The sequence below is a fragment of the Sphaerodactylus townsendi genome, linkage group LG06, assembly GCF_021028975.2.
Source record: "Sphaerodactylus townsendi isolate TG3544 linkage group LG06, MPM_Stown_v2.3, whole genome shotgun sequence".
Taxonomy (NCBI): Eukaryota; Metazoa; Chordata; class Lepidosauria; order Squamata; family Sphaerodactylidae; genus Sphaerodactylus; species Sphaerodactylus townsendi.
In genome coordinates, this window is record NC_059430.1 from 127,647,235 (window position 1) to 127,717,887 (window position 70,653).

General features: G+C 50.3%; 2 protein-coding genes across 2 annotated transcripts in view; one reads left to right on the forward strand and one right to left on the reverse strand.

Moving 5' to 3' along the window:
• The first annotated feature begins 8,646 nt into the window (after positions 1–8,646).
• On the forward strand, positions 8,647–33,108 carry LOC125434132 (gap junction delta-2 protein-like). Its single transcript, XM_048499123.1, has 3 exons — positions 8,647–9,247; positions 16,260–16,728; positions 32,121–33,108. The coding sequence occupies exons 1-3, from the start codon at positions 9,177–9,179 to the stop codon at positions 32,481–32,483; spliced, it is 903 nt and encodes a 300-aa protein (XP_048355080.1). The 5' UTR covers positions 8,647–9,176; the 3' UTR covers positions 32,484–33,108.
• Positions 33,109–48,490: 15,382 nt separating this feature from the next.
• The window catches only part of NOP53 (NOP53 ribosome biogenesis factor), a 24,219-nt gene continuing 2,056 nt past the window's right edge, over positions 48,491–70,653 (reverse strand). The window contains exons 2-13 of the mRNA XM_048499122.1: positions 70,015–70,079; positions 69,044–69,128; positions 66,671–66,879; positions 62,920–62,990; positions 62,710–62,805; positions 62,234–62,338; positions 60,162–60,335; positions 56,461–56,636; positions 56,230–56,296; positions 51,495–51,571; positions 50,822–50,878; positions 48,491–48,568 (exon numbers count right to left, since the gene is read on the reverse strand). Of these exons, the coding sequence (XP_048355079.1) occupies positions 48,562–48,568; positions 50,822–50,878; positions 51,495–51,571; positions 56,230–56,296; positions 56,461–56,636; positions 60,162–60,335; positions 62,234–62,338; positions 62,710–62,805; positions 62,920–62,990; positions 66,671–66,879; positions 69,044–69,128; positions 70,015–70,079 (1,189 nt within the window). The 3' untranslated portion in view covers positions 48,491–48,561. The remainder of the gene's footprint in view (positions 48,569–50,821; positions 50,879–51,494; positions 51,572–56,229; positions 56,297–56,460; positions 56,637–60,161; positions 60,336–62,233; positions 62,339–62,709; positions 62,806–62,919; positions 62,991–66,670; positions 66,880–69,043; positions 69,129–70,014; positions 70,080–70,653) is intronic.

Genomic DNA, 70,653 nt, shown 5'->3' on the forward strand with positions numbered 1-70,653 from the left:
GTCGATCTATGGCTACCAATCTTGATCCTCCTTGATCTGAGATTGCAAATGCCTTAGCAGACCAGGTGCTCGGGAGCAACAGCCGCAGAAGGCCATTGCTTTCACCTCCTGCATGTGAGCTCCCAAGGGCATCTGGTGGGCCACTGCGAGTAGCAGAGTGCTGGACTAGGTGGACTCTGGTCTGATCCAGCAGGCTCGTTCTTATGTTCTTATGCATAGCAGTGAGCACCACCTTTCCCGACCATTGTCGTCTGGGTAACATTAGCCCAGCTCTGGGAAGGACACACCTGTTCTCCAGTCCACAAAGGACATACAAACTTAACATGATCAACTCTTCTGAGTCCTTTCTCTCTTAGCTGGTCTTATTGTGCCCTTCCTGGTCTTATTGTGCCCTTCCATCATCCCCTTCCTGTCCAGCTACTGGAGAATCACCCAACCTTACTCTGAATTGAAACACCCTGAGTTGTAAATCCATCGACTCTATCTAAAATATAATCAAAAACTCCCCAGCTCTGACTCAGAGTCATCATCCACAGAATTGTTCTCTCCTGAGAACAGGAACTCAGCTTTGTCCCAGGAGATTCTCTCTCTTAGTATCGCCAGAGGGTCAATTTTTCCTATATCTAGCCTATCCAAACAAAGGCCCCTTTTGCTCAGTGTTTTCTGAACTGCCTATGATTCAGTTACACCCCTGTGCCCAACGTTGTTTCTATCTACAGCTTTGGATGCTGCCTCCTTGTACCTTCCTTTTCCAGATCTGGTAATTTACTACCCTTCCTGCAACGACCTCTCCTATTCCAAGGGGCTGTTGGCCATGCTGGCAGGGGCTGTTGGGATTTGTAGTCCATGAACATCTGGAGAGCCGCAGGTTGCAGACCCTCTAAGCCCAAGGTCTCTTGAATGTGTGTATGTTTGCATCTGACTGCATTGTATTGTATTATTCATAAGAACATAACAACATAAGAACAAGCCAGCTGGATCAGACCAGAGTCTATCTAGTCCAGCTCTCTGCTACTCGCAGTGGCCCACCAGGTGCCTTTGGCAGCTCATGTGCAGGATGTGAAAGCAATGGCCTTCTGTGGCTGTTGCTCCCGAGCACCTGGACTGTTAAGGCATTTGCAATCTCAGATCAAAGAGGATCAAGATTGGTAGCCATAAATCGACTTCTCCTCCATAAATCTATCCAAGCCCCTTTTAAAGCTAATTCGATTTGTTTGTCACCCTCTTGCATGCATAACATTTATTATTTTGCATAACATTTATTATTTATCATCAATAGACCCTGTGTGCAAAACATTTATTATGTATCATCAATAAAATTGTCAAAACTTCTAAGTTTTGGTTTCCTGCAGTTTTCTAAGGGGGAAAACCCTGGTATAACGGGTGAAGAACCCTTAACCCATAAGTGTCAAACTCGTGGCCCTCCAGATGTTGTGAATTACAGTTCCCATCATCCCCTGCCAGCATGATGCATGCTGGCAGGATACAGATGATAAGGCTGCTCCAACATCTGAGAGCCAAACCCTAAGGGTGACACATGTGCCTTAACCTGTTCTTACGCAACGCAGGGTCTGTCCTCCACTGATTCTCCCCAAACTGAAATGGGACCCCTCCAATTCGGGTAACACGGGATGGCTCGCTCTCTCTCCTTGCCTTTTCCTCTTGGTCCTGGTCCTTGATTAGTTAGGACATTTCAGGCCCACCAGCTGAGGGGAAAGGAAACTCTCCATCCGTGCTCTCTCCCTCGCCCACCAGTTTGACAGAGCCCCTCAGCAAGCGCCGAGGAACCAGGTCACATTGGGCCTCCGTGACCAGCCTGCCACCACCTTCCCGTTGCCGTAGCAACGCCGCTTGGGAGCTCAGCGGCAGCATATCGCACTGAGGTGGGCTTTCCCCAGACGCCGGGAGCCTTTCAGCTTACATTGGGCGGCTCACCATCTGCCAAAGCCAAACACTGTACACAACAACCCACCCGCCGTGGACAGCAGCCCAGCGGGCGTCCGACACCTCCCACCCACGCTTTTCCCAACAAAAACGGGGGAGGCCGTTCCTGATTCTGTGCCCCTAATGCTTGGAGATGACTGCTCAACCCGATATATCAGTGATGGTGAACGTTTTCGAGGCCGAGTGCTCAAATTGCAACCCAAAACTCACTTATCGCAAAGTGTCAACACGGCGATTTAACCTGAATACTGAGGTTTTAGTTTAGAAAAAACGGTGTGGTTGGCTCCGAGGCCGCGCGTGCTGGGAGTAAGCTTGATGGTGGTGATCGGAGGAGCTTTGCTTTGAAGCAAACCGTTCAACTCTTCTCCACAATGGGTGAATCAAGGCCTAGGAGAGGTTTACTCCAGAAGCAAGCCCTTCATTGCTGTTGCAGCAATGAAAGCTTACTTCCAGGTAAAGGATCGCGCTTTAGTTCTTTGCATGTGAAAATCAGTGTGGGTTTAACAGCTTAACAGGGTTACCTACACTGCTTCCCCAAAGAAGGAAACTAGGTCTTAGGTTTTAATGCTAATGTCGAGGTCAGCGGTCCAAAGCCAGCCTAGATGAGGGGGGGGGCACTCTGTTTGCGCGTGCCCACAGGGAGGGCTCTGAGTGTTACCTCTGGCACCCGTGCCATCACTGCTATATATAAATGACAAAACCAGAAGCCCGTTTCCAGCGTCTGTTCTCTGAACGTGATGGCCTTGTAGCGAATGTGATTTTCGTCATCTGATATTTTTTGTATTATTTATTATCTTTGGTTTTTAGGGGGTTGTCATTGGCTTTATTCTGCAAAGTTTTAATTGGGTCAGACCCTCGAGTCTGGAAATAACGGAAACTGTGGATTTGTTCTAAAGCAGCGGTTCTCAACCTGTGGGTCGCGACCCCTCTGGGGAATTGAGCGACCCCTTTCACGAAAGTTGCCCTAAGACCGTCGAGGAAAGCACACATATTTCCGATAGTTCGAGAAGAAGAAGAAGAAGAAGAAGAAGAAGAAGAGGAGGAGTTTGGATTTATATCCCCTTTCTCTCCTGCAGGAGACTCAAAGAGACTTACAATGATCTGCCCTTGCCCTCACAACAAACACCCTGTGAGGTGGGTGGGGCTGAGAGAGCTCGAGAAGCTGTGACTCGCCCAAGGTCACCCAGCTGGCGTGTGTGGGAGTGCACAGGCTAATCTAGTTCCCCAGATAAGCCTCCACAGCTCAGGTGGCAGACCTGGGAATCAAACCATACAAAATCCAATCCAATCCAAGGGCTTTATTGTCAGGCAAGCTATAAAATATTACATAATATACACAAATTCAAATATCCAGAGATTTACAATAGATAAAGTACATCATACAACACCACATCCCATGGAATTAAAAAGAGGTAATACAATCATAAAAAGGACCAGAATAAAAACTAGCCCTCTTTCTTTGGAAGACGGAGCTTAACAGCTTCTTGCAGAAATTTAGCTACACTCTTGAACATTTCAAAGATGGGGCTATTTAGTAGGAAGATCTGCTTGGAACTATCAGAAAACGCAGCCCTCTGACTTAAAATGGGGTTTATATACTTAGTTCGAATAAAGAAAGTCATTTGAATCCAGCTGGAAGGGCGCCCTTGTTCGTGTACAATTCACCGCTGTGGCCACTAAACGGCACTGTTGCCACGTCTCTTACAGAGCCAAGAGCTGCAGTAACCTCTGCATCCAAAAAGGAGAAACCAGCACAGGGCAGAGGTGCCAATTTCTCGCCTTACCCATTTCTCTGTCTTTACACACCCACACAACACGTGGCAATTCAGCAACAAAAACAGCACGCAGCGTTGAAGTATTTTTAAGGACTAGTAGATTAATCTTGAAGTAAAACATTTTTGATTTGTCTAAGGTTGCCAGCGCTAGGCCAGGAACATCCTGGAGAAGGGGTCTGCAACCTGCGGCTCTCCAGATGTTCATGGACTACAATTCCCATCTGCCCCTGCCAATTGGGGTGTGTGCGTAAAAAACTGTGAAGAACATCTGGTTGAAGCCTCCCCCCATCTTAACAAACAGTGCAATCCTATGCAGATTGGGGGTCTGCAACCTGCGGCTCTCCAGATGTTCATGGACTACAATTGGCCATGGTGGCAGGGACTGATGGGAAATGGTAGTCCATGAACATCTGGAGAGCCGCAGGTTGCAGACCCCGGCTCCAGACAAAACTCATTGAAATGAACTGGAGTAACTGGAGAAACAGTGTGGTGTAGCAGTTAAGAGCATCAGACTCTAGTCTGGAGAACCAGGTTCGATCCCCCGCTCTTCCACAAGAAGTCGGCTTGCCGGGTGACCCGGATGAAGCAGGAGAGAGAGATATTATTAGAGAATAATAGCCATATCTAAGTTTTAGGTGTTAAGTGATAAGAAAGGGTTAAGATAAGATATAGGTTGTTAGGCTAGAACAGGGGTAGGGAACCTGCGGCTCTCCAGATGTTCAGGAACTACAATTCCCATCAGCCTCTGTCAGCATGGCCAATTGGCCATGCTGGTAGAGAGCTGATGAATTATGGTTCTAATTTATCTGGAAAACGATTCTATTCAAAGGATTAGAATCACAAGCCAAAAGTTATAAGTTAAGATAAGCTAAGGTAGGATGTGAGATTTAAGAATAGTATTGTTAAGAAAAGGAAACTGAAAAGTCGTAGGCCATAAGTTAAACAAGCTAAAGATAGAATAAGAAATATAAAAATAGTATAAGAAAAGGTTATGGTGGCGTGGTGGCAAACCTAAAGCCGTGGTGGCAAACCTATGGCACGCCAGATGTTCACGGACTACAATTCCCATCAGCCAGATGTTCATGGACTACAATGCCCATCAACAAACAGGGCAATCCTATGCAGAGATACTCCACCTGGGGTCTGCAACCTGCGGCTCTCCAGATGTTCATGGACTACAATTGGCCATGCTGGCAGGGGCTCATGGGAATTGTAGTCCATGAACATCTAGAGTGCCATAGGTTTGCCACCGCTGCCCTAAAGTGCTTAGGTATTCAAGAAGTGCCATACACTGTCAGTATTAAATCCAGCTTGTCTGGGGCCCCTTCCGCACATGCAGAATAATGCGTTTTCAATCCACATTCACAATTGTTTGCAAATGGATTTTGCTATTCCGCACAGCTACCAACTCCACTGAAAGTGGATTGAAAGTGCATTATTCTGCATGTGCAGAAGGGGCCTTAGATGTTTGCACTACCGTAAAAGCTGTGACTTGGAACCCACTTCTGCGTTTTCGCAACCCCCCCAATAAACTTTTCTTATGATTCAAAACGTACATCAGGAGCATGGACTTAGTATTATTTCTTCTGAAAAGATAGGATGTAACAGACCTGGATCATTCACCAATTCCCTCAGAACTCTCTCGGACCACGTGGAACAGGCCAGGGTTCTGCAAACTGTGGCTCTCCAGAGGTTCATGGACTACAATTCCCATTAGCCCTGCCACTTGGCCAGGGCTGATGGGAATTGTAGTCCATGAACATCTGGAGAGCCAGTTTGCAGACCCCTGATGTGGAAGCAGGAAATGGCAATCCGTCTCTTAATGTCTCTTTTGCCTTGAAAACCAGTGGTGTCAACTCGCAGCCCTCCAGATGTTATGGACTACAGTTCCCATCATCCCCTGCCAGCATGATGCTGATGCACGATGCTGGCAGGGGATGACGGGAACTGTAGTCCATAACATCTGGAGGGATGCAAGTTTTACACCTATGCCCTACGGCACAAGTATCAAACTCGTGGCCCTCCAGATGTTATGGACTACAGTTCCCATCATCCCCTGCCAGCGATGCTGGCAGGGGATGATGGGAACTGTAGTCCATAACATCTGGAGGGCTGCGAGTTTGACACCTGTGCCCTACGGCAGTGGTGGCGAACCTATGGCACAGATGCCAGAGGTGGCACTCAGAGCCCTTTCTGTGGGCACACGTATACAGAGTTCATCATGTGGGGGCGGGGCGGAAAATCACCCCCCATATACACACATCTAGGCTAGCCTGGGCACAATCCTTTACCTGGGAGTAAGCTCGGTTGCTGGCAATGGGGCTTGCTTCTGAGTAAACCCTCCTAGGGTCATGATTCACCCATTCAAAGTGTTGCACAGTTGCTTCACCAAGCTTACTCCCAAGTAACGTGTGCCTTGGAGCCAACTTTTTTTCTAAACTAAAACCTCAGTGTTCAGGTTAAATTGCTGTGTTGGCACTTCGTGATAAATAACCGGGTTTTGGGTTGCAATTTGGGCACTCGGTCTCGAAAAGGTTCGCCATCACTGCCCTACGGGGTTGCCAAAAGTCAGCTGCGACACAGGCACACACAGAGAACTCCGCTTGAAACAGCCCTGTTAAGTCCCAAACGGCTGCCTGTTTACCTTCCCCCACAGAAAGGAAGGGAAGCCATTGAGACCCACCATTGAGAATCTGTGGTTCCAGCCATTCTTTGAGCGTGCTCAGTTGAACGACAGCACGGAGGAAAGGTCTACAGAAGGCCCACGGCATCCTCACAGGTAGTCTGCGCGCACGCAAGACCAAGACATATCACATCCTGCTCCCCACAAAAGGGCCCTTGCTCCTCCGAGCCGGCCACTGCATCACAGAGCCCAATTTGCACTCCACAAGAATGACAGGCCACGTGGGGTAGCGGTTACCCCGGGACTCGTCTCAGCTTGACATGGGCTCAGCGACAGGGCCCAGTGTCACTCTTGGGGCCTAAAGCACATCGCAGGGTTGTGAGGAATAACCTGGACAGGAGGGCAACCTATGGGTAGTAAAGCAGGCTAAAAGAGAGCAGCAGTGGCGTAGGAGGTTAAGAGCTCATGTATCTAATCTGGAGGAACCGGGTTTGATTCTCCGCTCTGACGCCTGAGCTGTGGAGGCTTCTCTGGGGAATTCAGATTAGCCTGTGCACTCCCACACACGCCAGCTGGGTGACCTTGGGCTGGGGAGCGAAGCCGAACTTCAGCGGGGGAGGGGGGGAGGTATAATGCGGTAGAAACCCATTCCCAAAGCATTCCTTTATGTCAGCCAGAGATCTGTTGTGATTCTGAACCACTTGAAGCCTCCACCTGGAGCTTATAGATCACTACAGGAGTTGACTATTGTGAAACCACTCCTAAAAGTGGGGGGGGGGGAGGAGAATTACCAGGTCTGGCAACCCCCAGAAGAGATGGTTTGCTTACAAGGGAGAGGAGTACTCTGAGGGCCACCCCTGGAGTGGGGAGGGGAAATCTGAACGCTCCGTTCACCTGCCCCACCCACCCACGGCGTACCAAAAAGACCAGATCAGTTTCTCAATCCCACTCAAATGGTGATGGCAAATTGGGGGGGGCCGCGCTGGGCAGGGCCCCACAAACAGATGTGTCAAAATGCAAAGTTCCAAGCAAGCCGGCTGGGGAGCAACTCAGGTGTCCAGAGAGAACCCCAGCAGCAGATACACCCCTGGTCCTGTAGGGGGAAGAAATTGCCCACCTGCCCCCCCCCCCTCTGCTGTGCAACTTTCTCCCTCTGAATGCTTAAGACTGTTGGCATGATGTGTAGGTGGGGAGTTGTGACTTATTGGCCAAACTGGGGTGAATATCCATTCCTGAGGTGTAGGTGCGGAGTTGTGAGCAGCAGTGGCGTAGGAGGTTAAGAGCGCGTGTATCTAATCTGGAGGAACCGGGTTTGATTCCCCGCTCTGCCGCCTGAGCTGTGGAGGCTTATCTGGGGAATTCAGATTAGGCTGTGCACTCCCACACATTGTGCCAGCTGGGTGACCTTGGGCTAGTCACAGCTTCTCGGAGCTCTCTCAGCCCCACCCACCTCACAGGGTGTTTGTTGTGAGGGGGGGAAGGGCAAGGAGATTGTAAGCCCCTTTGAGTCTCCTAAAGGAGAGAAAGGGGGGATATAAATCCAAACTCCTCCTCTTCTTCTTCTTCTTCTTCTTCTTCTTCTTCTTCTTCTTCTTCTTCTTCTTCTTCTTCTTCTTCTTCTTCGCATTGGGGTGGGGTGGGGCAGAGACTGCCTGCAGCTGCATTCCATAAGGGGAGTGTGTGGAGTTTGCCTCTGCAATGCCCCCAAGAAACGTGGACTCTTGCAGGCAGAGACATCCTGCAATGTTGGGGGCCCTCCTGTGCGGGTGGGTGGGGGAATCACTTCTAGAGCACGAGCAGCAGTAGCCAGCGGAGGTTGCGCAAGGACAGGCCCCCTGCAAACTCTTTGCCACAGACTGCAGTCACGAATGCAGCAGCGATGCTGCAAAGGGAGGCAACGCGCTGCGGGCCACCTCCACCGCAGCGGCGAGCATGTGCGGCAGCGGCATCACCGCATGCACACGAGCCAGGCCGGAATCCTCTGGCCGCGGATTGCATCAGGCCGCCACGAGGCGCGCGCGCGGGGGACCGGGAAGGGGGGTGGGTTTCTGCATGCACCCTGCATGCACCGACCCGGAGAGGCATGCCATGGCATCTCTGCCTCGAAACACGCGCGCCGGCGAGACATGCACCGCAACCCACGCGCGCCTCCCATTGCACGCACAACAACAACCACAAAAAAAAAAAAAACGACGGCTCGGAATTCACGACCTCCCCCCCCCCCGCGCGCGCGCACACACACACACACACAACCGGGTTTGCACGGCGGAGGGGGAGGCAGGGCCTGCTTAGCCACCGCCCCCTGCCTCCCCCTTTGCACCCAATCGCCCCCCTCCCTCCTCCCCGAGCAGGCGGTAACAGGTGCCCGACGCACCCCTGCACCGCAACACGGCCGAGCGTGCGCAAGGCCGGGCCGGTGCGCGCCTCTGCAGCCGGGGCGAGGAGCGGTCGCCAGGCGGCGCGGAGGGAGGCGAGGCGAGGCGAGGCGAGGCTCCGGCGGTGCCCTGCGGCTGGCCGGCCGGGGGCGCTTGGCGCGGATGGGCCGCGCGTCTGGCGCTTGAGCCGGCCGGGCGTCCTTGAGCGAGAGAGCGCGGGGGCTGCCCGGGCGGGGCGCGGAGAGAGAGAGAGACCCCCCCCTTCCACCCCCTCCCCACCCCGGGCAGCAGCATGCGGCAGGGGCGCCCTCCCCAGCCCCCCGACGGCCGCCCGCGCCCCCCCGCCGCCGCCGCCGCCCCCGCCGCCGCCCGCAGCTGATGGGGCGCTGAGCGGCGCCGGGGCGCAACGGAGGGCGCCGGCCACCGTCCCGCGGCGCAGCAGTCCCGGCGGCCGGAGCGATGGGCGAGTGGACCATTTTGGAACGGCTCCTGGAGGCTGCGGTGCAGCAGCACTCCACCATGATCGGCAGGTGGGCGCCGGCGGACCGGGGGCGGGGGGGGGGGCGGGGGGCTGGGCGGGGGCTGGGGCCTCCCTGAGACTCCCTGCCTTGGCAAGCAGCGCGCGGGGAGAGAGGGGGGGGGGTCCTTCGCCTTGGCATTGGGGCCGCCGCAGCTTTGCCACCTGGGGGAGCGGCGGGGGGGGGGGCATAGGCAAGCTGCCTTTCTGGGAATGCCCTTTGCAATACCCCTCCCTCCGGCCTGGTCACCCCTCTACGAGAGCCGCCCGGCTTTGCGCCAAGGGATCCCTCGCATCCGGGTGGAGGAGATTAGCCGGGAGTAGCGCCTAGTGGTCGGAGGCGCGAAGTGTGCCGGGAGGCCCTTGCCCAGCCCGCCTTTCCGGTAGCCCTTCCCTTGTGCTCTGCCGAAGGAGCGCTTGTTCCCTCGTTGCCACGGGGGGGGGGGCAGCCAGGACAGGGATGAGTGACCACTGGGAGGGGAGGGCTAGGGGGTGTCTCCCCCCTCGAGAAGGGGTCTGAAGCGCCGCATTGGCTGAGGTGGGGCGGGGAGGGAGAAGATGTTGCCCAAGAAAGGTCCCTGCCCCTAGGAGCCGCCAGTGGCCATGGCCTCAATGCCAGAGGCATCAAAGCCTGCATGGGATTGCGAGTCAAAGCGCGCGGGCGCAAGGAGGAAAGGCAGACATGGAAACCCCAAAACAAGAGTGCCTTTGGGCATGTGCAGAATGCCCCCTTTCCCTGACACATTGAGTATCCAAAAAAAGCTGGCCAGAAACAGAAATGGGAGCAGTGAGAACTGACCAGACAAGGAAGGGAGAAGTCAGTTTTGTGGGACTGACAGACATTCTTTGGATTCCTTTCAAGAATGGTTGCTTGGAATTACCTCTTAAGACCCTGTTTTATTTCCTTTGCGTCCCCCAGGTGTCTCTCCCCCCCCCCCCATTTAATCTGTCTCCTCCCCTTCTTCCCACATACAAAAGGTGATAGACCTTCTTTGGCTGTGGCCTTTGGGAAGCCACCTTGGGGGGGGGGGGCAGCCGGTGGGGGGGTCATGGTGGGACCAGGTTGTTTTGGGAGGGGAACTTCAAAATCAAACCAAATGAGCCGAAGGAGAAGGCAGGAAAGCAGATGGATTGATGCTGGGATGGATAGATAGAGGAGAGATGGAGAAAAATTAACTGTTTAGTGCTAGTGGGTCAGCCGGTTGGTCCATCCATTGCAGCGTCCTGTTTCCAATGGCAACCGTACCTAGATGCTGCGGAGAAGCATCCCGAAGCTCCCTTCATCAAACCTATCTGATTCCAGGTTTTGGTCTCTTTTCCCCTTTATTGTCCCACACCTTCTTGCTTTTATGAACTCCGATTTTGCTCTTCTGTTGCGCCGCTCATTCACCTTTCTTCAAAAGAACATAAGAACAAGCCAGCTGGATCAGACCAGAGTCCATCTAGTCCAGCACTCTGCTACTCGCAGTGGCCCACCAGCTCACCTGCAGGATGTGAAAGCAATGGCCTTCTGCGGCTGTTGCTCCCGAGCACCTGGTCTGTTAAGGCATTTGCAATCTCAGATCAGAGGATCAAGATTGGTAGCCATAGATCGACTTCTCCTCCATAAATCTGTCCAAGCCCCTTTTAAAGCTTTCCAGGTTAGTGGCCATCACCACCTCCTGTGGCAGCATATTCCAAACACCAATCATGTGTTACGTGAAGAAGTGTTTCCTTTTATTAGTCCTAATTCTTCCCCCCAGCATTTTCAATGAATGCCCCCTGGTTCTAGTATTGTGAGAAAGAGAGAGAAATTTCTCTCTGTCAACATTTTCTACCCCATGCGTAATTTTATAGACTTCAATCATATCCCCCCTCAGACGTCTCCTCGCCAAACTAACGAGTCCCAAAAGATTGGCTCTGCCCCCTCCCTTCACTGATCTAAAGGATGCCCAACGGGGCATCCCTTCCTTTTGGCTTCCCCGTTTCCTTTAAAAAGAGGAATCCTCATCTTCAAAAACACCAAGTGCTGTTTATAGACCCTCAGTATCTCCAGCTAACTGGCCGGGTCCCAGGAATTTGCAGCACTTCTGATGCACCCGACCAGGTTTTCTCAGGCTGGCAAGCCCAACTTCACGGAGATAATGCGAAGTCCAAACCTTGGCCTCCTCTCTGGGTCAGAAGGTTCGCGGCCAAGACGTCTTCCGGTTTAGACTTCAGGTTGTCCTCGTGTAAAAGTTGTCCTCTCTCTCGCGTGCGAGCTTGCGCCCACTCAATATATGTCCCGTATGGAGTGCAGACCACAAAGGAAGAGAGAGACAAACACACCAGAGGCCCTGAACGCCTTCTGTCAACAATCTTCCCACAACTCCAGGGCTGCGTCTCAAAATTTGCCTCCCCTTTCTTCACATGTTTAGAACAGGAAGTTCCCTTTCTTCCCATCTTTAGAACAGAGAGGCCTTGACTCAGAACCAGGATAAAACCACAGAACTTCCTATGGCAGAGTACCTCTGGGCATGTGCCGAGTGCTATTTCGATTTGCATTTACAAGCCAAGCAAACCTAACTCATCCCTGTGCGTTTCCCGCTCCTGGCGATGTGATTTTCAGGCCACCCCTCCACATTTATTTTGTTAAAACACTGTGCTGGAGGGATTGTTGTCTCTCAAAACTGCCAACCTGCCCATATTTCCCTGCGGTTCTTCCTGAAGGACCATCCTCTGTAGCAAGGGATCACTCAGAATTCTAACTCCAGAACTCTAACCCCAGAACTGTAACCCTAATACAGTCCCAACCTCTATGTATGTTTATATTATTATGTATTATCATTTTCTGAGCCCGGTTCCTCATGAGGTTGAAGGGTAAATAATCTTCTTCTTCTTCTTCTTCTTCTTCTTCTTCTTCTTCTTCTTCTTCTTCTTCTTCTTCTTCTTCTTCTTCTTCTTCTTCTTCTTCTTCTTCTTCTTCTTCTCCTTCTCCTTCCTCTTCCTCTTCCTCTTCCTCTTCTCCTCCTCCTCCTCCTTCTCCTCCTCCTCCTCCTCCTCCTCCTCTTCCTCCTCCTTCTTCCCCCCCCTGCTGCTGGGTCATTCCACAGTTGGGTTTGGGATCAGACACTTCGTTGACAAAATCAGGTATTTTCAGCTGGGGGGGTTGTGTCTTTTCCCTAGCGACGCAGACTGTGACCCATTAAATCTCTCGCCTCTGAGTACAGCAGACTTGTCCCCAATGGACTGACCCAAATGTGCTCAGGTGTTCCCTCAAGATCTTCCAGAACCCGCTCAGTGCCGCCTCTAAATGCACCCATAGATCAAGTGTGTTTAAAGTCACAAGCATTGCATCTCTTCCAACGTACAGCAAAACCCACCAGATGCCCCCCTTCCAGGCTGGCAATAGAACATATAAGAACATAAGAGGGGCCCTGTTGGATCGGACCAATGGTCCGTCTAGTCCTGCATCCTGTCTCACACAGAGGAGACGTCTGAGGGGGGATATGATTGAAGTCTTGGAGAGGAGACGTCTGAGGGGGGATATGATTGAAGTCTATAAAATTATGCATGGGGTAGAAAATGTTGACAGAGAGAAATTTTTCTCTCTTTCTCACAATACTAGAACCAGGGGGCATTCATTGAAAATGCTGGGGGGAAGAATTAGGACTAATAAAAGGAAACACTTCTTCACGCAACGTGTGATTGGTGTTTAGAATATGCTGCCACAGGAAATGGTGATGGCCACTAACCTGGATAGCTTTAAAAGGGGCTTGGACAGATTTATGGAGAAGTCGATCTATGGCTCCCAGTCTTGATCCTCTTTGATCTGAGATTGCAAATGCCTCAGCAGACCAGGTGCTCGGGAGCAGCAGCAGCAGAAGGCCCTTGCTCTCACCTCCATGTGAGCTCCCAAAGGCACCTGGTGGGCCACTGCGAGTAGCAGAGAGCTGGACTAGATGGACTCCGGTCTGATCCAGCTGGCTTGTTCTTATGTTCACAGTGGACATCCAGTTGCCCTGAAGGACCAGGGAGGAGGACACTGAGAGTGAGGCCTCCCCACTGTTACCCTCAAGCATTGGTATTCAGAGATAGGCTGAATGTGGAGGTTCTCTTTAGTCAGCGGGGCTAGTTGCTACTGAACGACCTTGCCTCAATGAACTGATTTAATCCCTTTTTAAAGCCATCTGTGCCTGTTGCCACGACTGTGACCACACAGGAATTCTGCTCCATATTCTCCCAAACCCTCCCTCCTACCGTGTTTCCCCGAAAATAAGACAGTGTCTTATATTAATTTTTGCTCCCAAAGATGCGCTATGTCTTATTTTCAGGGGACGTCTTATTTTTCTGTGTTCTGTTTGTCAGGCATGCTTCCAAACAAAAACTTAGCTATGTCTTACTTTCAGGGGGTGCCTTATATTTCGCACTTCAGTAAAACCTCTACTGTGTCTTATTTTTAGGGGATGTCTTATATTCGGGGAAACAGGGTAGTTACTAGGCTGAGCTATTGTCCATTCCAACCTATGAATCTTGAGTGTGGTTATTTACTTATCTCATCTATAGCCCACTTTTCTCATGGGCGGAAGGCAAATTGCGCAGAGGCAGCGAATACAAAATTGAACATTCGAGGAACAATGTATTGTCGAAGGCTTTTACGGCTGGATTCAACTGTTTCTGGTGGGTTTTCCGGGCTGTGTGACCGTGGTCTGGTGGATCTTGTTCCTAAACGTTTCACCTGCATCTGTGGCTGGCATCTTCAGAGGTGTATCTCAGAGAGAAGTCTGTTACACAGTGCGTCCCTCTGTCCCTGTGTTTACACAGTGTGTAACAGACTCCCCTCTGTGATACACCTCTGAAAATGCCAGCCACAGATGCAGGTGAAACGTTAGGAACAAGATCCACCAGACCACGGCCACACAGCCCGGAAAACCCACCTGAACCATTCGAGGAACAGTTCATTAGGACTGTAGAAGTCTGGGGGCAACCAGAAAGAACTTGAAGAGTAGCATAAGTATGAACTAGACCCATTAAATGGTGCAAAAATTATATAATAGGATCCTACTTTGAAGCAAGTCTTTATTGGCATAGACAGCAGTACAACAATAATAAAAAATGGATTAAAAAGCATATACAATACAGGAAATACATGTTAGGTCGAAGGAAATCTACTGGCGTTTGGTAATTTCCAGGAGAAAGTCTGCCACTATCATACAGAGAGAAGGATCAGGGTTGTCCAACAAGTCGTGTAATCTAATTAAATCGGGGGAGATCGGGTAAATGTAAAGGAGTAAGATTCACATACTTGGACCTGATTTCCTTGAATCTGAGACAGTGAAGTAATTGGTGGGCCAGAGATTCAACTGAGCCATCGTTACATGGGCACAATCTTTTAGCCTTTTCTTGCTTATTAAATCTGCCATGTAACAAGGCAGAAGGCATAACATTAAACCTGGCGAGCATTAGGCTCTCCTTTGAACAGGGTTAGGATCCTACTTACTGTAAGCTACAGGCAGCAGTAGAAGTCACAGTCCCTAATTCCTTATCCAAATAAGTTTTTGAAACATTTCATCCAAGGCAACACTATTTCCAATGCGGAAAGAGTTTCTTGAAAATTCAGTTTTGTATCATTTGCGGAAAGCCAGGAGAGCAGGTACCTTCCTGATCTTCTTGGGCACAAGGCGGAGGCCGCAGCGGAGAAAGCACGTGTATGGGCCGTTGTTGACTTTGCCCATGTGCAGGTTGGCACCTGCGAATACTGTAGCTCCGTGTGCATCTCATAATCTCGCCATTAGAACTTACAGGAAGGCTGGGGTAAGAGGTCGTGCCAAGAGCAAGGTCAGATATAAATGAAGTAAATAAAATAATAAACATGACATGTTAAGAAGCACAAGACTACCTAAGCTGGAGCATACCTACAGTACAACAACACGGCAGTGCAGGCCAGAGTCCCTCTCCTTTTAATTTCTGAACCCTTTCCTTACAGTACAGTCTGAATGACCCCATTCTGTTTGTCCGTCGACAGAGCGTCTGGCTTCATTTAAGCCTTGGGCTGCGTCTGCACGAGACATAAAAGACAGCGTCCGCACACGCAGCCGGGCAATTTTGACAAGGTTTTCTCCCGGGGAGCTCTCAGACTCTCATCTCTTTCTGGTCTCTTGCCTCTTTGTAGTCTCTTGCCGCTGGAGCAGCAGTGGTGTTGTGGTTAAGAGCAGGTGTGCTCTAATCTGGAGGAACCAGGTTTGATTCCCTGCTCTGCCACCTGAGCTGTGAGAACATAAGAACATAAGAACAAGCCAGCTGGATCAGACCAGAGTCCATCTAAGTCCAGCACTCTGCTACTCGCAGTGGCCCACCAGGTGCCTTTGGGAGCTCACATGTAGGATGTGAAAGCAATGGCCTGCTGCTGCTGCTGCTGCTTTTGCTGCTCCCGAGCACCTGGTCTGCTGAGGCATTTGCAATCTGAGATCAAGGAGGATCAAGATTGGTAGCCAGAGATCGACTTCTCCTCCATAAATCTGTCCAAGCCCCTTTTAAAGCTATGGCCATCACCACCTCCTGTGGCAGCATATTCCAAACACCGATCACACGTTGTGTGAAGAAGTGTTTCCTTTTATTAGTCCTAATTCTTCTCCCCAGCATTTTCAGTGTATGCCCCCTGGTTCTAGTATTGTGAGAAAGAGAGAAAGCCAAATCTATACAGAAGGGTAACTGGAAAACATTAAGAATATAAGACAGAGCTTGCTGGATCAGACCAGAGTCCATCTAGTCCAGCACTCTGCTACTCGCAGTGGCCCACCAGGTGCCTTTGGGAGCTCACGTGCAGGAGGTGAAAGCAATGGCCTTCTGTGGAGGTTTATCTGGGGAATTCAGATTCACCTGGGCATTCCAACACCCGCCAGCTGGGTGACCTTGGGCTAGTCCCAGTTCTTCGGAGCACTCTCAGCCCCGCCTACCTCACAGGGCGTGAGGGGGGAAGGGCAAGGAGTTTGTAAGCCCCTTTGAGTCTCCTTGCAGGACAGAAAGGGGGGATATAAATCCAAACTCTTCTTCTCCTCCTTCCCTAGGATTCTCCTGACAGTCGTGGTGATCTTCCGCATCTTGATCGTAGCCATTGTGGGCGAGACGGTTTACGAGGACGAGCAGACGATGTTCATGTGCAACACACTCCAGCCGGGCTGCAACCAGGCCTGCTACGACAAGGCCTTCCCCATCTCGCACATCCGCTACTGGGTCTTCCAGATCATCCTGGTTTGCACCCCCAGCCTCTGCTTCATCACCTACTCCGTGCACCAGTCGGCCAAGCAGCGCGACCGCCGGTACTCTTTCCTCTACCCGCTGCTGGAGAAGGACTGCGTTCGCGACGGCAGGAAGGTGAAGAACGTCAACGGCATCTTGGTCCAGAACCCGGATGGCTCGTCCAAAGAGGAACCCGACTGCCTGGAAGTGAAGGAGATCCCCAGCACCCCCATGCGGCCCCCCAAGAGCTCCAAGGTCAAGCGCCAAGAGGGCATCTCCCGTTTCTACATCATCCAGGTCAGATTTGGGAGGGGCGGTTTCCCACCATGGAGAATTTCAATTCAATTTCAATTTCAATAAGCCTTTATTGGCATACAGAACATACAATGTAAATACAGTTGAAATTACTAGATAAAACTTCACACTGGATCATAAGTTCAGTTCGCAAACCTCAGCCAGAAACTTTGCCACTGCGAGACAACAGTCAAGGTCATTACAGTTTAAGGGCATATTTACTTTATCAAGCTCTGTAAGGGTTTTCATAGAGTCAATGATTTGTAATAATGGAGAATTTCCTTACTTATTAGACCCCCCACGCACCCCAGAATTGCCCTCCCCACGCATGCCAGCAGCGAGGAAGATTTTGGAGTCTTAACGGATGAGAAACTCAATGCGAGCCAACAGCGTTATGCTGCAGCATGTCAGGCCAATGCTATTCTAGGCTGTGTTCAAAGGAGTGGGGTTCCAAGGACTTTCCCCCACTCGATTTGAGCAAAAAGCATAGCCTGACACTTGAATTGCTAGGGCACAGGTCGCTTTGAGATGGGGTGTTTAGAAGGGAGCCAGGGTTAGGCCCACGGGAGGGACCTATTAAGCTCAATCTGGGGCCATTTCCAGATGTCAGGCGCTAAGTGCCATGCCAGGGGTGACCACCATGCTAACTAAAAACACCCCGCCCACCTGCAAATTACAAATTCATGCAAATTTTGGGAGCAAGCTTTGTGCTATGACAGCTAGGCTCATCCCGCACATACAGAATAATGCATTTTCAAACTGCTTTCAGTTCTCTTTGAAGCTGTGCGGAATAGCAAAATCCACTTGCAAACAGTTGTGAAAGTGGTTTGAAAACGCATTATTTTGCCTGTGCAGAAGGTCTGCAACCTGTGGCTCTCCAGATGTTCATGGACTACAATTCCCATCAGTCAATTGGCCAGGCTGGCAGGGGCTGATGGGAATTGTAGTCCAAGAACCTCTGGAGAGCCACAGGTTGCAGACCCCTGGGCTAGCAAAATTGGAGGGATGGCAGGAGGGGAAGTGGTGCCTAAAAGAGCCACCGTTATTTTAAAAACGAACCCATAACAAGAATATCCCTGCAGCACGTGTATTTTCCATTTGAATGCTGCCGTTCCCTCAGAGGTTAAATAACTTGTCCGTCTCCCACTCCCCCAACCTTAACAGAGGCCAGAGGACCACCCCTTCACCTGCCTCTGCAGACCCTATCGTGTGTTTGGCAGCCCTGGGAATTTTTATTTATTTGTTTAAAGCTTTTATTAGCTTGTCGAAGGCTTTCACGGCCGGATCACTGGGGTGCTGTGTGGTTTTCGAGGCCAATACGGCCCGTGTTCTAGTAGCGGAAATTTTTCTTCCTCTGACGTTTTATACCATCTGTGGCTGGCATCTTCAGAGGATCTGATGATAGTGAAGCAGGCAAAATGTCAGGAGAAAATGCTACAGCCCGGAAACCACACAACAGTCCATTTATTAGCTGCCTTTCTTCCTTGCAGAGCTCAAGGTGGCTTCCGATACAGAAACAAAATATATAAAACTGAAACGGAAAATCACAGTTTAGGGCTGTTTTAATTAAATGCAGACCTGGATGAAATTGTCTTCCGCTGCCTCCTAACAATTGAGAGGGAACGGCCCAGGAGTGGCGCCCTGGGGAATTTGTCCCATAATTGCGGGGCTGCCACCAAAAAGACCCTGACTCATCTGCCCAACAGACAAGCTTCTTAGGTTGGTGGAAGAATCTGGAGGGTCTCTTCCTTTGCTTTCAAGTCTGGGGCAGGAATATGTGGGAGGAAATGGTCCTTTCTCTGAGTCAGGCTCTTACTGAGCCAGGAGCAGCAGTGGCGTAGGAGGTTGCAGAGCCGTGTATTCTAATCAGGAGAAACCGGGAACGGATTCCCAGCTCCTGCACGCCCACAGAGCTGTGGAGAGCTGATCACAAGGGGAATTCAGATTAGCCTGTGCACTCCCACACATTGTGCCAGCTGGGTGACCTTGGGCTAGTCACAGCTTCTCGGAGCTCTCTCAGCCCCACCTACCTCACAGGGTGTTTGTTGTGAGCGGGGAAGGGCAAGGAGATTGTCAGCCCCTTTGAGTCTCCTGCAGGAGAGAAAGGGGGGATATAAATCCAAACTCTTCTTCTTCTTCTTACTGGTCTTGCTGTAGTCCTAGTTTAAACAGTGGTGGATTCCACATGGCATATTTAGAATGAGTTCCAATCATTATAAATGAATCCGTTTTCTTTTCTTTTTTTCCAATCGCATGTGTGCCATTTACAAGTTCAGGAAGCGATTTGAGCCCATGAAAACAATTCAGGTTGTTTTCACGTCTTTGCACCAAAACATCTTTGCACCAAAACGCTTGCACAACGCATGCGTAGTTGCGAAGGCATACAGAAACGAACCCTCGCAACCATCCTGGTTTTCCCTGGGCAATCCAAATCAGCCGTGCCTCTTCAGCTTACCCAAAGTATTTTGTTTTTTAAAGAGAGAGAGAGAAAGGGACTTTCTTGCCACGGTCAGGCAATAAGGAGTGTGTTATTGTCGATCTGTGGGTGAAGAGAATACTTAAGCTGCCAAAGGAGAAACGCGTGCTTGGGGGGGGACTACAAGTAAAATGAGGGCTCAGAGAATCCAAGAGTGCCGGGCTGAACTCATGCCAAAGGGCAGGCAGGCAAAATCTCCGCGACACGGCAGGCAGCAGAAAGGAAAACAAAAGGGAGAATTGGCCAGCAGGTGGGAAAAAATAAAACATCCCCTGCGTGGGAGCATCTTCAACCCGGGATTTTGCAGAAGGATCACTAGTTTGGCGGTTTTTGGAAAACAGAGGGACGTGATGGGCTGAAGTAGTTTTGGGGAAGAGTCCTGTGCAGAGTTCTTCCCCAAAACCAGAGGTGGGATCCAGCAGGTTCTCACAGGTTCCCGAGAGTGGGTTACTAATTCATTTATTATTGTCAATGCCGAGAGGGGGGTTACTTAATGGGTGATTTTGCCATTGATTTTGGCCTTAGTTAAGCCCACTCTCTCTCAGCAACAGCGCGGAGAGCTTGAAGCAGTCTGGCAGGAGGTGCACCCGGCGTCGTGGCAGCCTGCTTAGCCCTGCGTGCATTTGTTTCCAGCCTAAGCGACCCGGCGCGCGAGCGGCTTTCGTCCTTACCACAGCCCCCGCCCCCAGAATGCCCGCCCTGGAATGCCTTCGGCACACGCTACGTCATTACCCACAGCCATTGGCGCTTCATACGGTTTGAATCCCACCACCATGGGAACCTGTTATTAAAATTCTTGGATCCCACCACTGCCCAAAACGCTATTTATAACGCCCTCAAGATGTTATATTTGTGCTGTGCAGAAGACCAGAGGTAATAAGCCTCTCCCTCTAGGAACACGAAGTTCAGTAAAGGAGCAAACCGCCATGGGGAATTGTGGGATCATCTTCCTGGAGATTTAGAAAAGATTAGGCAGGCATCTGTGAAGGATGCTACAATTCAGTAAAGGGAGGGAAATCACCCAGAAGCAGCTGTAGAATTCCGCCAGTTCTCTGACCAGCACTCAGATCTCCGCTTGACTGCCCAAGGTTGGAAGTGTATGTAGCTTCACCTAATGACCTCCCACGATTCACTTATTCATGGGATTTTTATACCACCCCTTCCCTTCTGGCTCAGAGCGGTTTCCGACACGTGTAAAACATCGTACGTGCAATATAAATAAACTAGAATCACAAGAATAAAACCTAAAATTTACATTTTCACATGTAAAAATATAAAAACCAGGCTGTTAATTCAGTCTCGTCGTCTACGTACAGTGAGGGGGAGGGAGGGAATGGGAAATAAGGAAGCTACAGGGATGGGAGTAGGGAAAAGGGGAAGGGGATGGATAGATAGATAGATAGATAGATAGATAGATAGATAGATAGATAGATAGATAGATAGATAGATAGATAGATAGATAGATAGATAGATAGATATGAATAGATAGATAGATAGATAGATATAGATACAGATAGATAGATAGATAGATAGAATGAATGGGCAACAGTGGCGTGAGTGGTAAAACAGCAAGATTATTACTCTAATCTAGAGGAACCGGGTTTGATTCCCCGCTCTGCCACTGGAGCTGTGGAGGCTTATCTGGTGAACTAGATTAGCGTGTGCACTCTAACACATGCCAGATGGGTGACTCTGGGCTAGACACAGCAGCACTCACGGGCAGCTCTCAGTCCCCCACCACCACCTCACGCGGGGGCCATTTCCAGTTGTGAGAGGGGAAGGGAGGAAGGGGATAGGGCAGGATAGGAATAGGAAAAATAAATAAATGGAGCAGCAGTGACGTAGTGCTTAAGAGCAGGTGTACTCTAATCTGGAGGAACTGGGTTTGATTACCCGCTCTGCAACTTGAGCTGTGGAGGCTTATCTGGTGAACTAGATTAGCGTGTGCACTCTAACACATGCCAGCTGGAAGAGCGCCGGGCTAGTGCAGCACTCTGTAGACTCTCAGCCCCACCTACCTCACGGGGTGTTTGTTGTGAGAGGGGAAGGGAAAGGAATTTGCAGGAGAGAAAAGGGGGATATAAATCCAACTCTTCTTCTTCTAAATAAAGGGAGGGAAAGAGGGAGGGAGGGGAGGCCAGGTAGATATTACTGTAGATATTTCTTCCATTCAGCCTTTATTTGGCCTAAATAATAAAAAATCACATCAAAGTCACATCAAAATGCAAACTTGCAACATATAGCAAATGAAGTTGATTCATACATACTATTGCTTATGGGATATTTCCAGCAGAAAATTCGCAGCCATTTTACAGATTGTGGCATCAGAGTTATTTAATAAAAACAATAGTCTGCTTAGTTCGTCCAGCTCGCTAGGTATCATAGAAAGCAACCTAGAGTATTTAATTCTAATACTTGCCGATTTGGGGCAACAGAACAATTGGTGAGTTAATGTTTTTAATTGATTTGCATCACACGAGCACACCCTTTTGCACATTCCTAGATTGTTGTATCTACCTCGTTGTATGGCAGAAGGGAAAACATTGAAGCGAGCGAGTGAGAAAACTCTTTTCTGGTCTGGATTGGTCAGATGCTACAAATAGGAGGCCGTTCTGTTATGTTGTAAAGGGGATTGTTGATAGATGTGTGAAGCTTAACAAGTTTTCCTAAGCTGCCAGAATTGTAAATAGTTCCATTCTACCAACTTGTTTTAGTTTATCACATTTATACAGTTCTGAACAAGTTAAAGGTATACTGTAGATATTACTGTAACTGTCTCAACCTTATATCTGGTGGAACAGCTCGGTCCAACAGGCCGTGTGGAATCGCACCGGATCCTGCAGGTCCTTGGTCTTCCCGGGCAGAGGTTTCCACCAGGCAGGGGCCAAAGGTCAAGAACATCCTAGCCCTGGTTGGGTAATCCGGTTCCACACTCAAGCAGGCCCCTGTACTAGAAAGAACTTGCTCAGTCTCTGCACATATGCACACAAGAGCATCTGTGTTATTTACCCATTTGAATATGCCCAGCTGACATACGGGTGAGAGCTAGCCGTCTGTTGTAGGATCGGTGTTTCTTATTACTTATATTGGACGATGCTAGGTAAAGTAATTCCGAGGACCCGTGCTGGTTTGCATGATTTGGGGCAGAGGGCCGGGCAGAAGTGTCTTTTGCCATGCAACCTAACCTGTCCCTGCGGGTCAGAGTGTTTACAATGAGCTCAGTACCCTGATCTGTATGGCCCAGGCTGGCCCGATCCCGTCAGATCTCGGAATCGAAACAGGGTCACCCGTGGTTAGCATTTGGATGGGAGACCATCCAGGAAGTTCAGGGTTTCTACACAGAGGTTTCTACACACACTTCTGAATGTCTCTCCCTTCGGTGGCGTAGCGAGGGCGTGTGTGGAGGGGCTAGAGCTCCGGGCACTACTTGGGAAGGTTACCTGGGGAGCGCATGGCCCAGCTGCCCCTCTCGCTCACAGCTCCCCACCCCACCCCCAATGGAGTTCGGAGCAGGGACACAATGGGACGTGTGCCCCTTTCCTAAAGTCCACGAGGAGTTCAGGGGCAGGGCACAGTTATGAGAGGAGGGGGCACCATTTTACACAGTCCCACCCCTGCTCGCCTTGAAAATCCTGCTGGGTTGCCGCAAGGTGATTCTGACTCAGTGCCCCTTTCCATCCCTAATGAAGTTGGCGTGGTGGGAACCCTGACAGAATGACACAGGAGATCTTTCCCAGACAATGTAAAGTGATGCACATAGTAAAATGTAAAGTGATGCACATAGGGGCAAAAAAGCCAAACTTCACATACACGCTACAGGGGTCAGTGCTATCAGTCACAGACCAGAGAGGAAGGGATTTAGGCGTCTTAAGTTGATAGTTCCATGGGAATCGTCAACTCAATGCATGGCAGCTTCAAAGGCGAGCTCTATGGGGATCATTAGGAAAAGGAATTCGATAATAAAACTGCACAGATTGTCATGCCATATATAAAACAGTGAAGATGTGACAGCTATCTTGAGTACTGTGTCCAGTTCTGAGGTCGTAGCGATCTCAAAAAAGGATATTGGAGGAGATAGAAAGAAGTGCAGAGAAGGGCAACAAGGATGATTGAGGGGACTGGAGCACCTTCCTATGAGGGAGAGGCTGCAGCGCTTGGGGACTCTTTTAGTTTGGAGAGGGAGGTGGCTGAGGGGGGATATGATTGGGGGAGTCTACTAAAATTATGCATGGGAGTAGAAAATCGACAGTAGAGAATTTTTCTCTCTTTCTCTCTAATACTACTAGAACCAGGGGCATTCATTGAAAATGCTGGGGGGGAAGAATGAGGACTAATAAAAGAAAACACTTCTTCACGCAACGTGTGATTGGTGTTTGGAATATGCTGCCACAGGAGGTGGTGATGGCCACTCACCTGGATAGCTTTAAAAGGGGTTTGGACAGATTTATGGAGGAGAAGTCGATTTATGGCTACCAATCTTGATCCTCCTTGATCTGAGATTGCAAATGCCTTAACAGACCAGAGGTGATCGGGAGCAACAGCCGCCAGAAGGCCATTCGTTCACATCCTACATGTGAGCTCCCAAAGGCACCTGGTGGGCCACTGCGAGTAGCAGAGATGGACTTTGGTCTGATCCAGCTGGCTTGTTCTTATGTTCTTACAATCTCATGGATGTATTGTCGAAGGCTTTCACGGCCGGAATAACTGGGGTCCTGTGTGGTTTACGGGCTGTATGGCCGTGTTCTGGCAGCATTCTCTCCTGATAGTTCCCGCTGCATCTGTGGCTGACATCTTCTGAAGAGGATCTGCAAGATGCCAGCCACAGATGCAGAAAAGCAACATTCAAACAGAATCACTGCCAGAACGCTGCTTTCACTCTAGCCCGGAAACCACACAGCATCCCAATCCCACTGATGTCAGTGTTGGGCCTGCACTAGTGGGAACTGTTCTTTACCGTTTTGAGATCGATGTTTTAGGAGAGCTGCCATGGCTCAGTGGTGGAGGAGCGTAGGCTTGGCATGCGGAAGGCCTCCGGTTCAATTCCTGCCCCTTCCAGTTAAAGCAGTGAAATACCTCAGCTTGAGTCGATGGAGAGCCTCTTTCTGTCGGAGAATATGCTATATGCTATAAGGAAACTTTTGGGGAAGGCAGCTGGTCACATTGGGGGGGGGGGGGAATTGCTTATAACACTGCATGATACCGGCAGGGGATGATGGGAACTGTAGTCCACCTTAGCATCTGGAGGGCCGCTGAAGTTCGACACAGCATTTGAAGGGCTGTCACTTCTGGAGGGAAGGCAAGGGGCTGTTGCTGTTGGCCAGAAGGTGAGGACTTGGCCAATGACAGGTTTTAGATTTAAAGGCAGAAACGACTGGATTTTAGGAAAAGAATTTTTACAGCAAGCGTTGTGCTGGCAGGGGCTGATGGGAATTGTAGTCCATGAACATCTGGAGAGCCATAGGGCGCAGACCCCTGCTCTAGGCTGATCCTGCATTAGACGGCCCCTTCCTATATCGCCCCTCCCAGCTTTATGCTTCTGTGAAAGCCTTAAGCTTGCTTGCAAAAGTGGGAAGAGGCCGGGCTGACTGAGCTCTCCATGGGGCATACGGAAGCCCCACTGCTTGATGAGGGGTCTCTTGACTCAATGTTAAGGCGCCCTCTTCTTCAGCACCCATGGCGTCAACCAGTGGTGAGATCCAAAAATTTTAGTAACAGGTTCCCATGGCGGTTGGATTCAAACAGTGGCGTAGCGCCAATGGGACGCTGAAGTGAGGCTGCGGCAGTGGCGGGCACTTCACGGAAGCGGGGCATTAATAATTTCTCTGTTACTGTTAAAACTCTTACTGTAAAAAAAGTTCCTAATTTCCAGCTGGTATCTTTCTGTCCATAATTTAAACTCATTGTAGCAAGTCCTATCGTCCACTGCCAACAGAAACAACTAATACTTCTCCTTTCCTAATTTGGCTGCCTGTCAAATGCGCCATACTTTCAAATTCTTAATTTTGTTTCTAGAAATCAAAAGAAGGATACTTTCCTTAAACAAGGAACTTGCCTATTTCTAAAACATGTTATTAAAACAGCCCAACAACAGGGAGAATTATCCCGTTTTCTACCTTAAGCTAACCAGCCACATAGGAAACAACAGGACTTTATGATTTTTTTGGACCCTAATGGGATTTCCTAGCGGAAAAGCAGACCAATTAGTAACCCCCTCTCGGCACACACAAATAATGAGTGACCCACTCTCGGGAACTGGTGAGAACCTGCTGGATCCCACCTCTGGTGTCAACCCCTGAAAGGGTCTCTAAAAACAGGGTGAAAACCTCTTCCCTGCTTAGTAATCCAGGGACCAGCTCGCCGGGCCGAGAGGAAGGGAGCCAGGAGCAGGCTTCCCTGCGCTTCCTGCCATCGCTATTAATTCCCCCGCCCCAAGCAGCCCTCACGGCTTACCGCACCGATGCATTTGCACCAATGTTCCCCTGGCTCTCGCCTCTTTGGTTTCCTGGCTGCTGCTCAAAGTGTCCAGTAGCAGAGCTAGATGGTACCAAATTCAGAACAACGGGCCTCCCTAGGGCTGAACAGAGACAGAGGGGTCTTTACCTCATTGCAGGTACTGTTTTTCTCCCCGTGAGTACACCTCCTCTGCTGATTTCAGCATTCATTGTCCCCCTGCATCCCAAATTCCTTCTTTGCAATCCCCCTTCTACCTTCTGAATGGGATATAAGGGCTCAGATCTCCATTCTGACTTGTATCTGATGACAAACTACAAGTTTGATCCACGAGGAAGTCGGTTTTAGGTAGCTGGCTCCAGGTTAACTCAGGTATATACAATATATTGGAAAAAGCTGTAAAACTCAACCTCGCAGGGTTGTTGTTAATTGAATGTGTAAGGTACAACATAGACCAACTGTGTTATAAAAAAGCAATAAGTATGTCAATATATTTGCAAAACCATCATCATTTTAGAAATGATACATTGCTAATTATTCTAATATCTAAGTGCTATAACATTTAAAGACGCAAATTCCATGAAAGGATTTATGTGGGTTCCAAATGAGTTCCTCTAAAGTAAGCCCATTGTAATTCCAATAGGTAAGTAAAAAATGTCCGTTTGGATCGACAGGTCTTGCATGACTAGGATATGAGAATGACTCCAAAAGTTTGTACTGGATGGATTTTCAAACCTGTATATATAAATCACGTGTGGCCGCGTCGTACGCACGGTTTTGATACAAATCTTCAGTAATGAACTCACTATATGCCGAAAACTGTCAGCGATCAGTAGAAGATGGATGTCTTCAATTATAAATCACCATATAATATCGGATCCGGGCTTCCGTAACGGCGTGGATAGGCGAGATCAAGCGATTTCATTCATGGATCTTATAACGCTGCCTATTTCGGTATGGGACGGCAACCGGCAAACAGAATAGGTGGATAACATGCATTTCATTCATGAAAATCAATGAGTTGCCATCTCAATGAAGAGGGACAACCGGCAAGCAAAACGTATTGCGCGCTAGAACACGTTTTCAATCATTTTTTCTTCAGCGCAAACGCTTATCTGTATAATTGATAAAATAAATATCTGTAAATATCTATATAAAAGGCAGAAAAATCCAACAATAAGGATTACTTCTAAATCACCCTGTTACTTACATCATGTAGTTTAGCAGATAACCTTTTTTTGTTGTTGTTGTACACCGCCCGAAGCCCCTCGGAGATAGGGCGGTATAAAAATCGAAATAATAAATAAATAAATAAATAAACCTCTATAGAGGTGTGGCAATGATTTCATTCAGTGATTCCCATGCTTTTATCTTAGTCATACAGCTGATTCACAGCAGGCGTACCATATTATTAAAGGTATAACATTCATAGATAACAACTTAGGTCAAATTGGGAATGTACCATCTCCTCTACCTGTACCTTAGTTAGAATACGTTCAATATCATCATTACTATAAGAAAAACTACCTTGCCAAGACGCCATATTGATAAAGATGAATGAACCATATACAACAAGCAAACAGGACAGACATAAAAAAACAGCTGCAGGTTGGAAGCCCCTTTATCCAGACATTTCCTAGAACAACATCACTCAGAAAAGGAATTTAAATTCGTAGTACTATACACATATCAATCTTATTCTAATGAGATGATAGATATTTAAAAAATACTTCTCCAGAAGGAATCCAGATGGATATTTAAGCTGGACAGTTACAAACGAGGACTTAATGAGGAACTTGACCTAAGTTGTTACCTGCTGGCTTGCTGGTTGCCCCTGTTGCCCCTCTTCATTGAGATGGCAACTCATTGATTTTCATTAATGAAATACGTGTTATCCACCTATTCTGTTTGCCGGTTGCTGTTCCATACTGAAATAGGCAGTGTTATAAGATCCATGAATGAAATACGCATCCTGCGCATATCCACCTTGTGTTATACTCAGATGGATACGATATTGAGAAAGATAGGCGATCCTTCCGATGTTATGGATCATACTTATCAGCCCCGGCCATGCTGGCAGGGGCTGATAGGAATTGTAGTCCATAACATCTGAAGTGCCAAAGGTTCGCCACCATTGCTATATGGTGATTTATAATTGAAAACATCCATCTTCTACTGATTGCTGAGACTCGGCATATAGTGAGTTCATTACTGAAGATTTGTATCAAAACCGTGAGTACGACACGGCCACGCTTGATTTATATATACAGGTTTGAAAATCCATCCAGTACAAACTTTTGGAGTCATTCTCATATCCTAGTCATGCAAGACCTGTCGATCCAAACGGACATTTTTTACTTACCTATTGGAATTACAATGGGCTTCCTTTAGAGGAACTCATTTGGAACCCACATAAATTCTTTCATGGAACTTGTGTCTTTAAATGGTATAGCACTTAACTAGCAATGTGTATCACTTCTAAAATTATGATAGTTTTGCAAATATGTTGATGTACGTGTTGTTTTTTATAGTACAGTTGGTCTATGTTGTATCTTACAAATTCAGTTAACAACAACCCTGCAAGCCATTGAATCAAGCAAACTTAGTTGCAAGGCCATTAGCCGCTATTTTCGCACCAAAGGTCATGAATTTGTACCTGCAGCCATTAAGGCATTTAATGCTAAAATCACTCATGCAATTACTATACTGAATCCCACTGTGGATACGCTATTGAGCTGCGACATGGAAAGAGTCTAGTCATGCTTTCTATAGTATACTCTCAGGCTTGCCCCACTCAGTCCCATATGCCCACTTTGGAGGTGGGCCAACATCTACTCCATACAAGAGCATGGTGCATGACCTTCCAATTCTGATAATGACAGTTTTTTAACAACTGCTTCATAAAAAAGCTTTACCTACTCAGGCTCTTTCTTTCATAGCCAAAACCGAGTGGTGGTCCTTTGTTGAGGCGAAATCCATGAAATGGGTCTATCCTGATGCATTGGTTTTAATGAATGCCAATGAGCCAAAGCTGACTATCAAGAGATTGTATGATCTCGTGAGTATAGTCACCTGATGCATCAGTCTAATAAACGCCGCTCTCCCTAGCACTTGGGTATACTACTAACCCCTATACCATGTCCACGTATTTCCATTTGGTCTTAGAACCCAAATTGTGACGCAGCCCCGACCCTTCACAGGTGCAAATATTCTCCTTTCCAGCTACCACTCAGGGTAGAATAATACAGAAAGTGCCTTTTAATCCAAAGATTTTGTCCCTGCAGTTCAAGCATTTAAGAATCAATCCAACATCGATACATACACTGCCCGTTACACAGTTTAGCCAGGAACAAATATCTAAACCCGTGGCTAAAACCCCCCATTGATAATACTAATCTATCAATTGTGGTAACGATGTTGGATTGTGGTTCTGCAAGTGTATTGGAAGCGCTGGCTCACTTTTTGTGCTCTGTCATCAGCAAACGGTTATAACTGTACTGGAGATTGTATCATTACACTGAGGTCGCCATTTTTTCTGGTATATTGCTGCTGTTTTAATTATGCCATTAAAGGTTTATATATATAAAAAAAAACAACCCTGCGAATTTTTACAGCTTTTTCCAATATATTGCATGTACCTGAATTAATTTTTGATTACTACATCACAATATACGCCTTGCTTTCCCATATACAACAATTGATTTGCTGCTTTTTGTATTTCTGTCCTGTTTTCTTGTTGTATGTGGTTCATTCATCTTTATCAAGGTTGACTCAGTCTGCCCTTCTTCCAGTGTCGGTAAAATGAGCACCCAACTTGCTGGGGGGTAATGTGTAGGCGACTAGAGAAGGCGACAGCAAATCACCCTATAAATATAGTCTGCCTAGTAAACTTTATGATATGACATCATCCTGTGGGTCGACAATGACCCGGTGTTTGAACAGGGGGTTACCTTTAACTTTAAGATGTACCTAGGCTAGGCTGACCAGACGTCCCGCTTTTGGCGGGACAGTCCCGCCTTCAAACAATTTGTCCCGTGTCCCACGGGTTATTTCCAGTGTCCCGATTTTGGAAGGCTGCCACACTGCCTTCTGGGGCGCAAGGCAGTGCGGCAGCCTCCCGAGCGCACGCGTGGCCCCAGAAGGCTGTGCGCTCCTGCGGCTGCGCACATATGCATGCATGCATGCGCGGCCGCCCATCCCAGTTCACAAAGGTGACCATCTGGTCACCTTAACCTAGGCCTAGGCCTTGTTTGCAAGATTAGCTGGGCAGACGCATTCAGACATCTGCCAGCCGGGCATGAAAGCAACAGGCATTTCTTACCTCTGTCCTCCAGCCACTCACGTTCTGAGGTAGACTGCCCCAGAACCTGGAGGCCTCCCTTTAGCCAGCCTGGCTCATAAGCATTAATGGAGTTCTCTGTGAAATTTCTGTATTCTTTATGAAAGTCTAGAGTTATTGCCCCACTTACAATTATTCATGGAGGTCAGGAGTAACCATAGGTCGAGTCATTTTGGATTCCGGACTGAATATTCTTGTGGGGAGTTTTCTCCCCACCCCGCAGCATAATGTGTACATGAATTGTGAAGCCAGCGCCTATTTTGGAGAACTTCCCCCGACTTAGTCCCTAGACCCGTGGTGGTGAACCTATGGCACTCCAGAGGTTCATGGACTACAGTTCCCATCAGATTGGCCATGCTGGCAGGGGCTGATGGGAATTGTAGTTCATGAACTGTCCTAGACTTACAACCCGTCCTAAGACCTTAAGGTATAGGGCAAGATAAAAATGTATAACTTATAAAGAATAAGAGTTCAGGCTCAAGGACACCTCTGTCAGTAGCTTACCATCCCCCAGTAAACCTAGCTTCAAAGCCTTTATGGTTTGGGGCCAACATATCTAAAGAACTACCTAATCCAGTGATGGCGAACCTTTTCGAGACTGAGTGCCCAAACTGCAAAACCCACTTATTTATCGCAAAGTGCCAACATGGCAATTTAGAAGAAAAAGAAGAAGAGTTTGGATTTATATCCCCCCTTTCCCTCCTGTAGGAGACTCAAAGGGGCTTACAACCTCCTTGCCCTTCCCCCACCACAACAAACACCCTGTGAGGTAGGTGGGGCTGAGAGCTCCGTGGAGCTGTGACTAGCCCAAGGTCACCCAACTGGCATGTGTTGGAGTACACAGGCTAATCTGAATTCCCCAGATAAGCCTCCACAGCTCAAGCGGCAGAGCTGGGAATCAAACCTGGATCCTCCAGATTAGAGTGCACCTGCTCTTAACCACTACGCCACTGCTGCTCATTAGAGCATGGCCAATAGTGACTACCACTACCTGCAGACCAAAGGCACTACCTTCTTCCCCAGGTGTAAGCCTAGGATTCTGACACCACCCATCTGCACACACGTTTCCAACATCAAACCCAGGTATGCTTTACAGAAAAAAAAAAACCCTACACAAGCTGTGAGGAAAGGGCTTGGTTGGCTCCAAGAGGCGCGTTACTCAGGAGTAAGTTTGGTGGTAGTTTGGTGGCTTTGCTTTGAAGCAACTGTGCAACGCTTCGAATGGGTGAATCACGACCCTAGGAGGGTTTACTCAGAAGCAAGCCCCATTGCCAGCAACCGAGCTTACTTTAGTTCTTTCCAGGAAAATCAGTAGGGTTTAACAGCGCTTAACAGGGTTACCTACACTGCTTCCCCAAAACTAGGTCTTAGGTTTAATGCTAATAATCTCCCTGAAATAATTACACTATTATCACATGACGAACTCTGTGCACACGTGCCCACAGAGAGGGCTCCGAGTGCCACCTCTGGCACCCGTGCCATAGGTTCGCCAGCATGGCGCCCGTGGGCATCTTGGTGCCCCTGAGACTTCCCTTGGTACCTGCCACGTTTTTCAGAAAGTGGGTGGAGCCATTTCAGAAAGTGGGTGGAGCCATTGTAAGGCAGGGGTTGTTATCAGTGGCACCTGTTCAGATCAAAGGGTTTTCCATTAGCGGGTCAGGACACCTGGGCTGTCCCCATTCAATGTGTGGTTGCCTTTCATTCTTCCTGGGAGGTGTGAGGTATTTCATTCAGGTCTGCCTTCCGCGGCTGTCGTGTTAGTCTTTCAAAATTTCAAATGTGCCCACAAGCTCAGAAAGGTTTAACTGGTTTACCTTACGAACCTAAGTAAACAACACAACAGGTTACAGAAAATGTCATGTGGCAAAAAGGGGAAAAACAGCTACGCAAAAAGTGATTAAATTTATAAAGTTTGTTGAAGTACAACAAACAATGCAAATACCACTTTGCATACAAAACTATGTTAATGCCAGCAATAATAATAATAACAAAACAATAATACAGTGTATTGTCGAAGGCTTTCACAGCCGGAATCACTGGGACTGAGGTGTTGTGTGGTTTCTGGGCTGTATAGGCCGGAAGGGCGGTTCCAAATGTTGTGAATAAACAAGCAGGACTTTCTTCCTGCAGGTTGTTTTCCGCAATGCCTTGGAGATCGGTTTCTTGGCGGGCCAGTACTTCCTCTACGGCTTCAACGTGCCAGCCATCTTTGAGTGCGACCGCTACCCTTGCGTCAAAGAAGTGGAGTGCTACGTGTCCCGCCCCACCGAGAAGACGGTGTTCTTGGTCTTCATGTTCGCCGTCAGCGGCATCTGCGTCCTCCTGAACCTGGCAGAGCTCAACCACCTGGGCTGGCGGAAGATCAAGACGGCCATCCGGGGCGTGCAGGCCAGGCGGAAATCCATCTGCGAGGTGCGGAAGAAGGACATCTCCTCGCTGGCTCAAGTGCCTACGCTCGGACGGACGCAGTCAAGCGAGTCTGCCTACGTCTGAGCTGGTTCCGATCCTGTGGGGGAAAAGGGGTGCTCGGCGGATCGGAAGTCGCCGACGCAAAAATCCGGAAGATCGAACCGAACTGACCGCAATACCTCCCAGGTTAACCATGCAATATTCGGCGGGTGCTTTCCAAAAACCCTCCCTCTTTGTCGGAGGGACGGGTGCCACATTCGCTTTAAGGGCTGATTGGGGAAATCCAGCCCCTGGGGAGTCAGGTGGCGGGGGGGGGGGTGGAGGTCTCTCCCCCCTTCCTCCATTTGGCCCCACTATTTTAACTTTTCTCAACTCTCTATGGTGCAGGCTAAAAAGTGGGGTTCACAGGAACTTGTGCCTAAGAGGCCTTCCTTTTTACGGACTGGGTGATGCAAGCGCATGAATCAGTATGTATGTGTGCGTAGGGGGGGGGTCGCTTTCCAGAGGGATTGGGGGGGGGCTTGCTTTACGAAAAGGGAGGGGGAGAGGAAGCGCTTGCTGCGTCCTCTCTTGCACGGCCGGCTCTCTGCCACGATGTAAATATTTCACAGGCAAATGTGATTTTTAAAAAATACAAAACGAGGAAAAACAGAAAACCGGTAAGGTATGCAATAAAAAAAAGGAACATTTTCTTCGTTGCTCTGGCAAATTGCTTGAATTGCTCTTGCTTGAATTGCTTGAATTGCGGGGCTGAGGGATGGGGGAAGGAGCCGGGTTCGAAAGCCTCTCTCCTCAACGGGAGGCGGTTTGTGTACTACCGGTAGAAAGAAATCCTCGGTTTCTGCTTGGCAGAAGCTCCTAGTGCAGGCGTGGGAGCGTGAAGGTGCCAGCCGCCAAACGTGGCCAGGGATAAAATTTTGGAGAAAATGGTTCCTTTGGAGGGAGGAGACGGCATTTTAGCCTGCTAAGATCCGTCTTCTCCATCAGCTCCAGACCCAAATCTCCAGGGTCGTCCTAATCCTGCGCTGACGGATCCTAGAATACTCTTCAAGAAAACGGGCACCTCCAAGGCTTTCCTGAAGAGCTCTGTCCCCCCTACCAGATTGCGGATTTCCTCCTCTTTTCGTTTAGCAAATCCCCCCCCCCTTGCTCTCCTCCTGCGCTCCATCTCGTGGGGGACCAGCTGGAGAGGCCCGATTGCCTAGGCCCCGCGGGCGGGCGGGCGGGTGCCAGGAAGCCAGGCTTTTCCCTCTGCAAACCGTTCTTCCGTCCTCTGGCCCGTCCACGCTCTCGCATGCTCCCTCACCCCCCCCCACCCCCCTGCCGCCTCCCCGGCAGCTGCAGAGGCCTTTCATCCCTTAATCTGCTCTGTAATAGGTCTAAAGCAGAGAAGGGGGTTAGCCGGGCACCATCTGTCCCTGCCAGGGGAGGCGCACGGCTCCGGAGAGCTCTGGGTGCCAAAGGGCCATCAAGCCAACCGGGCAAGACCAGCCCAGCCCAGCGGGGGCTCTTCCCACCTCCTCGAGTGGGGAGGACCCGCTGGCTCCTGTGAAACCCCCCCCAACCCAGCCGTGAGCACTTTTCTGCAGACCCCCCCCTCCCGGACCTGCTCCTCGCCTGCGTCCGCTAATCCCCCCCCATCCTCTAAGCTGTTCTGCAGCAGCTCGGCCTGCCCATCCCCCGAGTCCCCTGGGGTGGACTCTAAGCTGCTTTGGCATCCCAAAAAGATGAACACCGGGGTCCAGGATCCCAGAAGGCAGATGGGGCTGGCAGGGGGTCTGGGGGGAAGAGCGGGGGCAGAGCAGGGAGGAAAGAGGGGGCCGTTTGGGGTCCCCCGCCCCCCAGGAAGGCTCAGGCCATCTGCCCCAGCTGTGTGGCACGGTCTCACCCTTCTTTCAGTGCCGGGCGTTTGTCTGGGTTAGGAGTCTGCAACCTGCGGCTCTCCAGATGTTCATGGACTACAATTCCCATCAGCCCCTGCCACCATGTTCAAGCACAGCACTTCGTTGCTGTTTGCAGAGGCTCTGGAGGGGCCGCGGGTGCCGTGCCACGTCCCTTTCTCGACACAGGACTACAATTCCCATCAGTTCATGGACTACAATTCCCATTGGCCAGTTCATGGACTACAGTTCCCATGTTCATGGACTACAATTCCCATCAGTTCATGGACTACAATTCCCATTGGCCAGTTCATGGACTACAATTCCCATTGGCCAGTTCATGGACTATAATTCCCATGTTCATGGAGTACAGTTCCCATCATCTCCTGCCAGCATGGCCAATTCGCCATGCTGGCAGGGGTTGATGGGAATTGTAGTTGCAGACCCCTGCATTAGACCCTCTGCCTCCATTACCGAACTCTTGCTTCAGGCTGGCCGGCCAGCCATTCTAGTCTCCTTAACCCCTAACACAGTGGTGGCGAACCTATGGCACGGGTGCCAGAGGTGGCACTCAGAGCCCTCTCTGTGGGCTCGCACAAACAGAATGCTCTCCCCGCCACACATCTAGGCTGGCCTGGGCCGCTGGGCTCAATTATTAGCATTGAACCTAAGACCTCATTTTGGGGAAGCAGTGTAGGTAACCCTGTTAAGTGCTGTTAAACCCCACTGATTTTCATGTGAAGAACTAAAGCGCAATCCTTTACCTGGGAGTAAGCTCGGTTGCCGGCAATGGGGCTTGCTTCTGAGTAAACCCTCCTAGGGTCGTGATTCATCTGTTGGAAGAGTTGTGCGGGGGCTTCAAAGCCACCTACTACCACCAAGCTTACTCCCAAGTAACGCACGGCTCAGAGCCAACCTGTTTTTCTGAACTAAAACCTCAGTATTCAGGTTAAATTGCCGTGTTGGCACTTTGCAATAAATAAGTGGGTTACGGGTTGCAATTTGGGCACTCGGTCTCGAAAAGGCTCGCCATCACTGCCCTAACAGGTGCCACCGAGTATGTGTGCTTTTTAAAAACAATTGCTGGTCAAGGTTAAAAACAGACCGTTCCCCCAGCCTCTGCTGCTTGAGGGTCCGTTTCACCTTGTCTGTCCTTTGCCGGGCTCTCCTTCTGCTTCCCCCGCTGCTCTCTGCCCTGTGTCGAGAAAGGGACGTGGTACGGCGCCCGCGGCCCCTACGGAGCCTCTGCAAACAGCAACAAAGTGCTGCGCTTGAACAAACGGGAGGGGGGGGGCTTGGGGGGGCAGGGTAGCCGGTCATAACCCCGGCACGGCCGGGTGGACAGAAACGGCACCTGCCAAAAGTTCCAGGGGCTCCCTTGCATCTGGCCACCCTGATGCGCCCGGAATCGGGCTCCGGAAACAGGCAGATGTTCCTTTTCTCTGCTCGTTCGCGCCGGGGAAGGAGGTGTGAGCTGATTCATGCGCACACCTCTATTAATAGCGGCCCGTGCCTCGCGGGGCCTTCACAGCTGCCGACGCTGCTTCTCCCACTGTTCACCCGCTTGAAGGACCGTGGAGGACGCGGGGTCTGATGCGGGGTTCTCCTAACGGGAGATGTTTAAAAACCAATGTTTAAAAACTGTGCCCGCTCTTGGTACCTGCAAGCAACCGCAGGCGTGCAGGTTCCGTGGCAGGGAAACGATTATCGGCTCAAGGTCACAGGCGAGGGAAGCATCTGCGCGTTAAGTGCGGCTGGGTAACGGCTGTGCATTCAGGCACAACGGCGTAGCCGAGCGAGAGAGCTCAGCCACCTTCTCGGAGGGCGGTCCGTCCCGTTATCGTTTGGAGCGAGGACTCTGAAGCCGCCTTGCTTGAGAGCTGTGAAGAGGAGGGTCCTTTGGGGTCTTCTCAGACCTCCCCCCCCCCAAGCCCTGTGGTCTGATGAACCTGCTTGTAAAAGCACCCCTTTTGACAGAGCCTCGCGTTCGAGAGATGTTGCATCTCCGCTCCAGTAGCTGTGCAGGCCTTCAAGCATCCATAAGCCCCGAAGAAAGTTCAGTCTGTGGGCTCAGGGTTGTATCCCTTAACGCCGTGGTGGCGAACCTATGGCACGGGTGCCAGAGGTGGCACTCAGAGCACTCTCTGTTGGCACGCGCAGAGTGCCCCCCCTCACACATCTAGGCTGGCCTGGGCCATTGGCATTAAACCTAAGACCTCGTTTTGGGGAGGCAGCGTAGGTAACCCTGTTAAGCACTGTTAACCCCACTGATTTTCATGCGTTGAACTAAAGTGCGATCCTTTCCCTGGGAGTCAGCTCGGTTGCTGGCAATGGGGCTTGCTTCTGATTAAACCCTCCTAGGGTCGTGATTCACCCGTTGGAAGAGTTGCGCGGTTGCTTCAAAGCAAAGCTACCGACGACCACCAAGTTTACTCCCGAGTAACGCACGCCTTGGAGCCAACCATTGTTTCTAAACTAAAACCTCAGTATTCAGGTTAAATTGCCGTGTTGGCACTTTGTGATAAATAAGTGGGTTTGGGGTTGCAGTTTGGGCACTCGGTCTCCAAAAGGTTCCCCATCACTGCCCTAACGCATTCCCAGCGCCAGTGTTCGGCATTGAGGGAGCTATCTGAGCTTGTACGGGTTGCGGTGAGTGCATCTGAGCATGTGTGCACTAGAGCTTAACATGTTATTGACGGCTTTCGCAGACAGAATCAACTGGTAACGACCAGACCACAGCTGCACAGCCCAGAAAACTCACAACAGCCGCTTAACTTTTAGGAAGCAAGACAGCGATCAACACCTCATCGCTGCAACGAGAGGACCGGTGTGTGTGTGTGTGTGTGTTTCCAAGCAGGTTCCAGGTGCTTGTTTGGGATCGCGAAGGAACGTTCTTGCAAGCCCTGCTCTCTCTTTGGTCCCGGGAGCTGGAAAACGGTCTTGCAGGTCCTCGGACCGAGTAGCAGGCGAGGACTTTTTGAGGCTTGCGAGACCTTTCCTTCACAGGGAAGCTGGAAACTTTGGAAGCGCGTGGTTTCTAGGCAGGAGAAATGGGGGTGAGTAGGCCCCGAGCAGTCTACGTGTGGAAACAGGATTCCAAGACGCTTCCCTTGTTCCAGCGGCTATTTGCAGAGGTGGGGGGAAATTACACAAAATGACCAGATTTAGGCACAGGTGCTTGCTTGGCGTAATTCAACAGCTGCTGATAAACACAGGGCCTCTTGGTACAAAGGCCGAGTTCTCAGCTCCCGCACGCTCCTTCGGCCAAGGAAAGAGTTAACTCGGGAGGAACCCACCCAATGCCACTGAAAGGGTCAGCGGGGGTCTCCTCCATATTCAGACCTGCCCAAAGCCGGAAGAGACAATGGGAATCTTATTCTGAGTTGTCTGCAGCAGTGGCACAGTGGTTAAGAGCAGGTGCACACTAATCTGGAGGAACCGGGTTTGATTCCCCGCTCTGCCGCCTGAGCTGTGGAGGCTTCTCTGGGGAATTCAGATTAGCCTGGGCACTCCCACACACGCCAGCTGGGTGACCTTGGGCTAGTCACAGTTCTTCTGAACTCCCTCAGCCTAAGGTGACCAGATTTTCACCTTCGCAACGTGGGGTGCGCGCGGCCGCAGGAGCGCACTGCCTTTTGCGGCGCTCCCCGGTTTCCCGCCCTGTGATGGGGGGAAACCAGAGAGCGCCGCAAAAGGCAGTGTGCTCCTGCGGCTGCGTGTGTCCTCCTGCGCTGCAGCACTGCCTAATCGGGAGAATTAAAAAACCCCGCAGGACAAATTGCTCTGTGCAGACTGTCCCGCGTGCCGGATCGCCTGGTCACCTTACCTCAGCCCCACCCCACTTACAGGCAGAGCAGGGGGGAAGGGCAAGGAGGTTGTAAGCCCCTTTGAGTCTCCTTACAAGAGAGAAAGGGGGGGATATAAATCCAAACACCTCTTCTTCTTCTGTTTCTAGGGGTAGCACTGTCCAAGTGGCATGTGTGGGTCACTCATGTTGTCACACTGAAAAGGGGGGGGGTCTCAAATGATCGAGCGTTCCTCTCAGTGCCCCCTTCCCCCCTACAGAAAGCGTATGCTACTTTTCCAAAGAGCGCGGATTGGCTTTGACCACACCGCATCCTTCAAACATCAGGATATAGCAGACCCCGAGATGGCCACACAGTACCCCCCCCCCATTGGACTGACCCCCTCAGCCCACCCCTCTTCCTGCTGAAACAGGGACCGGAGAGAGTTCAAGAAGGCGGCGACTCCAGCCCAAACCCCCGATCCTGGGGGGAAGGGACCGGTGCTATTCTTAGACGTTTCTGCTATTTTTACAACCAGCTGCTGGAAGGAGGGGGGCTTAGCTGAGCCGTGGAGGAGAGGTTCGAGCGCACTCGCCAGCGGAGCGACATTATCCGGTGTGAATCATTCATGGCAGCTGTAATGTGCAACCCAGAACAGAACTAGCAGCCCGCTCCCTGGGCAGCAGGGAAGGGAGAAATCTGACAAAATGCAGCCCAGCGACCAGAAAGGGGTGCGCAGGGTGTGTGTGTGAGAAACACCAGCAGGATGCCAGCACCTCAAAGCCCCCCCTCCCTCTCTTCCCCGACACCTGCCTCATTCTCTTGCTTCTGCTTCGCGCCAGATAGCTTGGTGATAAAAACCAGTGGCGTCACCAGTCTGGTCGGGCAGGTGGGGAACAGAGAAATCCTGCCGCCCGCCCGCCCTTCCCTCCTAATATATTCCTTAAGAACATAAGAACAAGCCAGCTGGATCAGACCAGAGTCCATCCAGTCCAGCTCTCTGCTACTGGCAGTGGCCCACCAGGTGCCTTTGGGAGCTCACGTGCAGGAGGTGAAAGCAATGTCCTTCTGCGGCTGCTGCTCCCGAGCATCTGGTCTGCTAAGGCATTTGCAATCTCAGATCAAGGAGGATCAAGATTGGTAGCCATACATCGACTTCTCCTCCATAAATCTGTCCAAGTCCCTTTTCAAGCTATCCAGGTGGGTGGCCATCACCACCTCCTGTGGCAGCGTATTCCAAACACCAGTCACACGTTGCGTGAAGAAGTGTTTCCTTTTATGAGTCCTAATTCTTCCCCCCAGCATTTTCAATGGATGCCCCCCTGGTTCTCGTATTGTGAGAGAGAAAAATTTCTCTCTGTCGACATTTTCTACCCCAGGCATCATTTTATAGACTTGCAACTTGCAGCTTAATTCCCCCTAAGAAACTTCCTAGCAAAGCTGCGCCCTCTGACTTAGGGGGGGAATGCCATCCAGTGGCGGTTGCGCTGGGGTTCAAAAGCTGGGGGGGGGGGCATCAGGGGCTTCCAGCTTGATAATGTGGTTTGTCAGCTCTGGAAGGAAACCTGGCCCCAGTGTTACATGCTTTGGTAACCTCCCGGCTGGACTACAGTGACACGCTCTACGTGGGGCTACCCTTGAAGACGCTGCATGCCGCAGCAAGGTTGCTTGCTGGGACATCTGGCCGGATGCGCATCATGCCAGTTCTCAAGAAATTGCGCTGGCTGCCACTTCACTTCCGGGCGCAATTCGAGGTGTCGATGTGAACATACAAAGCCCTGAATGACTTGGGCCTGCCCAGTTAGAAGAAGAAGAGAGTTTGGATTGATATCCCCCCTTTCTCTCCTGCAGGAGACTCAAAGGGCTTACAATCTCCTTGCCCTTCCCCCCTCACAACAAACACCCTGTGAGGTAGGTGGGGCTGAGAGAGCTCTGAGAAGCTGTGACTAGCCCAAGGTCACCCAGCTGGCGTGTCTGGGAGTGCACAGGCTAATCTGAATTCCCCAGAGAAGCCTCCACAGCTCAGGCGGCAGAGTGGGGAATCAAACCCGGTTCCTCCAGATTAGATACACGAGCTCTTAACCTCCTACGCCACTGCTGCTCTTTAAAGGAACACCTGCGCCTGTGTGTACCTGTCTGGGCACTGAGGTCAAGGGGAGGCTCTCCTTGTGGTACCCCCCCCCCCCCGCCAAAATACAGAGGTGGGGGAATGTGGGAGGGCTTCCTCTGTGATTGCTCCCAAGCTTTGGAATAACCTCCCCTCAGAGGTTCATCAGATGTCCACCCTGTATGGGTTTGGGCACTTGGCAAAGACTTTCCTCTTCACCCCCTGGAAGCCCCCTCTGTGATGCTGCCAGGGTGAGGGTTGGGCTTAACCAGATGGTCTCTTGAGCCACTGCCTCCATCGGCCGGAATCACTGGGGTGCTGTGTGGTTTCCGGGCTGTATGGCCGTGTTCTGGCAGCATCCTCTCCTGACGTTTCACCTGCATTTGTGGCTGGCATCTTCAGAGGATCTGATGGTAGTAAAGCAAGTGGAGTATATATACCTGTTGGGAGTGTCCAGGGTGGGGGAAAGAACCATTTGCCTGTTAACAAGTGTAAAGAAGAACAAGAAGAAGAAGAGTTTGGATTTATATCCCCCCTTTCTGTCCTGTAGGAGACTCAAAGGGGCTGACAATCTCCTTGCCCTTCCCCCCTCACAACAAACACCCTGTGAGGTGGGTGGGGCTGAGAGAGCTCTGAAGAACTGTGACTAGCCCAAGGTCACCCAGCTGGCGAGTGTGGGAGTGTACAGGCTAATCTGAATTCCCCAGATAAGCCTCCACAACTCAAGCGGCAGAGCGGGGAATCAAACCCGGTTCCTCCAGATCAGAGTGCACCTGCTCTTAGCCACTGCTCTTAGCCACTACGCCACTGCTGCTGGTATGCTGTTTTTAGGCGGATGTATTTAAGGTGATGTTTTGAATGTTGTAGCTGCCAAGAAATCCTGTATCTAGGCAGGGTATAAATGAAAGAAACCACCAGACACCAGGGTAAAAATTAAACCTCTTTCCGGTGCTGAAAGGATGGGACAGGGGGGAGGGGGTCCCAGAGACAGCATATTGGATGTCCCCACCCCTGAATCTACAGTGTGTGGATGCTCCGCAAGGCAGGGACTTAAAAAGCTAGGAGTCTTTAGCGAGATAAGGCCCAAGGTAGTTACTTAAGGGGCAGTGGTGGGATCCAAAAATTTTAGTAACAGGTTCCCATGGTGGTGGGATTCAAATGCATGTGGCGAAAGCACCAATGGGGCCAGTGGGGTACTCCACGGGCGTGGCCAGGCATTCCAGGGGCGGGGCATTAATAATTTCTCTGTTACTGTAAAAAAAAAAAGTTCCTAATTTCCAGCTGGTATCTTTCTGCCCATAATTTAAACTCATTATAGCAAGTCCTATCGTCTGCTGCCAACAGAAACAACTACTTCTCCTCTAATTGACTGCCTGTCAAATACTTAATCCTTTCAAATACTTCATTTTGTTTCTAGAAATCAAAAGTGGGAGACTTTCCTTAAACCAGGAACTTTACCATATTTCTAAAACATGTCTTTAAAACAGCCCAACAGGGAGAATAATCCCGTTTTCTACCTTCGCTCACCAGCCACATAGGAAACAACAGGACTTTATGATTTTTGGACCTACTGGGATTTCTAACGGAAAAGCAGACCCAATTAGTAACCCCCTCTCGGCACACACAAATAATTAGTCACCCACTCTCGTGAACTGGTGAGAACCTGCTGGATCCCACCTCTGTTAAGGGGGCAAAAGAAGACTAGCCTTTTCAAGCCTAGTCGGTGGAATACAGGATGCCTGACTTCTGGTTCTCTGCTGAACGAAGACCCAGAAGTCAGCATTTCCTAAACTGTGTCATGGCAAGTGCAGGCCCAAAGTATTTGTGCAGGAGGCTGCCTGCTGTGTCTCTGAAGGAGTGCAAGGGCACCTTCTTCTGTCCAAGATCTGCTGCAAGACGGAGTGCACTTCCGTGGCATGTCTCGAGGTCCAGGCTTCGTGAGACCTGTCATCTACTGCAGAGGCGTGGCAGAACGAACTCTTAGAGGAGGTGGGGCCAGAACAGGGACTCCCATGGAAGCAACAGGGCATACTTGTCTGAAGACAGGCACATTTTTGCACATGGAAAGGGTGACCATTAGCGTTGTTCCACTTCTGATCCAAGCGTGGATATCGAAGAGATAGAAAAAGTGCAGAGAAGGGCAACGAGGATGATTGAAGGATTGGAGCACCTTCCTTATGAGGAGAGGCTGCAGCGTTTGGGACTCTTTAGTTTGGAGAGGAGACGTCTGAGGGGGGATATGATTGAAGTCTATAAAATTATGCATGGGGTAGAAAATGTTGACAGAGAGAAATTTTTTCTCATTCTCACAATAGTAGAAACCAGGGTATTCATTGAAAACGCTGGGGGGAAGAATTAGGACTTAATAAAAGGAAACACTTCTTCAATGCTAACGCAGGGATCGGGTAGTTTCAACAAGCTGCCACAGGAGGTGGTGATGGCCGCTAACCTGGATAGCTTTAAAAAGGGCTTGGACAGATTGATGGAGGAGAAGTCGATCTATGGCTACCAATCTTGATCCTCCTTGATCTCAGATTGCAAATGCCTTAGCAGACCAGGTGCTCAGGAGCAGCAGCAGCAGCAGCAGCAGGCCATTGCTTTCACATCCTGCAGGTGAGCTCCCAAAGGCACCTGGTGGGCCACTGCAAGTAGCAGAGTTCTGGACTAAATGGACTGATCTGGTCTGATCCAGCAGGCTAGTTCTTATGTGGATTTGGTGAGCGAAAGCTTGAAAAACCCCACAGCAGTGCACAGAAGCTGTGGTCCTATAAAGGACTCGCTGTGCGCATGCCGGAGAGCCACGGCGCACTACCGCTACGGCAGGAACGAGGCCGCAGCTCTTGGGTAGGAGGTCGCAGGCTGTGAGCTGCTCCCCAGTTTTGAATCATACCAATTTAAGTCCCAGGTGAGAGCCAAACTCCTCCCTTAGGGTAACGTGATATGTGAGAACATCTGGAAGACAGGCTTTGGGGGTTAAGGGACACTGGAGGAAGAAACCAGATGTTGATCAGCCATGCATATGAAATCCCAGCGGTGATTATTAGCTCGCACACACAAACAAACCAAACAGCATGCACCGAGGGGGCGGCCGGTAAACACCACCACAATGTACTGAAGTCGTCTTGAATGAAACCGGTGACAGGCTGGGCAAACTCATTGCCTTCTGCGTGCCCCCCCAGGCACCCCTCAAGTTAGGAACACGGACTGCACGTCTGCACAGAGATACGCGAAGAAACCTCAACTGGTGGAGATTTTTACTCTCCGGCTTCTGCCCCACTTCCAGCCAGCAGAAATGGAAAAAGATTTGGGATTGCCGAACCCACAGACAGCGAGAAGATGAGGCAGCCCGGGAAGCCGGCGGCACTGCGAAGACGGTCGGCCGAGGGTCTGGGAGTCGAAATCCTCAGAGGAAGTGGGGGTGTTTTAATCTTCTTTCCTGCAGCTCAGGCCGACAGTTTTAATACTCAAAAGGATCTCATAGGAAGGAAGAGGCAGGACTCGACCGCAGGGCCAGAAGCCGCGGGGAGATTTAGGCTTAGCATCAGGGCGAGCCGTCCCAACCCGTCAGCTGTCAGCCTCCTCTAGGAAAGGTGCCTAGAATTATGGCTGGGAGGCCGGGGGCATAGAATACCGGCCGGAGAAGAATGCGCAATTTGCTGCCCGAGGATGAAGTGACCGTCACAGGCAAAAATGGGTCTAAAAGCGGTGTAGACAGACACGTGGAGGTCTATTAGTGGCTACTAGCCAGTGATTAAGGGGAACCTCCATGTTCAGATGCAGTCAATCTCTGCATCTCATGGCCAGGAGGCAATATCAGGGGAAGGTCTTAGCCTCTGCGCCATAAAGTTTTCCCTCCAGGTTAACTGCGTGAGACAGGATGCTGGATTAGTCTGATCCGGCAGAGTTTGTCTTATGGCGTTAAGAGGAACGTATCTGCTGGGTCAGACCAAGAATCCACACCTAAGAAAAAGCCGCCATCTCCCATCTGCCAAACAGAACTAGGCACGAAGCTCCCGTGCAGATATTTAATGAAAGTGCGGGTACATTAAAGTGCTCAACGCGCAAATATTACAACACATGTATACAAAACAAAAATACAAAATTGCTGCTATAATGTATTGTTTATTACTATATTGTATTTATGAGACCTTATATTGAATTTGTTTTATGTCTCATTGTACACCGCCCAGAGCCCTTTGGGGGTTGGGCGGTCTATTAAGCCGAATAAATAAATAAAATAATAATAATAAGAGTAAGCTCCATTGAATTTGTTTTATGTCTCATTGTACACCGCCCAGAGCCCTTTGGGGGTTGGGCGGTCTATTAAGCCGAATAAATAAATAAAATAATAATAATAATACAAAACATCTGCAAAACAGCAACCAATTTCTGGGAGAGTAAATCGAAACAGTTCATACACAAAAAAATATACATGTAAATATAAATATTGATATGAATGCCCCAATATGGTATATGATGTTCACAACTACTGTAAATGTCAAAGGTCCATCAGATTTGTTATCTGTCTGATGCCAACTGGCCGGGAGATCAGCCTTTAACTCTGACTGCCAACTGATCAAGAGACAGCCTGAACTGAGTTCTGAATTGTATAAGCCCCTGCACTGGGAAAGTTCCCCGGTGTCAGAGGGATTGTATCTAGTGACAGAGATGCATTCTAGCTGCTACAAGATATACGTATCCAGCCTGCTATATGTTATAGCTGCTATTCTGGGACATTCTTTCCTAGATCTTTGCTTTATGGCTTCACACGCTTGTAAATAACTAGGCTTTCCCCTGACACTTTAGTTTCATGAGAAACAGTTTCTGTTGTTCTGTGGGGGTAGGATGCCAGGGGGCTTTATCTATATCTATTGCAGACCTTGGGGCGCCTCTGCTCCAAACTGACTCTTTCTCACGTTCCTTGGGGAAAAACGGAGAGGGGATCAACATTGTAATAAAATGGGTAGCCAAAGCCAGGTTCCCCAGAACTGGCCAAGCCAAGTTGGGTGCTTCGAGGCCGATCAATCAACGCTGATGATCAACAATACAGAGTCCGTTTATTTCCTTAAGGTTCGAGACCTGACAGCTTGTCGACATAAAAAGAGGCCATTGATCCATTTAAGTCAAGTTGGATTTCACAAAACTTTGGACTTTTGACATCCATAGCAATGGGGAACATCAATTTACCCTTCCAGAAATGTTGCTGTTTTGCCGATGCTTTCTATCTTCGATTTTGAATCCCTTTAATGGCCTATAAATAGTTCAACATTAACGTTGCAAGATAACAACAGCCTTTACAACTTCCGATGAGTTAAAATAACGCCATTTAAAAATGTAGCCACCGCTTCCAACAGCTCCAAGTTTTGTGGTGGTTGAAAAGATATAGAACCTTCTGTTTATCTGTATGTATATATAAACCTTTAATGGCATAATTAAAACAGCAGCAATATACCAGAAAAAATGGCGACCTCAGTGTAATGATACAATCTCCAGTACAGTTATAACCGTTTGCTGATGACAGAGCAATGTGCTAGCTTCAGCTTCCAATACACTTGCAGAACTTTACAATCCAACATCAAGCAATACAATTGATAGATTAATATTATCAATGGGGGGTTTTAACCACGGGTTTAGATATTTATTCCTGGCTAAACTGTGTAACGGGCAGTGTAATATCACGTGTTGGATTGATTCTTCGTAAGCTGAACTGCAGGGACAAAATCTTTCATTAAAGGCACTTTCTGTATTCTGCCCTGAGTGGTAGCTGAAGGGAGAATATTGCACCTGGCAAGGGTCAGGGCTCGTCGCAATTTGGGTTCTAAGACCAAATGGAAATACTTGGCCATGGTATAGGGTTTTAATGGTATACCCAAGTGCAAGGGAGAGCAGCGTTTATTAGCCTGCTGCATCAGGTGACTATACTCGAGATCATACAATCTCTTTTTTTGATAGTCAGCTTTAGCTCATTGGCATTCATTAAAACCAATGCATCCAAGGATAGACCCATTTCATGGATTTTCGCCTCAACAAAGGACCACCACTCGGTTTTGGCTATGAAAGAAAGAGCCTGGTAGGTAAAGCCTGTTTATCTGTATGTATATATATAAACCTTTAATGGCATAATTAAAACAGCAGCAATATACCAGAAAAATGGCGACCTCAGTGTAATGATACAATCTCCAGTACAGTTATAACCGTTTGCTGATGACAGAGCACAAAAAGTTAGCCAGCGCTTCCAATACACTTGCAGAACCACAATCCAACATCGTTACCACAATTGATAGATTAATATTATCAATGGGGGGTTTTAACCACGGGTTTAGATATTTATTCCTGGCTAAACTGTGTAACGGGCAGTGTAATATCACGTGTTGGATTGATTCTTCGTAAGCTGAACTGCAGGGACAAAATCTTTCATTAAAAGGCACTTTCTGTATTCTGCCTGAGTGGTAGCTAGCTGAAGGAGAATATTGCACCTGCAAGGGTCAGGGTCATTTAATTTGGGTTCTAAGACCAAATGGAAATACATCTGGCCATAGTATAGGGTTTTTTAATGGTATACCCAAGTGCAAGGAGAGCAGCTGCTTATTAGCCTGCTGCATCAGGTGACTATACTCAAGATCATACAATCTCTTTTGATAGTCAGCTTTAGCTCATTGGCATTCATTAAAACCAATGCATCCAAGGATAGACCCATTTCATGGATTTTCGCCTCAACAAAGGACCACCACTCGGTTTTGGCTATGAAAGAAAGAGCCTGGTAGGTAAAGCCTGTTTATCTGTAATGCCTTCACTTCCATGCAGGAAGGGGATTATTATTATTATTATTATTAATTTATTTAGATATATCACCTCGATCCCTCGGCAATTCATGCAGAACAACATTCACTACAACATCAACAGTGGAGCGGGTCGCATGACAATATATAAACACATAGGCTCCATCCCATAAAATAGCTTTGAACTCATAAAACAGCAAAAAACCTCAGAATACATAATGTGCTACGGCGGCCGGACCCCAATTTAAAACCTACCCCATGGGATGGGTAGGACCCCTCATCATGAGGGGATCTTGATGTAACTCGCCCCTAGGGGCAGGGCAGTAAGGGGGGCACCATGTCAGCAGCTGGACACTCCAAAGGCACCCGTGGAACAACACAGGTCTTACAGGCCCTGGCGGAACTCACTCCAGGCGTCCCGCAGAGGGCCTCGGACAGCTGGAGTGGCGTTCCCACTCAGGCCGGGGCCAGTGCCGTAGCTGTCCTGGCCCGCTGAGGCCAGCCGCACGCAGGGGCCGGGGGCCACCAGTAAGTTGGCCTCTGCAGAGCGCAGAGGCCGAGTTGGGACATATGTGCTTCTTCCTACCTATCTCATAAAAAGGACAATCCAACAGATGCTTTCTATATATGTATTATAATATTTGTGCATTTAGAAGAAGAAGAAGAGTTTGGATTTCTATCCCCCCTTTCTCTCCTGCAGGAGACTCAAAGGGGCTGACAATCTCCTTGCCCTTCCCCCCTCACAACAAACACCCTGTGAGGTAGGTGGGGCTGAGAGAGCTCCGAGAAGCTGTGACTAGCCCAAGGTCACCCAGCTGGCGCGGTGTGTGGGAGTGCACAGGCTAATCTGAATTTCTAGAGAAGCCTCCACAGCTCAGGCGGCAGAGCGGGGAATCAAACCTGGTTCCTCCAGATTAGATACACGAGCTCTTAACCTCCTATGCCACTGCTGCTCCTTTATACTCCTTTATTTAGTACCTTTATGCACCTGCACTTTCATTAAGTAAATATTTGCACAGGAGCTTTGCGTCTGGTTATATTTGGCAGCCAGGATACGGTAGCTTTTTCTTAGGTATTCTATGCCGTTTTGTGTGTTGTTTTCATGCAGACCAAGGATCCACCTACTCCAACACTGGCCAGCGAAAGAACTCCTTGAGTGATCACCAAAGAAAACAAGGACATTTGAAAGAACTACCAGCAATACAGGGAAGAAGGGGAACTTTGCAAGCAGCACCCGAGAGACCCAACTAGGTTTTCGGGGCTTTCGATAGCCAAAGCTCTCTTAGTCAGATCTTGGTAGGCTTTCTTTATTCTGCCTCTGTGATGGTATTCTGGAATTTTAATCCTGCCAGCTCAGGAGTCTGCAACCTGCGGCTCTCCAGATGTTCACGGACTACAATCCCCATCAGCCCCTGCCAGAAGGGCCACGAACATCTGGAGAGCCGCAGGTTGCAGACCCCTGGCCCCGACTGCAAACGGTGGCAATTGGATTATGCTGCAGGTAGACTGCATGGATGGAAAGAAAGAAAAGGGGACGGGAGAGGTCTGACTTTTTTTTAATGAAACAGAAAAGATGAGGAATTTCCAGAATGCTGTGGTGTGATCCGTGCTCTATAACCTGTTTCGGGGGGTGGGGAAGAGAAGAAAGAGAAAACTGCTGTGAATGTCAAGATCAAACACATCTGAACAGCTGCAATAAGGCAGTCTCACGCATGGAGCCAATGGGGTCATAAGAAGAAGAGTTTGGATTTATATGCCCCCTTTCTCTCCTGCAGGAGACTCAAAGGGGCTGACGATCTCCTTGCCCTTCCCCCCTCACAACAAACACCCTGTGAAGTGGGTGGGGCTGAGAGAGCTCCGAGAAGCTGTGACTAGCCCAAGGTCACCCAGCTGGCGTGTGTGGGAGTGCACAGGCTAATCTGAATTCCCCAGAGAAGCCTCCACAGCTCAGGCGGCAGAGCGGGGAATCAAACCCGGTTCCTCCAGATTAGAGACACGAGCTCTTAACCTCCTACGCCACTAACTGCAAGACATGGGGGTGGGGTGGGGAGGGGTAGCAGAAGCTGCCCAGGAAAAAAACACCGGCAAGACCGAGCTGGCCTGGCTGGCAGCTGCCCTAGAGCCCAGCAGAAGCCCAGCACTAAAGAGAGTAGAAAGCGAGGTTTTTTTTCCTTGCCAACTGCTCCGGTTCTCATCTGAGCAGCTCTGCCGTGTCCCTCCAGAGGACGACAACCAACACAAACAGAAAATTTCCCCTCGAGTGTGGCCGTTTCGCTGCCTTAGAAACAGGCTGTTGGGCGTGGGGACTTTTCTACTGTGTTTCCCCAAATATAAGACAGTGTCTTATATAAGAATATACGACAGTGTCTTATATTAATTTTTGCTCCCAAAGATGCGCTATGTCTTATTTTCAGGGGATGTCTTATATTTCTGTATTCTGTTCGTCGGGCGTGCTTCCAAACAAAAACTTTGCTACGTCTTACTTTTGGGGGATGCCTTATATTTCGCACTTCAGCAAAACCTCTGCTACGTCTTATTTTCCGGGGATGTCTTATATTCGGGGAAATGGTATCAAAAGCAGCTTGACCCAAGTTTCAGGCAGAATTGACACAAGCAGGAAGAGAAGTGATAGAACAGTGGTGGCGAACCTATGGCACTCCAGATGTTCGTGGACTACAATTCCCATCAGTCCCTGCCAGCTTGGCCCATTGGCAGGGGCTGATGGGAATTGTAGTCCCACGAACATCTGGAGTGCCATAGGTTCGCCACCACTGTGATAGAACGACTGTGCTACTTAAAGAGGGGGAGAACAGCACAGATCAATTCTTCCTGTACGAAATGTGCCTCAACAAAATGGGCCGAGCACGATGTGCCAGTTTCTTCTACTAGCAGGGGCTTGTTTTAAAACAAGGGGAAGAAGAAGAGTTTGTATTTATATCCCCCCTTTCTCTCTTGTAGGAGACTCAAAGGGGCTGACAATCTCCTTGCCCTTCCCCCCTCACAACAAACACCCTGTGAGGTGGGTGGGGCTGAGAGAGCTCCGAGAAGCTGTGACTAGCCCAAGGTCACCCAGCTGGCGTGTGTGAGAGTGCACAGGCTCATCTGAATTCCCCAGATAAGCCTCCACAGCTCAAGCGGCAGAGCGGGGAATCAAACCCGGTTCTCCAGATTAGAGTGCACCAGCTCTTAACCACTATGCCGCTGCTGCTGGAGGCATTCATGTGTGCACACAACACACAAGGAGCCTAGCCCACACATCTGGCAAAGAGTAGGTGGGGCTGAGAGAGCTCCATAGAGCTGTGACTAGCCCAAGGTCACCCAACTGGCATGTGTTGGAGCGCACAGGCTAATCTGAATTCCCAGATAAGCCTCCACAGCTCAAGTGGCAGAGCGGGGAATCAAACCTGGATCCTCCAGATTAGAGTGCACCTGCTCTTAACCACTACACCACTGCTGCTCATTGGAGCATGGCCAATAGTGACTACCGCTACCTGCAGACCAAAGGCAGCCCATTGTAACACTCCCTTCTTCCCCAGGTGTAAGCCTAGGATTCTGACACCACCCATCTGCACACACGTTTCCAACATCAAACCCAGGTATGCTTTACAGGAAAAAAAAACCCTACACAAGCTGTGAGGAAAGGGCATTGTGGGAAAAGTCAGAGAAACGACAGCAAAATCAAGCTCATATAAGCAGCCAAATTCTGCCCGATAAGCAGTCCGTGAATCCGTGGTCTGCAGCATTGTGGCTGGATCAGAGAAGTCATTAATCGGGGGGCGGACGGGGCGGGGGGGGGGGAGAGGGCGGGCGGACAGGCAGCTCGCAACCCCACATCCAGGTCGCTATGGGATTAAATAAGAGCCCCACTTACGTGATCTCCCGGAACGCCCGTTTTTCAACGTATTTCACGCGGTATTTCCTCTTGAACCTGGCAGGAAAGAGAGCTTCAGGAACGTGGCCAGCAGAAGTTCAGAGAAATCAATAGATATTAGGTAGACAACCAACATGCCACCCACAACAGACAGGAGCTCAAAGAGGGAGCAGCCCACAGTGGCGAGAAGAGTAATCTCCAACGCAAAACTCAGTCACCAAGATTGCGAGATTCTCAGGAGTTCACCGGGTCTGATTATTTGCCTACATCGCATGTGTCAAACTCGCGGCCCTCCAGAGGTTATGGACTACAGTTCCCATCATCCCCATGCCAGCATCATGCTGGCAGGGGATGATGGGAGCTGTAGTCCATAACCTCTGGAGGGCCACGAGTTTGACACCTATGGCCTACATACTTTTCGACTGAAGTCTGGTGTGTGAACCGATGGAGTTTTTAAAAAGCACCCAGGCTTTGAGCTGTGAGATGATTTTGCGGGGTCCCTGCAACGTCCGCTCTTCTCATTCACGCATGTGGATTGTTGAGCCTTGAACATGCGGAGGGTAGAGTCTTTGCACAATGGTACAGCATGACTCCCGTTTCAGCAGGGGAGGGGGTGTGTGTGAGGACGGGACTGCGACCCTCCAGAATTTGGAGACCCCTCCCCCCCACTCACTTTGCCCGCTCCCTGGGTTCTATGATGTTCCGTTTCTGCAGGTTCTTGAACCGATCCTTCAAGATGCTCCCTTCAGGCTGGGAAGAAATGAAAAATTATATATGTGAGCAGTTTGACATATACTGACTCCTCCACCATCATAAAAGAACATAAGGATGAGCCTGCTGGATCAGACCAGAGTCCATCTAGTCCAGCTCTCTGCTACTCGCAGTGGCCCACCAGGTGCCTTTGGGAGCTCACAGGCAGGAGGTGAAAACAATGGCCTTCTGCTGCTGCTGCTCCTGAGCATCTGGTCTGCTAAGGCATTTGCAACCTCAGATCAAGGATCAAGACTGGTAGCCATAGATCGACTTCTCCATAAATCTGTCCAAGCCCCTTTTAAAGCTATCCAGGTTAGTGGCCATCCCCACCTCCTGTGGCAGCATATTCCAAACACCAATCACATGTTGCGTGCAGAAGTGTTTCCTTTTATTAGTCCTAATTCTTCCCCCCAGCATTTTCAATGAATGCCCCCTGGTTCTAGTATTGTGAGAATTCTGGTTATCTCCAAAGTCTGCATATTGTGTTGTGTTACTTAAGAAGCAGCAGAAGTAGTGGATTTATATCCCCCCTTCCTCTCCTGCAAGGAGATTCAAAGGGGCTGACAAACTCCTTTCCCTTCCCCTCTCACAACAAACACCCTGTGAGGTAGGTGGGGCTGAGAGAGCTCTGAGAAGCTGTGACCAGCCCAAGGTCACCCAGCTGGCGTGTGTGGGAGTGCACAGGCTAATCTGAATTCCCCAGATAAGCCTCCACAGCTCAAGCAGCAGAGCGGGGAATCAAATCCGGTTCCTCCAAAGTAGAGCACTCCTGCTCTTAACCACTACGCCACTGCTTCTCTCTTAGTTAGTCTTAACAGATAGGACGCGGCTTCTGTTGTCAGCTTTTGCCACGGAACAGCAGCGTCACTTTTTTTTCCTGATTCTCACCAACGTTCTTAGCAATAACCTGGGGGGAAGGGGGCGAGGAAGACGAGAGCACCCTTCAAGCCCCCCCCACCCCCGCTTAGCACTCAGAGGCGGCAGGCGCCGGCAGCGCAACAGTTCACACAACATCAGCTCCTCACGTACATCGCCGAGGTGCTTTTTCCTTCCTGAGATCCCCAGCGGGAGCCATCGGCACGGATCTCAGGGTAAGAGCCGTTGTGGGGGCGAGGCGTGAAGGGCGGGGTGGAGGAGGGGAGAGATGCAGCGGGAAAGGCCCAGCTGGAGAGCTCAGGGAGCTGCAAAGCTTGCGGGTTGGCATCAGACCCGCTGCTGTGGCAGGCTCACCTGCCAAGCTACAGAACTGGCGCGAAGGATTCGGCATCAAGGAACAGGAAGTAGGGTGCTGAAAGCAGGGCGGGGGGGGGGGGGGAGACCGGGTGGGGCACTTGCTGGAGAAACATCAGCCTTGCTCTGCGAGTTTTTCCTGGATGTTGCATGCGTGTAAAGTGCTATCAAGTTGCAGCTGATCATAGAATCATAGAGTTGGAAGAGACCCCAAGGGCCATCCAGTCCAACCCCCAGCCATGCAGGAACGCACAATCAAAGCACTCCTGACAGGTGGCCATCTAGCCTCTCTTTAAAAACCTCCAAAGAAGGAGACTCCACCACACTCCGAGGTAGTGCATTCCACAGTCGGAACGGCCCTGACGGTCAGGAAGTTCTTCCTGATGTTTAGGTGGAATCTCTTTTCCTTCACCTTGAACCCATCACTCCTGGTCCTAGTCTCTGGAGCAGCAGAAAACAAGCTTGCTCCCTCTTCGACATGACATCCCTTCAAATATCTAAAGAAGAAGAAGAGGAGTTTGGATTTATATCCCCCCTTTCTCTCCTGCAGGAGACTCAAAGGGGCTGACAATCTCCTTGCCCTTCCCCCCTCACAACAAACACTCTGTGAGGTGGGTGGGGCTGAGAGAGCTCCGAGAAGCTGTGACTAGCCCAAGGTCACCCAGCTGGCGTGTGTGGGAGTGCCCAGGCTAATCTGAATTCCCCAGATAAGCCTCCACAGCTCAGGCAGCAGAGCTGGGAATCAAACCCGGTTCCTCCAGATTAGATACACGAGCTCTTAACCTCCTACGCCACAGGGCTATCATGCCACCTCTTAACCTTCTCTTCACCAAACTAAACATCCCCAGCTCCCTAAGTCTCTCCTCGTAGGGCATGGATGGATTCCAGACCTTTTACCGTTCTGGTTGCTCTCCCCTGGACCCGTTCCAGCTTGTCTGTATCCTTCTTCTGATCCATGGTGACCTCAGAAGGTTTTCAAGGCAAGAGACTTGCAATGGTGATCTGCCACTGCCCGGCTCTGTAGCAATCCTGGACTTTGTTGGTGGTCTCCCATCCAAGTCCTAACCAGGGCCGACCCAGCTTAGCTTCTGAGGTCTACTGAGATCCAGCTGGCCGGGCTGCCCAGGGCAGGGCCAGACAGCGGTGGCTTGCCGTTGCCAGTTTTTGTGTGGTGACTTTGGACTTCCTTGGTAGCCTCCTGCCCCAGCACTAACTGCAGCCGACCCTACTCAGCTTTTGGGAAATGGTGACATCATTCTAAGCTGGCCATCTAGGTCCGCTCCCATCCCGTAGACAGGAGATAGTCAGGAGGTAGTAAATGCAAGATTTTTAGAAACTGCCACGCAAAGGAACAGCAGTGGCGTAGTGGTGAAGAGCAGGCGTACTCTAATCTGGAGAACCGGGTTTGATTCCCCGCTCTGCCGCCTGAGCTGTGGAGGCTTATCTGGGGAATTCAGATTAGCCTGTGCACTCCAACACATGCCAGTTGGGTGACCTTGGGCTAGCCACAGTTCTTCGGAGCTCTCTCAGCCCCACCCACCTCACAGGGTGTTTGATGTGAGGGGGGGAAAGGAAAGGAGTTTGTGAGCCCCTTTCAGTCTCCTATAGGAGAGAAAGGGGGGATATAAATCCACCTCTTCTTCTTCATCCTCTAGAACTCTCTGCCACAAGATGTAGCCACTGAAGATGACCGGCACAGAGGATTACCATAAAGAAGTTACAGAAGTTACACAAGCAGAGCAGGAATTTTGAGAGCTGTCGGCCCAGTAGCCGTTCAGAGACAATCAGCCTCTAAAAACAATGGGAGACTAGCGGTATGTGCAAACAGCGGGAAGTCTGGGCTGACGTCTGGCTGAATGCCAAGTCAGATGGCACTTCTTTGGCCAACTTGGCAGCTGTGGTTCTAAGATGCCCCCTCCAATACTGTAGGGACAGGGAAATCGACACTCACCGGAGAACCCGCATTCAGCAGCGACACAACACGAGACCGAGCATCTCGCAAAGATCACTGAGGGTGCGGCATCAAGATATTTCCACCCTCTCCAATAATCCCCATGGAAGTTTTGAGTAGTCCAATGATGCAATGTTCTCAGTGGCATGAGTGTTATAAGACGCCCAATCTCCTGAACAGCTCTGATGTGCTCTTTTGTGAAACTGTTGCAAATTTTATACTGGAAATTAGTAGTTTTAACTGCATTTCTTAACCTTGTTTTGTTTTAAAATGTTGTCCTGTTTTATATGCCAATAAAGGCTTGGGTTGTGTTGAGTAGTCCAATGGTGGGCAAAGGGGTTTGCCAAGTCATCGGGAGGGAGGGACTTCCGGCCAGGTGCCTCAGCTCCCCAGACCGTGCCTACTCGGCGGGGCCTGGGACTCCCCAGGTGACCTTCACATTCCCAGCAGACGCTGCTGCAAATGCTCCGAGCGCAAGGATGGGTCTCATCACTGGCTACCTGGAAAGGCTTGAGGGCAAGAGGACACCCCGGGCCACCTCCCGAGGGGCAGCAGAGCAGTCCCTTCCGGCTGCCTGCAGAGACCCCCGCCCCTACGCCTCGTGTCCTGGGAGGAGATTCCTTGGAGGCTCTCGAAAGAGCAGCAAGTCCGGGCGACACCCGAGTGCTCCGGGGAAGAGCACAGAGGGCCAAAGTAAACTCTGCCCATGCGAAGGAAAAACCGGCACTGGTGGCAAACCACCTCCAAAGCGGGCTCTTCCTCCCTGAGCTCCCTGGCATGGATTTCAGGTTAGGAGTTGTTGTGGGGGCTAGAGAGATGGGAACAAAGCAGTGATGGCGAACCTTTTCGAGACCGAGTGCCCAAATTGCAACCCACAACCCGCTTATTTATTGCAAGGTGCCAACATGGCAATTTAACCCCGAATACTGAGGTTTTGGTTTAGAAAAAAACAGTTGGCTCTGAGCCGTGCGTTACTCGGGAGTAAGCTTGGTGGCAGTCGATGGCTTTGAAGCCCCCGTGCAACTCTTCCAAGGGGTGAATCACGACCCTAGGAGGGTTGACTCAGAAGCAAGCCCCATAGCCAGCAACCGAGCTTACTCCCAGGGAAAGGATCGCGCTTTAGTTCTTCGCATGAAAATCAGTGGGGTATAACAGTGCTTAATAGGGTTACCTACACTGCTTCCCCAAAACTAGGTCTTAGGTTTAATGCTAATAATCGAGCCCAGCAGCCCAGGCCAGCCTAGAAGGGGGGGGGGGGCTCTGTTTGTGCGTGCCCACAGAGAGGGCTCTGAGTGCCACCTCTGGCAACCGTGCCATAGGTTCGCCACCACTGGAATAAAGGAACAGCGGCAGGACCCAGATCCGGAGTACTTCAACAACCCACAGTGGGTTGGGGGAGAGAGAGAGACCACGGCCTTATGTCAGCACAACCCCCCTGCAGCCCAAAGCCCAGGGAAAGGGGCACCCCCCTCACCTTCAGCGTCCTCAAAGACTCGGCCAGTTCGGTGCTCAGCTGCAAATCCAGATCCGGGTCTTCGTACCTGCAGCAATGGATGGGCAAGGGACCCGAGGGGACGGGGGGGATACGACGACAATCAGAAACACACTGCATGCACACCTGCCCCCCATACCTCAAAGCACGTGCCCCCGGGTGTGTCCTGGCTAAGCCCCTCCTCCCCCCGCCTCGTCCCCAAAGAGGTCTTACTTGAGCCTGCCCAACCGCTTGGGCTTATTGGCTTCGGCCTTTCTCCTGGCCGCCCGCGCCTTTTTCCGTCGCAGCAGCTCCGCCTCCCAGCGCTTCACCTGCAGCCGGATCGAGTGCAGCCGGAAGACCTCCTGACGCCGGAGCCGCGCCGCCTTCTCGTGCGACTCCCGGGCTTTCTGTGTGCGGCGGCAAAAGTGAGACGGGGAAAAGCATCCTTCCTTTCCTGGATCAACATCTCCTCCCCCCACCCCAGGTGTGGTGTCCGCCGCAGGTCAGGGCGAGCCCCCTTCCCCTCTCCCGCCAGGATGCGAGCGAGGAATCGCTCATCAGAGGGGTGGTTTGGGAGCTGGCCTCCCCCGCCCCCTGCTCTGCATTGCTCAAGCAGAGAGCAGATGGCTGACGCCCTGCTCGGCCAGATGGCCACGTGTTCATGAGCTAGAGCAACATGGGGGGGGGGGGGGAGAGAATCATCAAGGCTGCTTTGGCCGGCGGCCCAGGAGGCAGTTTGAACCACTGCGGCTGCTCTTCAAGGACAGCTCGGACAGAGATGTGCACTGGGGCTGAGACTACTACGTGGAACACGGACAAAATATGGATGCGTGCGCGCACTCGCAAGAGGCACGTCTGTGCGTTTGTTGGGAATTTGCCTGTGTCTCTTTTCCTGGCTAATCTCTTTGGTTTACGTTCTGTGCCACAGAAAAGAAAATCCCTCACAAAAAGAGGGTAAAAAAAGCCCCGTTATAGAAGAAGAGTTTGGATTGATATCCCCCCTTTCTCTCCTGCAGGAGACTCAAAGGGGCTTACAAGCTCCTTGCCCTCCTCCCCTCACAACAAACACCCTGTGAGGTAGGTGGGGCTGAGAGAGCTCTGAGAAGCTGTGACTAGCCCAAGGTCACCCAGCTGGCGTGTGTGGGAGTGCCCAGGCTAATCTGAATTCCCCAGAGAAGCCTCCACAGCTCAGGCGGCAGAGCTGGGAATCAAACCCGGTTCCTCCAGATTAGATACACGAGCTCTTAACCTCCTACGCCACTGCTGCTCCTACTCTACTTATACAAGTAGAAGTGATGCTAATTCAGCACGTCTGCACGTTCTGGCGGTTTGTGTCGTTTATCCCAGGTGCACTAGGGGGCAAGATGCAACGCAGAGCGTTGAAAGACCCTCTCCCCCAACCGCTGGGGGTCTCACTCAACCACCTCTCTGGCTGCTGAGATTTTAAGAGAAGCGGCCAACCTGCACACACGGCCGCATTCCGAGTCCTATCGTGGGCCCGTCGTGAGTCAACACACTAGCCAAGCAGGAATCAACACACTAGCATAGCAGAATCGGCCCCAACAGCTGTTCAACCAGCCTCTAAAAACGATGGAAAAATAACGGCATGGGTAAACAGCTGGCAGATTTGGCTGATGTCTGGCAGAGTGGTATTGCCCGCTCCGGCAGGCAGCTGCTCTCCAGCATCTCAGGCCGAGGCCTTTCACGTTGTTACAGCAAGGTAACGGGTTCAAAATATTTAAGCCAAAAAGCTTAAGCCGACAAAGGAATAAAATTAGAGAAATATTTTATTCACGCCAACAAAACGGGCAAAACAGCATCAGGGGAGGCACGTTGAAATGGCTGCTGTCTTTTACTTTTATAGGTTACATCAGAATAGCAGTAAAAAGAATACACCCCAAAGTTCATCATCATTAATCAATCATTTGAAAGGGTGGGGATGGGGCAAACTAGTGCCCTTATTGGAAGATATCAGTACTCTGCCTTTAACGTCTTATGAATTTAGGCCCAACTTCCTTTTATCAGTTATTGTTTTCTACTGTCCTACTTTTCTAGACAAAGAGCCTAAACATTTAGCCATGTTCTTGCTTTGTTTCAGAAAAGAGCAGACGCAAGGTGCCGGGCCGGGGCAAGAAGACCTCGAAAACAACTTGGTTCATAATCTCATACATTCCCATGTAGAATTGAGAACAAAGGGTATTTCATCCCGGCTTTTTGCTGATCTGGCTAGTAACAAAAGCCAGAAAGCAAAAGGCCTACTTTGGTTCATCTTTAATTAATCATAATTAAAGCATAAAATCATAAAGGCAATGCAATGAGAGAAAATATCAGTATGGAAACTTAAAAGATTTTTCAATACTTGTTCTGCGCCTACAGCGTCACCTAACGCCATGTCCCTTTTTAACGGCAGAACCTGGGGTTTGAATCTGGACCGTCCGCGTGCCACGCAGACGTTCGACCAACGAGCCAGGCTTCCGGGCAGAGAAAGGTCTCTCGCATCACCTACTGCACGCCCCCTTTTAAGCCAAGATGCCAGAGATTGAATGTGGGGCTTCCTCCGTGCCAAGCAGCTGCTCCACCACAGCAGGCACACAAGAGGCTTAGAAACCTGCTCTCTCTTTTTTAAGAAGAGGAGTTGGGATTTATACCCCTCCCTTTATCTCCTGTAAGGAGACTCAAGGTGGCCTACGAGCTCCTTTCCCTCCCTCTCCCCACAACAGACACCTTGTGAGATAGGTGGGGCTGAGAGTTCTGATAGAACTGTGACTAGCCCAAGGTCACCCAGCAGGCTTCATGTGGAGGAGCAGGGAAAACACATCTAGTTCACCAGGTAAGCCTCTGCCACTCAGGTGGAGTGGGGGATCAAACCCGGTTCTCCAGATTAGAATCCACCTGTTCTTAACCACTACGCCACGCTGGAAGCAGAGAGATGGTTTAGTTCATCAGAGCGGTGCTGCCAGGGTTGAGAAGAGCATGATGGTCTGGCAACTCTTATGAATAATTTTTCCGGATTGTAAGGGGAATGTTTCCACATGCTGGAGGGTGGTACCTCTTTACTGTTTGTAAGAAGGGCTATTTTGCCTACTGAAGAGGGTGCAGAAGCAGCCCCAGGTCTTAGCATCCACCCAAAACTCTGGAAGCAGACGGCCAGGGGTGACAAATGGACTGTTATGCTATGTACACACCACTGAATGTTCCAGGGGAAAAAAATTACATCAAAGGAAATGTTCCCAAGATGCTCATTTGGAGAAGAAGAGGAGTTTGGATTTATATCCCCCCTTTCTCTCCTGCAGGAGACTCAAAGGGGCTGACAATCTCCTTGCCCTTCCCCCCTCACAACAAACACCCTGTGAAGTAGGTGGGGCTGAGAGAGCTCCGAGAAGCTGTGACTAGCCCAAGGTCACCCAGCTGGCATGTGTGGGAGTGTACAAGCTTATCTGAATTCCCCAGATAAGCCTCCACAGCTCAGGCGGCAGAGCTGGGAATCAAACCCGGTTCCTCCAGATTAGATACACGAGCTCTTAACCTCCTACGCCACTGCTGCGAGAAGCAGAAAAGTCCGTAAGGAGACTAAAAGGTGGCTTACAAACTCCTTTTCCCCACAGCAGACTCCTTGTGAGGTAGGTGGGGCTGAGGGAGTTCTGAGAGAACTGTGACTGGCCCAGGGTTACCTAGCAGGCTTCACGTGCAGGAAAAACAAATACAGTTCTGCCACTCTGTGGAGGAGGAGGGGGGGATCGAACCTGGCTCTCCAGAGTACAGTCCACCACTCTTAACCCCTACACCATGCTAGCTCTGAAACACAAACCCTCTCCCAGTAAGAGGAGACGGCGTGCCTGTCCTAAGACAAACAGACAGGACACTGATCATTAAAAAAGAGAAAGGGATAAAGACACAGAAGTTGCCCAGAAGAGACAGGGGGAGAAACTCACCCGTCGCTTGGCCTCCTTTTCCTTCTTCCGCTGTCTCTCGGTTTTCTTCTCCCCCGTGGCAGCAAGGGCCAAAGGGGGAGCTTGAGCAGAGTCTGCCGGACACTCCGGCTCCTCCTCGTTGCCAGAGTCTTCCTCCTCTAGAAGTCCTTCGCATTGTTCCTGGAAGATTGTCTCCTGGAAACACGCAAAAGAGCAAATCATGGGAACAGGGAAAGAAGGAAGAAGAAAAAGAGTTTTATTTATATCTCCCCTTTCTCTCCTGCAAGGAGACTCAAAGGGGCTGACAAACTCCTTTCCCCCCTCACAACAAGCACCCTGTGATGTGGGTGGGGCTGAGAGAGCTCTGAAGAACCGGGACTAGCCCAAGGTCACCCAGCTGGCGTGTGTTGAATTCCCGAGATAAACCTCCACAGTTCAAGCAGCAGAGTGGGGAATCAAACCCAGTTCTCCAGATTAGAGTGCACCAGCTCTTAACCACTACGCCACTGCTGCTGGAGGCGTTCGTGGGTGCACACAACACACAAGGAGCCTAGCCCACACATCTGGCAAAGAGCAGCCTATTTTAAACCACATTTCCATAAGGGGGCACTCTACTTCCTTAGGCACTGTTGGACGTAATCCAGGGTGCATGCATCCCGTGAAGTTCTGAATTCTGGCCTTCAGCCAGAAGGTAGCACATCAACGTGCTCAGTCCACACGAGGATGAAACTTCTCACAGAGTCTGCATGCACACCAGGCAGAACATCTTGCAGCCTGCCTGCTTCGGCTACCCATGCTAGCTTGCATCACCCAAGCAGACGCTGAGAGCTTATTGGGAAAGAGAATGTCCCTGCGGATCTGGGCACATAGAAACAATAGAACATGTGCCAGTATTCTAACCATATATGTATTAGTTTTATTTCGCCATTGCTGTATAGATTCCCAGGTCACACAAAGCTATTTTGTATTTCCATGCTCCTTGCAGATACCAATCCTGACATAATGCCCAGTGTGGCCAGGTTCCGGGTAGCAGCATTTGAAGAACATCGCAGGATGGTCTGCACAATAAAGCAGGATCAATGATTTGACAGCTGCAACCTTCAATTTACCAATTTTATGGTTTCTCTATGCCTGCCCCCTTCTAGAGTTGTATAATTCTTAAACTTTTATTCCCCTTTAGTGTTTATGCTCTTATCCTATTGCATAGGTGGCGAACCTTTGGCACTCCAGATGTTATGGACTACAATTCCCATCAGCCCCTGCCATGCAATTGGCCGTGCTGGCAGGGGCTGATGGGAAATGTAGTCCATAACATCTGGAGTGCCAAAGGTTCGCCACCACGGTCCTATTTCCTTTGTGTTCCCATACCCTTTTGTGTCCCCACTTTCCCTTTACCAGCAAGCTTTGTTATTTCTTTTTCGTTATCATATTTACTGTTTATTTTATTTGCATTATGCTGGTCCGTGACTGTAATAAAGATGGATTGACCGGTCTTTAACAGCCGCCACCACAAGGGGAGAGCGTAGCGGCTCAGCCCAAAGTCTAATACAGTAGAACTGTGGGGCCCCCATAAGCCCCTTGTTCATGGACTCCTTCCCTGGGGCAGGAAAGGAAGCTAGCTAGCCAGGACTCAGCACCTGCAGGCAGGATTACTTACAGTATTTCGCAGGCCAGCACATCCCTTTAAATCGATACAGGGCTGAATGGCTCAGTCCTATTAAGAGGCTAAATATACCGTCTCTCCAGGCCAAGCGCTGAGGAGGAGAGTGGAGTCCAAGGGAGTGACCAAACCTGCTTACTTGTAACAGGAGGGTAGGCCTATGGAAGAAAGGCACCCGGAAGAAAGGCTCCCAATGGAAGAACTTCTAACTTGTAACAGGAGGGTAGGCCTATGGAAGAAAGGCTCCCAAAGGCACCTGGTGGGCCACTGCGAGTAGCAGAGGGCTGGACTAGATGGACTCTGGTCTGATCCAGCAGGCTCGTTCTTATGTTCTTACGTTCTAAGAAGCTGCCCTAGTCCTCCTCTGTTTCCGTTTGACACCTTCTTCGCAAAGTTTGTGTGGTCTTCTCTCCCGGGGGAGGGGAACGCTCACCTGGGTGGGAGCCTCATCTGCTGTGGGGAAGCAGAGCTGGCGATCCAGTTTCTCCTCGGCCTTCTGCCTCTGCAGCTCGATTTCGTGAGCCTGGAGGAGCAGAACCTGGAGAGGGGGAGAGGACCTCATAAGGCAGTGGTGGCGAACCTATGGCACTCCAGTTGTTCATGAACTACAATTCCCATCAGCCCCTGCCAGCATGGCCAATTGGCCATAGGTTCGCCACCACGGTCATAAGGAGACTGAGAGCAAGAACGAGGACCGTGATCTGGGTTTCGCCTGCATCCGTTTCCTTGACTGATGGAACGCCTCTCCACAGTCCAACATGGTAACGCACCCAAACAAAATGGAACACGCTCTCTCGCCACCCCCTGCGATAGACACTCTTTTCTCCCCCTGGGAATTAAGCACTGCACACCCAACCCAACTGGAAACCTGGAACCCACCCAGCCAACCCGTCTCTCCCTCTACAATACCTGGTGAGCCTGGAAGCTGGGATTGTAAGACGCGCCTGGGGCAGCCACCTCCACAGCCGGCACTTGCGATGGTGCCTTCAGGAGCCTTCCTGGTCGCTACAGGAGGGAACGAGGGGAGTGAGTGGACTTCCGTGACCCTGCCCATCCTCCCCCAGCCAAGACCCCGCCCCCCCCCACACCGAGATGCTCAGAAACTGATCCCCTGCTTACTTTCACAGGCTGCTTTTTGGTCTGCTCCAGGAACCACGTGTCTTTCCCAGCTAGGGCTTGATCCAGTGGATCTAATAGACAAAGAGGAAACCCCCCACCTCATTATTATTATTATTATTATTATTATTATTATTATTATTATTATTATTGTAGATTTCACAGCTGCCAGATCTTTAGCTGGTTGTTGACCTTCATTACAATTTGAGCCCCACCCAGAGGCCTATTATTATTATTATTGTAGATTTCACAGCTGCCAGATCTTTAGCTGGTTGTTGGCCTTCATTACAATTCGAGCCTCACCCAGAGGCCTAGGAAGTTGTAATGTATCGGCGAAGTATTCGTGTGGATCCCAGCAGGGCTGCCTTCTGAATTTGACAGATGTTAATTTATTATTATTATTATTACTACTACTACTACTACTACAGGCTGCCTTAACCTTGCGGGCTCAGGACAGCTTCCAACAATAAGTACAATATTGACATAAATACAATAAAACAGAAGTTACAACTGTATCGTGTTATGAGACTGCAGTCTTTGAAAAAAAAATGACGCATCAAAGGCGATCACAGGCATCATATTCTGCCACTTGCCTGAGTTCTGGAGGGGGAGGGGGGTGGGGCTTGGGGGGAGGGAGAGGGGTGGGCACTAAGCCCTAAACGTTATCCGTTGGAAATTGGGCTCTGAATCAGCATTCCCGTTTCCAGGCCAGCCCCTCACCCGCCAGGTTAATCTGGAACTGTTTTCTTTGCCACCTCTCCGATGCACCAGCACAGGATTAGAATCCTCAACTGACCCATCCGCGTGTCCTGAAAGGACGGGGGTGGAGGAAACTCATCTCACGAGCGCTCCGAGCACCTTGAACGAGGGTACAGCTAATCCTTCTTAAGCAGCCGCCAGGTTCCCATGGGGCCCAGTCTAAATTTTGGGATTACGGCACGGTTTCGGCGAGAGAGACAAGCGGGGGGGGGGGGGGGGGGAGGAGATCAGGCTTCCGTTCCGTGGCTGCCGCATCCCCGGGCCCTTCCAAACCGGCAGAGGCATCTCTGCCCCTTGTCCTTGCCATGGGCAAACAGCCGCTGCGGGTCAGGGCAGGCCAAAGTGCGTGGACAGGTGGTCACGCTCCTGCCACTCACAGGAACCGGACGAGAGCCCTGAGAGAAGTCATTTTGTACTCTCAAGCACGCCGATTAGCCCTGACCCCTCGACCCCGGCAGAAGTCTATGGGGGAAGGGGGCGGGTGAGAAAGGCAGGAGGTGGTCGACGAAAGGTTAGAAGGGCTTCCACTTTTCTTCTAGGAGAGAGGTGCTAATTCAGCACTGCCATGATGCAAAATATCGCCCGCTGCTCTCCCTCTCTGGCGCTGGCACTGCTGGGCAAGCTCTGTGGGCAGCCGCGTGTCAAGGGGCAGGTGCAGGAGAGATTTCTCCTTGGGGCACAACGCCCCCAAGCCCACCACGGGCAGTGGAGGATGCCTAGTTCAGGGGCTCTTCCAACAGCTTGGCAGAGACTTCGAACCTCCTTCCCAGCCCCAGAGATGGCCCAGCATCCGAACAAAACCCCTTTCTGCCACCGGCAAGAGAACCCGGGATGCCGTCCCTGTTGCTAATGGGAGCTCTCACCCATCTGCACTGCCCAAGTACAAGGGAGCGTGTTTAGGATTATAATCAGCGGCATCCCATTCAGACACATATCTCAGGCGTGTTAATCCTTGGGGCCGGTGGTTGGATCAGTGCTGCCCTCACCTGGACAAAGCTGTCACTGCGGCTGAAAAGGTTTGTTGGCATAAAGTCGGAGCACCCGGGGGAAGTTTCGAATGTGGCATCCTAATGGGGCAAGGGGAGAAAGCATCTGTACCGACACAGAAACAAAGAAGCTGGTGAAGCTAGAACAGCGGTTCTCAACCTGTGGGTCGCGACCCCTTTGGGGGTCGAACGACCCTTTCACAGGGGTCGCCTAAGACCATCGGAAAACGGTCTTTTTATATTTTATATATACCGTGTTTCCCCGAAAATAAGACAGTGTCTTATATTAATTTTTGCTCCCAAAGATGCGCTATGTCTTATTTTCAGGGGATGTCTTATTTTTCTGTGTTCTGTTCGTCGGGCATGCTTCCAAACAAAAACTTTGCTACGTCTTACTTTTGGGGAATGCCTTATATTTCGCACTTCAGCAAAACCTCTACTACGTCTTATTTTCAGGGAAACAGGGTACCAATGTTATGGCTGGGAGTCACCACAACATGAGGAACTGTATTAAAGGGTCCCAGCATTAGGAAGGTTGAGAAACACTCAGCTAGAAGAAACCAAAAGGCTTCCAGGCTTCATGCAAGAACTAGCTTATCTATGCCTGGATCAGCGGTGGCCAACCGGTGGTGCTCCAGATGTTCATGGACTACAGTTCCCATCAGCCCCTGCCAGCACGGACAATTGACCATGGTGGCAGGGGCTGATGGGAACTGTAGTCCATGGACATCTGGAGCACCACAGGTTGGCCACCCCTGGCCGAGATGGTCCCGCCCAACCCCGTGCTTCAGATCAGCCCATTCAGGTAGGCATTAATGGGGTTTCATCACTGAGACCAGACCTAACGTCTGTCTGGGCGCGAGCCACGGCGCTGGAGGCGACCGTGATCGTGCCCGCTTCCCAAGAGGTGGCAGCGCTGCGCCAGCTGGCCGGGACGAGCGGCTCGCTGAGCGGCCCCGTCGATCCACCGCCTTGCTGCCCCGGTGAGTCACTACCTCCCCGCCCCGGCAACTCACCGCCCCGGGATCCGGACAGGCTGCTGATCCACCGTCCCGTCGATACACCGTCCCGTCGCCTCTCCAATCCGCAGACCCGGACACGCAACGTGGAGAAGGCGAGGGGGCGAGACTGTTTCTTGGCCCTTCAGGCCGAGGGGAAGGAACATCGGCTGGAGAAGTCAACCCCCAGGTCAGGGAAGGTGGGACGGCGCACTCGCCTGCGGGAGAGGGGCAGCTAGGGGGAGACGCCGCAACGTCTACCTAATATCTATTGATTTCTCTGAACTTCTGCACCTTTGCATATAAAATGTTCTTCAAGTGCTGTGCTGAGATATCTCAAAGAGAGGGAGAGCAGCTAGACGCATTTAAGGAGAGGAGGTTCGCAAATTAGTGCCTTTGCTCAGAGACAAAACTAGGCAAATCAGGTGGCTGAGACTGCGGAACAACTTCCCTCTTGTGCCATTTGGACCACACAGGGTGCAAAAAGTAGGATACCAAAAAGAGCGTGGAACACACAACATTGGCAGCAGAATTAACAGCAGCAAGACATGGCTTTTGTTAAAGGCTCTGGGGAAAACGGGAACACGCCATGGCAAACTTGATTATCTACAATCCCAACTTCCTTCAACCCTCCCTGCTGACATCTGACTTTTGGAGACCCCTAGTGGGGTTTTCAAGGCAAGAGACGTTCAGTTTGCCTTTGCCTGACTTCTCTCTGTGATACACCTCTGAAGATGTCAGCCACAGATGCGGGCGAAACGTTAGGAACAAGATCCACCAGACCACGGCCACACAGCCCGGAAAACCCACCACAACCAGTTGAATCCGGCCGTGAAAGCCCGTGAAAGACAATTCATAAGGGCCTCTCCCCGGGTTTTTAAACACCCCACTGCAAAAGTGGGGCATTATATCTCAAGGCCAGTTTCCTCATTTGAAACTGCCCGGACTCCGTTTCCTTCCCAGAGCAAAGGACAGAAACACAGATGCTTCCCCCTCGTCCTTTTCTCTTACTTGAGTCTGACCAGATATCGTAGAATGCCCTGGAAGTCCCAGTGGTGCTGCCGGCTTCTACAGAGGCGGCTTTTGCTGCGGGGGCTTTCTGCAATCTTTCCCGGAGAAGCCTCTCTTTCCGGGGGACCAGCCCTTTCTCTGCCAGCTTCTGCCACAGCTGCTGCTTCCGCTTCATCTTCTTGCCATTGGGGACTTGGTGGGCGAGGATGCTGAAGAGAAAGATAAGCTCAGGGTCACAGAAGAAGAAGAGTTTGGATTTATATCCCCCCTTTCTCTCCTGTAGGAGACTCAAAGGGGCTTACAATCTCCTTTCCCTTCCCCACTCACAACAAACACCCTGTGAGGTGGGTGGGGCTGAGAGAGCTCCGAGAAGCTGTGACTAGCCCAGGAGGGAACTATGTCGCCAGGGATGCTATTCCCATCAGCTCCCTACCAGCATGGGCCAATTGGCCATGCTGACAGAGGCTGATGGGAATTGTAGTTCTTGAACATCTGGAGAGCCGCAGGTTCCCTACCCCTGGACTAGCCTGGACTAGCCCAAGGTCACCCAGCTGGCATGTGTGGGAGTGCACAGGCTAATCTGAATTCCCCAGATCAGCCTCCACAGCTCAAGCAGCAGAGCGGGGAATCAAACCCGATTCCTCCAGATCAGAGTGCACCTGCTCTTAGCCACTACGCCACTGCTGCTTGATTGACGCCCCTCCTTTCATTCAGAACATCTGAAAAAACCCTTCTTGGCAATTGGGGACTCCCCCTTTGGCCACAAGGCATAACCGAGGGTTCTGACAACTCCGTAGTCAATTTCAAGAAGAAAGAGGCCCCAGAGAAGGAAGCCTGTGCGCAGAACAGCTTTAACGAACTAGTAAAGTCCAGAAAAAGGAACCGCTATGAGTTCTTTATTGAGCTGGCATTCTTAGTCGGGAACAAGCAATGCGAGAACTGAAACTCAGATCTCAATCAACAGCTTTTACAGGGTAACAGACAGGCTCCCGCCAAAAGAGTATAAACAAGGCAGGGTTTCACACAGACAGGCAAGCAAGTGAGAGATAACCAAAACAGCGAAATTCCCCTTCCCAAGGGTTAAGCCAAAAACCTCCGGCAGGAACCTTTTCAAGGTCAGACAGCACACACACACCACAACCTTACAACAGCACAGCAACTGAAGGAAGATTCCTCAGCACTCTATATGGTGCTACTGAAGGGTCTAGACAAGGATGGCCAACCTATGGTGCTCCAGATGTTCACGGACTACAATTCCCATCAATTGGCCATACTGGCAGAGGCCGAAGGGAATTGTAGTCCATGAACATCTGGAGCACCATAGGTTGGCCACCCCTAGTCTAGAAAGGGCATTTAATGAAGAAAGGCAGAAGGAACCTGGCCTCAAGAAGAGAGAAAAGTTGTCCATTTTCCAATAGTTATGTTGTTGCTGTTAAATTTGGTATAGCGCCCACCTCCAAAGGGCTCCAGGCGGTGTACAGTAAAACCAAACAAACAATACAGAGCAAAACCAATATACAACAAACTCAAAAAACATTAAAATCCAACAGCATTTATAGATGGCGTCCAAAAACTCCAAACCCACCTCCTCCCGGAGACCAGCAATTTGCTGGTAGATGGTACATGAGGGGGCAGACAGTCAGCGACCAGCCCCCTCAAAAGCTTGGTGGAACAGCTCAGTTGTACAGGCCCTGCAGAACTCACCAAGGTTCTTAGTATACAGGTTTAGCCCTGGAACATTACATAGGATAATCAAGTGCCCTTGCATATGTACAACTGATCAGTTTCCAAACATCTGGGACTACGGCATTAAAGGCCTGAGAGTCAAAGAGATAATGTGTCTAATAGCGGCCAAGAAGGAAAGAGGAACCGTTCTCTGGCTATTAGAGAAGGAATGAAAGGTTTTTATATGCCGTTAAAGGTTCTTGACTTGAATGAGAGTTTAAAAAAAACACAAAGGCTCACTCCGCACATGCAGAATAACGCACTTGCAAACTGCTTTCAATGCTCTTTGAAGCTGTGCAGAATGGCAAAATCCACTTGCAAACAGTTGTGAAAGTGGTTGGAAAACACATTATTTTGCGTGTGTGGAAGGGGCCAAAGATACGTTAGTCAAATGTTAGATGCATGTTTTCTAAAAGCAAGTCAAGAGCAAAGGGAAAGTGAAGGTGCGCCAATGGGTAGGAAACAATTACTGCCTCCACCCCATAGTTTGCACGATGCCTCAATGCTCCCAGTTGTCCTTCCACACCAAAAGCTCCCCGTTTTCTGCATTGTGCTGGGGTTGGACTAGATGACCTTTGGGACCGCCCTCCAGCTCCATGTTCAAGAAGCAAGCGATGTGGACCCTTGGAAGAAAATGGGGCAACTCACTCTTTGGGGACAGGCACTTTGGAATCTATCTGTAGGATCAAGTCAATCTTCAGCGGTTTTCCTTTGGCACGGGTCTGTTGCTGGTCTGGGACAAACACAGAACAGACTTGGTCAAGAAAACACAACTCACAGTAGTAGTAAAGGAAGTTGAACCCACTTGCAGGGCCCCTGCTGTAAATCCAACTCCCTTCCCATAGGAAATTTGGTGCCCACCGTCTGCCCTAATTAACTAGAACAGCGGTTCTCAACCTGTGGGTCGCGACTCCTTTGGGGTTTGAAAGACCCTTTCACAGGGGTTGCCTAAGACTCTCTTGCATCACTGTTCTCCATTGGTAAAATGGATAAATGTTAGGGTTGGGGGTCACCACAACATGAGGAACTGTATTAAAGGGTCGTGGCATTAGGAAGGTTGAGAATCACTGAACTAGGATATGCTCAAGGCAAGATGCTGCAACGCTCTCCAGTGCAGGACAACAGAACACACGGATGCCTGGAACTCTGCAATGAGCTCTTTGTGAAAGCAATGGCCTTCTGCGGCTGTTGCTCCCGAGCACCTGGACCGTTAAGGCATTTGCAATCTCAGATCAAAGAGGATCAAGATTGGTAGCCATAAATCGACTTCTCCATAAATCTGTCCAAGCCCCTTTTAAAGCTATCCAAGTTAGTGGCCATCACCACCTCCTGTGGCAGCATATTCCAAACACCAATCACACGTTGCGTGAAGAAGTGTTTCCTTTTATTAGTCCTAATTCTTCCCCCCAGCATTTTCAATGGATGCCCCCCGGTGGGCCACTGCGAGTAGCAGAGAGCTGGACTAGATGGACTCTAGTCTGATCCAGCTGGCTTGTTCTTATGTTCTTCTTAACTCACTGAGCCTGGGTCATCTGCTGCAGCCATCCCCTTCTTTCTGTCTTCAGGTCCAGCCCCCCCTTCTCTCTGACCCTCTTGTCCATTCCAACGCAAGACCTCACCTTTCTCCTCACTGCCAGTGTCCACAAAGAACAGGCTCTCGTCCGGCTTCTCAGCCACTGGGCCACTGCAAAGAAAAAGCAAGAGCAGCCCATCAGTTCTCAGCCACGGCAGAATCACCTTTGAGTCTTTTAACCACCCCAGGCAACAAAGCGTCCTCCTCTATGAGAAACTACCTTATACTCTAAGCATCAAACCTCATGTTACCTACCCGGGCAATTGTACTCCAGGGTTTCGTGTGGAAACGCACTTGCTGCCCAAGACTCATAAAATGGCCCTGCCAGGGATCAAACCCAGGACTGTCTAGACCAGTGATTCCCGAAGTGGGTGCCACCGCCCCCTGGTAGGTGCTGCAGCGATCTAGGGGGGCAGTGATGGCCACAGGTGCATTTGGGGGGCGATGAATAACTGTAAGGGGGCGGTGAAAGCATAAAAGAAAGAAGCGAAGATTTAGAAAAATTGATTTATGTATTCCGCTCATAATGCTTACTTTTTCTTTGAACAACGCACTGGGCGTTGGCTCGGTTCCCGCCTACTCCCTCACTTGCATTGAGGTGTGCGCAATTGCGCACTGCTACTGTTCATGTGGTGCCACTGAATTGCCGTTCCAAAACACGTGAGCACTACGAGCATTGCGGCGG

What these genes read in the sequence shown, in the direction of transcription:
- LOC125434132 (XM_048499123.1), top strand. Translation starts at nt 9,177, where the DNA reads ATGGGCGAGTGGACCATTTTGGAACGGCTCCTGGAGGCTGCGGTGCAG. An exon ending in CACTCCACCATGATCGGCAG is followed by an intron (nt 9,248 to 16,259) that starts GTGGGCGCCGGC and finishes CTCCTTCCCTAG; the next exon opens with GATTCTCCTGACAGTCGTGG. An exon ending in CCCGTTTCTACATCATCCAG is followed by an intron (nt 16,729 to 32,120) that starts GTCAGATTTGGG and finishes TTCTTCCTGCAG; the next exon opens with GTTGTTTTCCGCAATGCCTT.